At 45.9% G+C, this 60,948-nt stretch overlaps 2 protein-coding genes across 2 annotated transcripts; both read left to right on the forward strand.

The window, feature by feature from the left end:
* The first annotated feature begins 18,141 nt into the window (after positions 1-18,141).
* LOC114203899 (melanoma-associated antigen 4-like) lies at positions 18,142-20,921 on the forward strand. Its single transcript, XM_088017080.1, has 5 exons — positions 18,142-18,224; positions 19,654-19,728; positions 19,800-19,948; positions 20,204-20,785; positions 20,890-20,921. The coding sequence occupies exons 1-5, from the start codon at positions 18,142-18,144 to the stop codon at positions 20,919-20,921; spliced, it is 921 nt and encodes a 306-aa protein (XP_087873206.1).
* Positions 20,922-22,702: 1,781 nt separating this feature from the next.
* On the forward strand, positions 22,703-59,646 carry LOC114203900 (melanoma-associated antigen 9-like). Its single transcript, XM_088017081.1, has 2 exons — positions 22,703-23,228; positions 59,447-59,646. The coding sequence occupies exons 1-2, from the start codon at positions 22,703-22,705 to the stop codon at positions 59,644-59,646; spliced, it is 726 nt and encodes a 241-aa protein (XP_087873207.1).
* Positions 59,647-60,948: the final 1,302 nt, after the last annotated feature.

The following is a 60,948-nucleotide window of genomic DNA, read 5'->3' on the forward strand; positions in this document are numbered from 1 at the left end:
AACAAATGAACAAAGAAAAACAGAATATGATCAACTATGATCAGAAGAAAGTGCCTCCCAAAATTTTAAAGAAAGAAAAGCTTATATATGTACAAAAATAAGGGTAACTACTATGAAGGAATAGAATATGACCCCAAAAATGAAAAATGAAAAAGATTATTTTAAAAAGGAATTGATAAGATGTTGATTGAAAAAGGGAAAAAGAAAATTTCAAAAAGAAAATTAAAAAAATTAACTTTGAAAGACTAAAGAATCATGGGAAAAAAGCCATGAATTCTAGGTGCAGTATTCCCCTAGTGCTGGAGTTCTGCCATTCTCATTGATCGGTAAACTTGGTCTTGGCTGGCTGTTCTTGCTGATCTTCTGGGGGAGGGACCTGTTGCCGTGGTTCCCAAATGTCTTTGCTGGAGGCTGAACTGCCCTGCCCTTGCTGGTTCGGGCTAAGGAATCTACTCGGGTTTGCTCTCGGGAGCTTTTGTTCCCTGCAAGCTCTCAGTACAGCTTTGGAGGATGAGAGTGAAAATGGCGGCCTCCCAATCCCCACCCCAGAGGAGCTGAGAAATTGGGGCCCCACTCCTCAGTGAGCCCCCAGAGAAAAGCAGTCAATCACTCCTCTCTCCCCAGTCTCTGGCCTCACTCTGTGTTCACCCGGCCTGTGAACCAGCGTAGCATTTCTATCTCTGGCACACAACCCCGTGTGGTGTCTCCAAACCCAGCAGATTCCTGCATTGTACTCCTGCGCTTCTCCTCCTGGGGGAGGAAGGGGAGTCTGCGGGCATCTGCCACTTGTTACGTCCCTGCTGGAGGAGCAGCGGCCCGACTGTGCTGTGGATCACATTTTATGGCAACCCCTAGCTGAGAGCCCACTCCTTGGCTCTGTCTCTGTAGCTAGCTTCCCTGCTCCGATACCTGGGAGCTCTACTGCCCTCAGGCACCCCTGGTCCTTCTGTGACCCCGAGGGTCCTGAGACCACACTGTCCCAGCGAGGGCTCCACCCTCCTCTGAGCCACTGGAGCGACATCCCTAAGTAGAGCTGACTTCTAAAAGTTCCGATTTTGTGCTCCACTGCTCTATCACTTGCTAGTAGTGCCTGAAGAATGCCCCCTCCCCTACCATCTATCGTCCCAAATATCACCTCGGATTCACTTCTCTGCACATCCTACCTTCCAGAAAGTGGTCGCTTTTCTATTCAGAGAGTTGTTGCTATTCTTCTCTTTGGTCTCCTGTTGAGTTTGTAGGTGTTCAGAATGGTTTGATCCCCATCTAGCTGAATGCCTGTGACTAGATGAAATTTAGGTCTCCTACTGCTCTGCCATCTTGCTCCTCCTCTCAGTAACATACTGTTTTTATTCCTGAAGCTTTGTAGTATAGTTTGAAGTCAGGAAGTGTGGTAACTATGGCTTTGTTCTTTTTTCCTCAGGAAGGACATTTTAACAATATAAATTCTTCTGATCCATGAACAGAGGATGTCTTTCCATTTGTTTGTCTTTGCATTTCTTTGATTTCTTTCAGCAAAGTCTTCTAGTTCAGTGTACAGGACTTTCACATCCTTGGTTAAATTTATTCCTAATATTTTATTGTTTTTGATGCTATTGTGAATGGGGTAGTTTTCTTTATTTCGTTTTCAGATGTTTCATTCTTAGTGTATAGGAATGTAAATAATTTGCATAAGTTGATTCTGTATCCTGCAACGTGACTGAACTCTAACAGCCTTTTAGATTTTCTATATACCAAATCGTATTATATGCTAACAGTGACAGATTCACTTCTTCCTTCCTGATTTGGATGCCTGTTATTTCTTTGTCTTGCCTGATTGCTTTGGCAAGGACTTCTAATACCAAACTGAATAAGAGTGGTGTGTGTGGGCATCCACATCTTGTTCCTGCTCCTTGAGTAAAAGCTTTCAATTTTTCACCAGCGAGTATACTGTTAGCCATGGGCTCATAACGTATAGCCTCTAATACATTGAGGTACGTTCCTTCTATACCGGATCTGCTAAGGGTTTTTATTAAATGATGTATTTTGTCAAGTGCTTTTTCTGCATCTATTCAGATGATCATGTGATTTTTTCCTTTCATTTTATTAATGTGATGTATCACATTTATTGATTTGTGTATGTTTAATGATCCTTGCATTTCAGGGATAAATCCTACTTGCTCATGATGTATAATCCTTTTTATGTGTTCTTGAATTCAGTTTGCTAATATGTTGTTAAGAGTTTTTGCATCTGGATTCATCAGAAATATTGGTCTGTAGGTTTTTTTCTTGTGGAGTCCTTCTTTGGCTTTGGTATCAGGGAAATGGCAGCCTCACAAGCTTATTTTGGAAGTATTCCCTCCTCCTCAATTTTTTGGAAGAGTTTGAGAAGAACAGGGGTTAATTCTTCTTTGACTGTCTGATAGAATCTCCAGTGAAGCTGTCTTGTCCTGGGGGAGGTTTCTGTGTTGGGAGGTTTTTTGTTTTTTTTTTAAAGATTTTATTTTATTTATTTGACAGAGAGAGACACAGTGAGAGAGGGAACACAAGCAGGAGGAGTGGGAGAGGGAGAAGCGAAGCAGGCTTCCCGCAGAGCAGGGAGCCCGATGTGGGGCTCGATCCCAGGACTCTGGGATCATGACCTGAGCTGAAGGCAGACGCTTAACGACTGAGCCACCCAGGCGCCCCCTGTGTTGGGAGGTTTTTGATTCCTGATTCAATCTCTTTAGTCTCTATTGGTCTGTTCAGATTTTTTATTTATTCCTGATTCAGTTTGGTAGGTTGCTTGTTTCTATGAATGGATCTGTTTATTCTAAGTTATCTGAGATTTTGGGTTGTAATTGTTTAGTTTCACAATCCCCCTTTTCTGCAGTCTCAGTTGTAATGTCTTTTGTTTTCTTTTAAAAAAAATATTTTATTTATTTATTTGAGAGAGAGAGAGAGAGCACAAGCAGGGGGAGGAACAAGAGGAGAGGGAGAGAGACAAGCAGACTCTGTGCTGAGCAAGGAACCTGACATGGGACTCGATCACAGGACCACGGGATCATGACCTGGGCTGAAGGCAGACGCTTAACTGACTGAGCCACCCAAGCGCCCCTAATGTCTCCTTTTTCACGCTTAATTTTATTTGAGTCTTTTTTTAAAGATTTTATTTATTTATTTGACAGAGAGAGACATAGCGAGAGCAGGAACACAAGCAGTGTGAGTGGGAGAGGGAGAAGCAGGCTTCCCGCAGAGCAGAGAGCCCAATGTGGGACTCGATCCCAGGACCCTGGGATCATGACCTGACCCGAAGGCAGACACTTAACGATGGAGCCACCCAGGCACCCTTACTTGAGTCTTTTTTTTTTTTTTCTTAGTCTAACTAAAGGTTTGTTGATTTTGTTTATCTTATTCATAGAACCAGTTCTCAGGTTCATCAATGCTTTCGGTTGTTTTTTTTTTTTTTTATCATTCCCATTTCATTTATTTCTGCTCTGGGCTGTATTGTTTCCTTCCTTCTGCTAACTTTGGGCTTAATTTGTTGTTGTTTTTCCAGTCCCTTGAGATGTAAAGATAGGTTGGTTATTTGAGGTCATTCCAATTTCTTTTTTTTTAAATTTTTTATTGTTATGTTAATCACCATATATTACATAATTTGTTTTGGTGTAGTGTTCCATGATTCATTGTTTGTTCATAACACCCAGTGCTCCATGCAGAATGTGCCCTCTTTAATACCCATCACCAGGCTAACCCATCCCCCTACCCTCCCCTCTAGAAACCTCAGTTTGTTTTTCAGAGTCCATCATCTCTCCTGGTTCGTCTCCCCCTCTGACTTACTCCCCTTCATTCTTCCTCTCCTGCTATCTTCTTCTTTTTCTTTTTTCTTAAAATATGTTGCGTTATTTGTTTCAGAAGTACAGATCTGTGATTCAACAGTCTTACACAATTCACAGCGCTCACCGTAGCACATATCTTCCCCAATGTCCATCACCCAGCCACCCCATCCCTCCCATCCCCGACCACTCCAGCAACCCTCAGTTTGTTCCTGAGATTAAGAGTTCCTCATATCAGTGAGGTCATATGATACATGTCTTTCTCTGATTGACTTATTTCACTCAGCATAACACCCTCCAGTTCCATCCATGTCGTTGCAAATGACAAGATCTCATTCCTTTTAATGGCTGCATAATATTCCATTGTGTATATATACCACTTCTTCTTTATCCATTCATCTGTCGATGGACATCTTGGCTCTTTCCACAGTTTGGCTATTGTGGACATTGCTGCTATAAACATTGGGGTGCACGTACCCCTTCGGGTCCCTACATTTGTATCTTTGGGGTAAATACCCAGTAGTGCAATTGCTGGATCGAATGGTAGCTCTAACTTCAACTGTTTGAGGAACCTCCATACTGTTTTCCAGGGGGGTTGCACCAGCTTGCATTCCCACCAACAGTGTAGGAGGGTTCCCCTTTCTCCACATCCCCGCCAACATCTGTCATTTCCTGACTTGTTAATTTTAGCCATTCTGACGGGTGTGAGGTGGTATCTCATTGAGGTTTTGATTTGGATTTCCCTGATGCCGAGCAATGTTGAGCAATTTTCATGTGCCTGTTGGCCATTTGGTTGTCTTCTTTGGAAAAATGTCTGTTCATGTCTTCTGCCCATTTCTTGATTGGATTAGTTGTTCTTTGGGTGTTGAGTTGGATAAGTTCTTTATACATTTTGGATACTAGCCCTTTATCTGATAGGTCATTTGCAAATATTTTCTCCCATTCTGTCAGTTGTCTTTTGGTTTTGTGGACTGTTTCTTTTGCTGTGCAAAAGCTTTTTATCTTGATGAAATCCCAATAGTTCATTTTTGCCCTGGCTTCCTGTGCCTTTGGTGATGTTTCTAGGAAGAAGTTGCTGCGGCTGAGGTCGAAGAGGTTCCTACCTGTGTTCTCCTTTAGGATTTGGATGGACTCCTGTCTCACGTTTAGGTCTTTCAACCGTTTGGAGTCTATTTTTGTGTGTGGTGTAAGGAAATGGTCCAGTTTCATTCTTCTGCATGTGGCTGTCCAATTTTCCCAACACCATTTGTTGAAGAGACTGTCTTTTTTCCACTGGACATTCTTTCCTGCTTTGTCAAAGATAAGTTGACCATAGAGTTGAGGGTCCATTTCTGGGCTCTCGATTCTGTTCCATTGATCTATGTCTCTGTTTTTGTGCCAGTACCATACTGTCTTGATGATGACAGCTTTGTAATAGAGCTGGAAGTCCGGAATTGTGATGCCGCCAGCTTTGCTTTTCTTTTTCAAGATTCCTCTGGCTATTCGGGGTCTCTTCTGGTTCCATTCAAATTTTAGGATTATTTGTTCCATTTCTTTGAAAAAAGTGGATGGTATTTTGATAGGGATTGCATTGAATGTGTAGATTGCTCTACGTAGCATTAACATCTTCACAATGTTGTTTCTCCCAATCCATGAGCATGGAACGTTTTTCCATTTCTTTGTGTCTTCTTCAATTTCTTTCCTGAGTATTTTATAGTTTTCTGAGTACAGATCCTTTGCCTCTTTGGTTAAATTTATTCCTAGGTATCTTATGGTTTTGGGTGCAGTTGTGAATGGGATCGACTCCTTGATCTGTCTCTCTTCTGTCTTGTTGGTGTATAGGAATGCCACTGATTTGTGTGCATTGATTTTATAGCCTGCTACTTGACTGAATTCCTGTATGAGTTCTAGCAGTTTTGGGGTGGAGTCTTTTGGGTTTTCCACATACAGTATCATATCATCTGCAAAGAGTTAGAGTTTGACTTCCTCTTTGCCGCTTTGGATGCATTTGATTTCTTTTTGTTCTCTGATTGCTGTGGCTAGGACTTTTAATACTATGTTGAATAGCAGTGGTGAGAGTGGACATCCTTGCCGCGTTCCTGACCTTAGGGGAAAAGCTCTCAGCTTTTCCCCATTGAGAATGATATTCGCTGTAGGTTTTTCGTAGATGGCTTTTATGATATTGAGGTATGTACCCTCTATCCCTATACTCTGAAGAGTTTTGATCAAGAAAGGATGCTGTACTTTGTCAAATGCTTTTTCTGCATCTATTGAGAGTATCATATGATTCCTGTTCTTTCTTTTGTTAATGTATTGTATCACGTTGATTGATTTGCGGATGTTGAACCAGCCTTGCAGCCCAGGGATAAATCCCACTTGGTCGTGGTGAATAATCCTTTTAATGTACTGTTGGATCCTATTGGCTAGTATTTTGGTGAGAATTTTTGCATCCATTTTCCTCAATGATATTGGTCTTCAATTCTCCTTTTTGATGGGATCTTTGTCTGGTTTTGGGATCAAGGTAATGGTGGCCTCATAAAATGAGTTCGGATGTTTTCCTTCCATTTCTATTTTTTGGAACAGTTTCAGGAGAATAGGTATTAATTCTTCTTGAAATGTCTGATAGAATTCCCCTGGGAAGCCATCTGGCCCTGAGCTTTTGTTTCTTGGGAGATTTCTGATGACTGCTTCAATTTCCTTAGTGGTTATAGGTCTGTTCAGGTTTTCTATTTCTTCCTGGTTCAGTTTTGGTAGTTGATACATCTCTAGGAATGCACCCATTTCTTCCAGGTTATCTAATTTGCTGGCATAGAGTTGCTCATCATATGTTCTTAGAATTGTTTCTATTTCTTTGGTGTTGGTTGTGATCTCTCCACTTTCATTCATGATTATGTTGATTTGGGTCATTTCTCTTTTCTTTTTGATCAGTCTGGCCAGGGTTTTTTCAATCTTGTTAATTCTTTCAAAGAACCAGCTCCTAGTTTCGTTGATCTGTTCTACTGTTCTTTTGGTTTCTAGTTCATTGATTTCTGCTCTGATCTTTATTATTTCTCTTCTCCTGCTGGGTTTAGGCTTTATTTGCTGTTCTTTCTCCAGCTCCTTTTGGTGTAGGGTTAGATTGTGTATTTGAGACCTTTCTTGTTTCTTGAGAAAGGCTTGTATTGCTATATACTTTCCTCTCAGGACTGCCTTTGCTGTATCCCAAAGATTTTGGACAGTTGTGTTTTCATTTTCATTGGTTTCCATGAATTTTTTTAATTCTTCTTTAATTTCCTGGTTGACCCATTCATTCTTTAGTAGGATGCTCTTTAGCCTCCATGTATTGGAGTTCTTTCCGACTTTCCTCTTGTGATTGAGTTCTACTTTCAAGGCATTGTTGTCTGAAAATATGCAGGGAATGATCCCAATCTTGTGGTACCGGTTGAGACCTGATTTGTGACCTAGGATGTGATCAATTCTGGAGAAAGTTCCGTGGGCACTAGAGAAGAATGTGTATTCTGTTGCTTTGGGATGGAATGTTCTGAATATGTCTGTGAAGTCCATTTGGTCCAGTGTGTCATTTAAAGTCTTTATTTCCTTGGTGATCTTTTGCTTAGAGGATCTGTCCATTTCAGTCAGGGGCGTGTTAAAGTCCCCCACTATTATTGTATTGTTGTCAATGTGTTCCTTTGCTTTTGTTATTAATTGCTTTATATAATTGGCTGCTCCCATGTTCGGGGCATAGATATTTACAATTGTTAGATCTTCTTGTTGGATAGACCCTTTAAGTAGGATATAGTGTCCTTCTTCATCTCTTATTACAGTCTTTGTTTTAAAATCTAGTTTGTCTGATATAAGGATTGCCACCCCAGCTTTCTTTTGGTGTCCATTAGCATGATAAATGGTTTTCCACCCCCTCACTTTCAATCTGGGGGTGTCTTTGGGTCTAAAATGAGTCCCTTGCAAACAGCATATGGATGGGTCTTGTTTTTTAATCCAATCTGATAGCCTGTGTCTTTTTATTGGGGCATTGAGCCCATTTACATTCAGGGTAACTATTGAAAGGTATGAATTTAGTGTCATTGTATTGCCTGTAAGGTGACTGTTAATGTATGTTGTCTGTGTTCCTTTCTGATCTTTGCTGCTTTTAGGCTCTCTCTTTGCTTAGAGGACCCCTCTCAATATTTCTTGGAGGGCTGGTTTCGTGTTTGCAAATTCCTTTTGTTTTTGTTTGTTCTGGAAGCTTTTTATCTCTCCATTTTCAATGACAGCCTAGCTGGATATAGTATTCTTGGCTGCATATTTTTCTCTTTTAGTGCTGTGACGATATCTTGCCAGTCCTTTCTGGCCTGCCAGGTCTCTGTGGATAGGTCTGTTGCCAATCTAATATTTTTACCATTGTAGGTTACATATCTCTTCTCCCGAGCTGCTTTCAGGATTTTCTCTTTGTCTCTGAGACTCATAAGTTTTACTATTAGATGTCGGGGTGTTGACCTATTTTTATTGATTTTGAGAGGGGTTCTCTGTGCCTCCTGGATTTTAATGCCTGTTTCCTTCCTCGCATTAGGGAAGTTCTCTGCTATTATTTGCTCCAATATACCTTCTGCCCCTCTCTCTCTTTCTTCTTCTTCTGGGATCCCAATTATTCTAATGTTGTTTCATCTTATCGAATGACTTATCTCTCGAATTCTGCCCTCGTGATCCTGTAGTTGTTTCTCCCTCTTTTTCTCAGCCTCTTTACTTTCCATCATTTGGTCTTCTATATCACTGATTCTCTCTTCTGCCTCATTTATCCTAGCAGTTAGTGCCCCCATTTTTGATTGCACCTCATCAATAGCCTTTTTGATTTCGACTTGGTTAGATTTTAGTTCTTTTATTTCTCCAGAAAGGGTTTCTCTAATAACTTCCACGCTTTTTTCAAGCCCAGCTAGTATCTTTAAAGTCATGATTCTGAACTCTAGGTCTGACATCGTACTAATGTCCGTATTGAGTAGGTCCCTGGCTGACGGTACTACCTCTTGTTCTTTTTGCTGAGGTGATTTTTTTTGGCTTGTCATTTGTCCAGAGGAGAATAGATGAATGAGAGAACAAAATGCTAACAGGTTTACAACGTCCCCAGCAAATATACTGTATACAAATCAGAAAAGACCTGAAACCAGGGGAAAAGAAAGGGAAAGAAAGAAAAAAGAAAGAAAAAAAAAAAGAAAACGAAAGATAAAAACAAAAACAGAACAATACAAAAAAAGCAGAAGGTGATCAAATATGATCAGCCTAGTGCATAGATCAGTGCCACACACTAGATTTTGGGTGCATTTTGGTCTGTTAGAAAAAAGTGCCTCCTAAAATTTTAAATGAAGAAAGACATATATGTACAAAATAAGGGTTGATACAATGAAGGGATAGAAGATGACTGTAAAGATGAAAATTATAAAAGATTTTATAAAAGGACTTGATAAGATAAGAAGTTGTTTGAAAAAAGAAAGAAGATTTAAAAAAAAAAAAGAAAAAAAGGGAGAGAATGTGATCAGGCAGGAGACTAGAACAGAACCATACACTAGTGATTTAGGGTATATTTTTATCTGTTAGAAGAAACTGTACCTCAAAATTTTAAAGAGAGAACAACTTATATATATATGCCAAAAATAAGGGTAACTACTATGAAGGGATAAAATATGACTCTAAAAATGAAAAATAAAAAATGTTTTTTTTTAAAGAGATTGATAAGATGTTGGTTGAAAAGGGAAAAAGAAAAAGAAAAACAAACAGTTAACAAAAATTAACTTTGATGAACTAATGAATCATGGTAAAAAAAAGCCATGAATTCTATGTGCAGTATTCCCCTAGCGCTGCAGTTCTCCCGTTCTCCTTGATCGGTAAACTTGGTCTTGGCTTGTTGCCTGTTCGTGCTGATCTTTTGGGGGAGGGGCCTGTTGCCGTGGTTTCCAAATGTCTTTGCCGGAGGCTGAATTGCCCCGCCCTTGTCCGTCCGGGCTAAGCAAGCTGCTCGGGTTTGATCTCAGGAGCTTTTGTTCCCTGAAAGCTCTCCGTACAGCCTTGGAGGACCAGGCAAAAATGGTGGCCTCCCAATCTCCACCCGGAGGAGCTGAGAACTCGGGGCCTCGCTCCTCAGTGCGCCCCCAGAGAAAAGCAGTCACTCCCTTGTCCCTGGTCTCCGGCCGCTCTCCGTGTTCACCCGGCCTGTGACCGAGCGTTTGTATCTCTGGCACCTGACCCCGTATGGAGTCTCTAAACTCAGCAGATCCCTGCAGTGCACTTCCGTGCCGCTCCTCCCCGGGAAGGAAGGGGAGTCTCCCCGGATCTGCCGCTTGTTGGGTCCCTGCTGCAGGAGCAGTGGCCCGACTGGGCCGCGGATCACAGTCTATGGCCACCCCGAGCTGAGAGCCCGCGCCTCGGCTCCGTCTCTGCAGCTGGCTTCCCTGCTCCGATCCCTGGGAGCTCTGCCGCACTCAGGCTCCCCCGGTCTTTCTGTGACCCCAAGGGTCCTGAGTCCCCACTGTCCCGCGAGGGTTCCACCCCCGCTTAGCCACTGGAGCGACGTCCCTCAGTGGAGCTGACTTCTAAAAGGTCCGATTTTGTGCTCTGCGGCTCTAGCACTTGCCAGAAGCGGCCGGCGGAGGCCCCTCCCCCGCGGTCTATCCTCCCCAATATCGCCTCGGATTCACTTCTCCGAACGTCCTACCTTCCAGTAAGTGGTCGCTTCTCTGTTCAGAGAGTTGTTGCTACTCTCCTCTTTGATCTCCTGTTGAGTTCGTAGGTGTTCAGAATGGTTTGATCCCTATGCAGCTGAATTCCTGAGACCAGACGAAATCTAGGTCTCCTACTCCTCCGCCATCTTGCTCCACCCCCCCAATTTCTTAATATACACACTTACCACTTTAAACTATCAGAGCTGCTGTTGCTGCCTTCTGTATGTTTTGAAATCTTGTCTTTCCATTTTCATTTATTTTGAGGTAATTTTTTATTTTCCTTTTGATTTCTTCACTGACCCGTTGATCGTTCGGAAGTGTCTTGTTTAGTTTCCACATATTAGTGGATTTTCCAGCTTTCCTTTTGCTGATTTCTCTTTCCATACCATTGTGGTCAGAAAAGACAGTGGGTATCATTTCAGTCTTGTTAAATGAGCTAAGAGTTGTTGCGTGTCCTATGGTGCAGTCCTTTCTGGACAAAGTCCCACGTGCACTTGAGGAGAATGCCTGTTCTGCTGCTGTTGGTTCTCGTGTTTTAATCCATGGAACCACTCTGCCTATTGATTGGTGAATTCAATTTTTAATATTTAGAGTGATTATTGATATGGAAGAACGCAGTACTGCCCCTTTATGTCTTACGTTTGATTGTTTTGTAGCCCCTTGCTTATTCCCCCCCCCCGTTTCTGTCTACCTTTGTGAAGTGCTGGTTTTCCACAGTGCGTTTGGTCTCCCCCTTTTCTTGTTTTGGGACTCTAGAGTTTTGTTTTGTTGTTACCATGTGGATTACAAACAACATCTGTTATATAAGATAGTTCTTTTTATGCTGATAGCACCTTATTTTCATTCCCTGTGAAGTTTCCACAGTTTTACTCTTCCCCTTAATTTTGATGTTAAAATGTACCTCTTTTTATGCTGCAAATTCACTGAGAAGGGATAGTGACTTTGGTTATTTTTCATGCTCTTTTCTGTTAACCTCCAAACTCTAATGAAGGGGTTAACACACCCTTCTACTACAGAGTTGTCAGCCTGAGCCTAGCCTCCGTGGTCTGTCTTCTTTGCTCCTGGGTATGGCTCTTTCTCTGCCTCTTGAGGCTGTTGATTCTTATTTTGTTTTCTTCTGACCTGCACTATTTTGTGTGGGTTCAATACTGTTAGTTGACACAAACGCTTTGTGAAATAAGTGGACTATAAATCATGCTTGTTTCCTAATTAGATCTGAACATATTCAATAGTAGCAGCCTTTTCCCAGGCCCCTGGATCTTCATCTGCTCACCACTCCAAGATTTTTAAAAACATATTATATTAACAGTTTCAAAGAATTAGTTTTTTTTAAATTCAACGAAGTCACACTATTAATTATCTATAGAATGATCTGTAAACAGTGAATGAACAAGGTTTTACAGGATGAAGGAAGAATTGGCTTTCTGGCCGGTTTGCCCTAATGTTTACTCAATGTTGCCCTCGTGTGGCCGTTGTCTAGATAGCACGTGGCAGAATGTGTTAAAAACCTATCAAATTCAAGGGAGAATAAGATAGAGTAGGTTGGTCCCTGGATTCCCCAGCTCCTAAAAACCGTCATATAATTTAGAAGCCATATTCTTTTTTTTTACATCTGAAAGCTTTATGTTTTGCAAAAAAACTTAAATATGATTATGTGTACACAAGGAGTGCACACATTACCTATGCTGAACAATGCCAAGAAACAATATATTGATGCAACAGTTGTCTTCTAAAATAAACATAAAAACTGAGCCCAGCCCGGCAGACAAAAGCAAAATATTTATTTCCCAGCAGCACAATTAAGCTAAATTCTAAATTGTGTATAACCTAACTAGATATTAGGGTTAGGGTCAGGGTCAATTTGAATACATTAATTATGCACAGCTTTTTGTATGTCAGTCGTAACTCCATAAAGTGTTTTTAAAAAATAAAACGGGAGAGAAGATAGTCACTCAAAGCACTGATCACCTTTCCTGTCATGATAATTATGTAACTAAACGTAATTATTGCTTCACCTTAGCTGAGGACCGGGAGGTGCTCCTACAGGTACTTGGCAGGTAGCATCTGTGGCCAGCTGCCCATCTCCCCACTGCACCCACCCCCAGCTCAGCACATCCTCTTCTAGGCTCAAGGGCAGCCCAGAGGGACCAGGCCCAGGTGTGGCTCCCTCCTCTCAGCATGGCTTCCTTCCGACAGGTGGAGAAGGTGGCCAACTCACAGACACATGGCATCTTCCTTTGGTTACTTGCTATCTTCCTCCCCTTTTTGTCACCCTGGTCCTTAAGCTTTAGCTCCTATGAGACCCTGGGTTTGCAGGTTTCTGTTGATATTTCCAAGTGTGCAGATCTGTGTTGTCTTTGTTCCCTGTCATTGGGTCGGAGATAAAAGCAGGAAACGTCATCATATTATAAAAGCAACAAAAATAAATATCAAGTGTGCTGTGCGCCTGGTACCTCAGACTTGAAAGAAATGGCAAACTACTTACCTCATGTCATACACAACTAGCTTTAGGGGCTCATAAAAGCATGTAAAATGAAATCGTACTAAAAGAAATCTCATTACTAATCTTTTACCTTACAGAAGACAGTTCAGCGACACCTCCCCCCCCCCATCATTTCCTGTGTGGCCAAAGCCCAGTCACACTAACACGTGTCGCCACACAAGGACACAACTGTGACATCCTCCTGGAGCATTCCTCGTCCCACTGCCCCTGCTCTGGCCAACCCTGCACACCCCAGTCCTTCTGAGATTCCCAAGTAATGACAAGCTGTGATCATCCTCCTGGAGCATTCCCGGTCCCCCTGCCCCTGCTCTGGCCAGCCCTGCACACCCCAGTCCTCCTGACCGTCCCCTGTAGTGACACAGCCTTGATCATCATCCGGGAGCATTCCCGGTCCCCCTGCCCCCTTCTCTGGCCAACCCTGCACACCCCAGTCCTCCTGACCGTCCCCTGTAGTGACACAGCCTTGATCATCATCTGGGAGCATTCCCGGTCCCCCTGCCCCCTTCTCTGGCCAACCCTGCACACCCCAGTCCTCCTGACCGTCCCCTGTAGTGACACAGCCTTGATCATCATCCGGGAGCATTCCCGGTCCCCCTGCCCCCTTCTCTGGCCAACCCTGCACACCCCAGTCCTCCTGACCGTCCCCTGCAGTGGCACTTGTCGCAGCATGCTGTCATGTGTTGTTTCTCGGTCTGCCCTTCCTGTAGGAGTAGGTCTCTCTCACAGCTGCCTGGCTGGATGACAGGTAGATGAATGGTTTCGGGATCTTTTCCCCTGGGATAGCAGGTACCCAACAAAACCCTGATGGGCAGGGTGAGTCTCTGTCCCTCTGTGTCCCCCCAGCCTCGGTGGAGCATAGTGCCCAGGACAAGGGATTTGAGAGTCTTCCTAGATGAAGTTTGTTCTATGAAGGTGGATTCTTTCTGATATCATTATGTAACCACAGAACGTGGCCGTCCCTGTGAGACAGAAAGCATGCTACTGTATTGTGTTCTACTTGCATACCGTGGCTAACAAAGAGTCAACACACGCTCACACTCACACGTTCACACTTGCACCTCCGTTTCTGAGCATCACTACCATGTAAACTATAGTGAATTCCCATTGGGCTGCAGGTATGTAGATGTGCCATTAAAGGTAGAAATAGAGGAGGGTGGATATGGAGTTCAGGCTAAAATGATGGAACTCCTCGCCTACGCGGGTAAAGAAATTAGTTTTTCCCCAGAAAACACTACGTTCTGCTCAAAGGAGTGACATGATAATATTACGTTTTAGAATGGGGATCGGCACAGACTTTTCTGTAAAATCTTCTGTAAAGATTTTCTGTTAGGCGTTGCAATCCACGTGGTCTCCCTGACAGTGACTCCACTCTTGCACTGTGGCTTAAAAGCAGCCACAGACCATCCATAACTAATGTTCCAGCTGCACTTTATTTACAGAATACAGGGGGAGGCCACATTTGGCCCATGGATGGCAGTTTCCCACACCCCAGTTTTGCAACCTGATTTACGATGGCGGAGAGGGCTCTTATTTTCAAATGGCAGCGTGGGCATACACTGGGATCTATCCTGCCTGACCCTGGCCCCTAAACTTGAAAGGAAAGATGATAGTGAGACTGGCCAACAATTAAGGCATCAGGAACTCCCCCACATTTATCTGAATGCCTGGAGCTTCCCACAAGATGTTTGTCTGTGGTTGAAGTACACGTAGGTATTGTTTGGCTGAATATGTCCCCATTGCCTAGTGGGTGTACCTTGGGGGTATATACCATGCAGACGGTCATCTTGTTCAGGCCAAGATCATGAATATGTTTAAGGTTTTCATGAGTCAGTGGAGGACCTGGCACATGTGGGCTTCAGGATGAGTTTGATTCAGCCCTCAGCAATGTTTTTGAGCCCCTGGCCTCCTGGGCCCTCTGTGGTGCTGGCACTGGCCTGGCCTAGGTCACTTCTGCAGTCGTGATGGAAAAGCCCCTATACTGGGCGGTCCACCCCATGCTTTGCTCTGAAGGCTGAGACCCAAGTTTTCTGTTACCTCCCTGGCTGGGACCAGGTCACATGCCCATGGAGGAGCCAATCCTTGGAGCCAGGGAGTGGGGCCATGGAGACTGGTACAGGTTGTTAGGTCCTCTGTTGTAATGACTTTTCTAATTGCTATGGTGGCAATGCCTTCTGTGATGCATCTGTTGATAAAATGAGTATTGATTTCTGGTAGCGAGTGGGTCCAAGGTGCTGGCTTAGTACCTAGCACCTCAGTCCCGGCACCTCAGTACTACTCTACTCTTCTGCAGAGACAATGGCTGAGAATGAGCAAAGTTGATGGAAACTGGTCTGGAATGCAGAAGGTAGAGGTGTGTGTTGGGGGGGTATGGGGATTGGGGTTAATAGCTCTGGCCAACCTGTATCTAAAATTTACCCAGGTTCAAGAAGGTGCGAGGAATCTGTGGTGTTTCATAGTCAGTAATGTTGTAGATGAAGAATATGCCTTTTGCATGGAGTATGACAAGACTTGTTCAAAGTATTTTCTAGTTGGTACAGAAGTCAGGGAGAACAGCACCCCCATCTGCTAGGATAGGCGTGAGAGGCTGAGTGCTCTCAAGAAGGTGTCTGGCTTTCGCAGGGCTCACTGTGAGCCTGCACACAGGACCGACGAGGACAGTTAAAGGTTTTGTTCTAAGGATGGAGTATTGGAAGAATGTGGCGCACCTCGTAATTCTGCGGAGAGCACAGATCCTGAGTTGACTGTGGAGTGACTTCGTGAGAGTGGTGGTGATCTGCAACATCTGGCTAACCGGATGCCTGTCCTTTATTAAGTTGTGGGTGTGGTTTCTATGCCTTTGTCCTAACAGCTTGGATTTCCAAGAGGTGGGATTTTTATTATTATTATTTTTTATAGTTATTTTAATCACCATACATTACATCATTAGTTTTTGATGTAGTGTTCCATGATTCATTGTTTTTGCATAAAACCCAGTGCTCCAGGCAGAACGTGCCCTCTTTAATACGCATCATCAGGCTAACCCATCCCCCCACCCCCTCCCCTCTAGAACCCTCAGTTTGTTTTTCAGAGTCCATCGTCTCTCATGGTTCATCTCCCCCTGCGATTTACTCCCCTTCATTCTTCCCCTCCTGCTATCTTCTTCTTTTTTTCTTAACATATATTGCATTATTTGTTTCAGAGGTACAGATCTGTGATTCAACAGTCTTGCACAATTCACAGCGCTCACCATAGCACATACCCTATCCAATGTCTATCACCCAGCCACCCCCTCCCTCCCACACCCCGACCACTCCAGCAACACTCAGTTTGTTTCCTGAGATTAAGAATCCCTCATATCAGTGAGGTCATATCATACATGTCTTTCTCTGATTGACTTATTTCACTCAGCATAACACCCTCCCGTTCCAGCCACGTCATTGCAAATGGCAAGCTCTCATTCCTTTTGATGGCTGCATAATATTCCATTGTGTATATATACCACTTCTTCTTTATCCATTCATCTGTCGATGGTCATCTTGGCTCTTTCCACAGTTTGGCTATTGTGGACATTGCTGCTATAAACATTGGCGTGCACGTACCCCTTCGGGTCCCTACCTTTGTATCTTTGTGGTAAATACCCAGTAGTGCAATTGCTGGATCTCCCTTGGGTGGGCAGAGGGGTGGGCCCTAGTCCTGCTGGGCTTCACGCTGAGGATGCAGAGGGAGGACTGCGGGACCCTGGACCCCTGCCCAGCCTCAGTCTGAGAAGGTCCGTGGTGGGGGGGCGGTGATGGGAAAATGTGGTGAGTCCTGACTTCCGCATCCGGGTCTCAAAGACGCTGGATGCCTTGGCAGAAGGAGAAGGGCCTCCCTCGTTGGGCAGAGGGGAGACCTCATGTCCTGCTGGACTTTATGGTGAGGATGCAGAGGGAGGAGTGAAGGACCCTGGACCCCAGCACAGCGTCAGTCAGGGAAGGTCCATTGGGGGGAGGGGGGCTGATTGGAACACGTGGTGAGTCTGGACTTCTGAGTCCATGTCTCAGAGAGACTGAGGTGAGGCCCTGATGAAAGGAGCAGATGCTCAGGTGGGCAGAGGGGAGGGCCCTGGTCACCCCGTGGTGGGGGTGGCTTGGGGAGGCCAGGGATAAACCCTGTGGGAGGACAGAGGGGAGCCCCGCAGAAGCCCACCCATGATGTCAGTCTAGAAGCCACCGCTGGGTGGGATGGGGACACGTGGCCAGTGCGGCGGACTTCTGCATCTGGGTCTCCCGAGAACCTGGGGTCCTTGGTGGATCGAAGGAGCAGGGCCTCGCTCAGGGGGCAGAGGGGCAGGCCCAGGTCCTGTTGGGGTTTATGCTGAAGTTGCAGAGGGAGGACTGAGAGACCCTGGACCCCAGCCCAGAGTCAGTCCCTAGAGGCCTGAGTGGAGGACGGGGACACCCCGATTGTGTTCGTGCGTGCGCTTGTGTGTCCCCCACTCGCCCATCCGGGTGTCCCAGACACGGGATGCCCCGGTGCTCTGGAGCTGATCCACAGGCAGTAGGGACAGGCGGAGGCATAGGCACCCAGGGAGTCCTGGTGGAGATCAGAAGAAGGCCCGAGAGACCTGGACGCCCCATCTCAGCCTTGGGAAGCCCTGGGCTTCGTGGCCACACGTGTTAGCCACAGACTTACCCCGGTTGGCTCAGGGCAGGGAGGGCCTTGGTGATGGCAGACCAGCTTGGGGACAGCAGCCAGAGTGGCCTAGGACCTGCCAGGGCTCGAAGCGAGGACCCCCAAGGGACTCCCCAGGGAGCCCGCAGGACTGCGGGCCTGATTCAGCCACAGGATACTCCTGGGATGGAAGAGACCACACAGTGCATGGCCACTTTGGCCTCAGGGCCTCCGAGAACCCCTGGCCGTTTGGATGGAGCACTGCCTCGAGTATGCGGGTGGGGGGCGGTGGCCCACGTGTTGCTGGGTGAAAATACGAGGACCAGAAGGAGGACTGCAGGATTGGGGACAGCGAACAGATTAGGTCCCGGGAGGCCCCGGGGCTGGATGGTCACCTAGGGTGTGCCCTGACTTCCCAGCCACGTTTCCTAGAGCCTGGGGTCTGGGTGGAAGGAGCAGGCTTCAGGGTCGCCCAGGCTGAGCCCGGTCCTGCCAGGATGGAAGGGGAGGACCAGAGGGAGGACTGACTGGGCCGCAGTACGGACAGGCCATGGAGGAGGACCCTTGTGGAGGAGGAGCCCATGCCTCCTGTCCGGGGGTCCACATCTGGCTGTTAGAGCCTGAGGCCCTGTGGTGAGAAGGAGCGGGCCTGGGGTGGGGCGGGCCTGTGTGTGTGTGAGGGTGGAGTGCGGGGTCGGGGGGGCGGGGCACGGGTCCGGTTGGGACTCAGGGTGAGGACCCTGGGGGAGGACTGGCCATACCCCCTCCACCCCATCTCAGCAAAGAAGCCAGGGCACCGGAGTCTGGCAGTGCCCAAACCAGGGAGGATCGGTCAGCGGGGGCCCAACCTGGCACGCATGCTCACTTGTCTCATGGGCCAGAAGGCGGGAGTCCTCGGGGAGCTGAGGTCTTGGTCTGAGGGGCACATGGCTTCTGTCTCACATTGGGGACCTGGAAGAAGCGCAGGCCCTGGCAGGAAGAAAGAAGATTAGCGTCCTGGGGGCCTGAGGGTATCCCCACCCCAGGACAGAGTGGCCCGTCCCTACAACCAGCCCTTTGGGATCTTGCCGGGGGCTGAGGGGGTGGATGGAGACGTGGCCGTGGACCAGGACGTGCTGGCTCCTCACCCTCTTCTCGGAGCTCTCAGGGAGGTGAGGACCATGCTGGGAGAGGTCGGGGTCAGGTCATCTGGGGAAGCGCACCTGGGAGACACACAGGAGTCCCTGCTTCTGCCAAGAATCAGTGTGGGGACACCCGAGGGAGGAGTGAGTGACTCCCCACCCACCCCTTGGGACCACGAAGGGATGGCCCAGAAGTCTGTGCAGCCCCTACCTGGAGGCCCTGGGAACCCTGGGTGGGGCCTGTCAGGCTGAGTCCCTCCTCCTCTCCAGATCCTTCCTCTCAGGATGGAGAGGGCCTGGGCCTGAGGGTCTGGACTCGGGTAGGAGAGGAGGCAGGTGCCCTGGCTCTGGGTCTGGCCCTGATGGTGGGGGGCAGATGAGAAATGAGGGGATGCCTCCCACAGCAGGATCCTTAGGGCCCAGGCCTACCCTGACGCTGCTGCCAGCCCTGGGGAGACGGGCAATCGGTGGGCCATGTTGTGTCTCCTGACTTTTCCTTCTGGCGTCTCCCAGAGATGAGGCCTTGGCACCAGGAGGGTGGCCTCCCGTCAACACAGGGAGTTTTCCCAGGCCTTCCGTGGGGTCATGGTACAGACGGAGAGGTTCTCCCATCCCAGCAGAGACAGCAGCCGAGCTTGGCCGTCCCTGGGATCCCGAGACGAGCCCTTAGACCTCTGGCAGGCGTGGGCAGAGGTGGGCCCCCTGGCTTACCTTCTGTGGGGTCTCAGGGCTGTGCGGCCTTGCTGTGACCCTGTGGCCTCAGGCTGCAGGGCTCCAGGCCCTGCCAGGGGAAATAGCAGTCCCCTGAGGGGCCAAGGAGGGGACCACCCAGCTTGGACGGATGGGGACCTCACAGAATCCGCACCAGCCCTCCTGCCCCACTGGGGGCCGTGGGCCGTGCTCTGTGTCTGCACCCTGAAATGACTCCTTTTCTCCTCCAGGGGCTTCCAGAATTCAGAGTCGAGGCCTAGGTCTGAGGCAGGAGCCTCTAAGGTCCCAGAGCAGGGGAGGTGCAGGTGAGGGCCACTGGTCAAGGTGAGGTACTTGCTCTGAGCATGGAGCTAGGGGCTCGCCCATCCCACCCCAGAGGGGACCCCTCAGCACCCAAGTCCGACGCAGCGCACTGTCAGCTCCAGGACTTCAGGCCTCTGCTGCCTGGGCTGCACCCTGAGGAGCCGTCCCACCTCTTTCTTCAGGGTCAGCCCGACACAAACGCCATGCCCCTGGGTCAGAGGGGTGAGCTCTGGAAGCTGGAGGAAGACCCGGGCCTGGCCCAGGGCCTGGTGGAGGCACAGCTGTTGGGGGCTGGGGAGGAGAAGGTCCCCCGCACCCCCCCCTCCTTCTCCACCTTGGCCTCCTCCCAGTCCGCCGCCCCATCGGGCTCCTGCTCTGCCCTCTTTCTGGTCCCCTCGGAGGAGGGGTCTGCTGCTGGGTTCCAGAGTCGTCCCCAGAGCTCTCTGAGTGCCTGCCCCTCCCCCACTGCCCAAGCAGCCACTGCCTGCAACCAGCCTGACCAGGGCTCCAGCAGGTCCGATGAGGAGGGCGCCAGCCCCCGTGAGGAGCCCGAAGAAGCCCAGCCGGGGCTCCAAAACATAATCCAGGGGAAGCTGGCCGAGCTGGTGGAGTTCTTGCTCCTCAAGTATCACATCAAGGAGCCGACCAGCCAGGCAGAGATGCTGGAGATCGTCGGCCAGGATGCCCTGGATGCCTTCCCTGTGATCTTGGGCCAGGCCTCCAAGTGCTTGCAGCTGGTCTTTGGTATGGATGTGAAGGAAGTGGACCCCAGCGACCACTCCTACATCCTGGTCCCCATCCTGGGCCTCACCTATGATGGGATGATTTGCGGTGAGCAGGGAGTGCCCAAGACCGGCCTCCTGGGGGTGAGCCTCCTGCATGGTGACCGTGCCCCTGAGGAGGAGGTGTGGGAAACGCTGAGGGTCATGGGGGTGTATGCCGGCCAGGAGCACATCATCTACAGGGAGCCGAGGGAGCTCCTCACCAAGGTCTGGGTGCAGGGAGGGTACGTGGAGTACCGGCAGGTGCCCGGAAGTGACCTGCCTCCTACGACGTCCCGTGGGGTTCCAGGGCCCACGCCGAAACCAGCAAGTTGCAAATGCTGCAGTATTTGCTCCAGGTCAGGCGCGGGCAGCTGGCTTCCTCCCTGGCCCTGTCTGAAGGGACTGTGAGAGATGAGGAAGAGGCGGCCTGAGCCCTGGCATCCGCCAGGCCCTTTCCAGGCTTTGCTGGGTTCAGCAGCCTCTCCTGCGGGGTGCTGGGCATGAAGTGGGGCCGCTTGCTGGTTCTTCCCTGTGTGTGTGTGTGTGTGTGTGCCCGTGAAGACAGAGCCCTGGGCTTTTTAAGGAGTGCAGGGCCAGGAAGGGTTGGGAGAAGAAAGCAGGGCAAGGAGCCTCCTGCGGGTGGGGGGGTTGTTTCCTGGGATGACTCCCACATCCAGAGCTTGGTGTCCTTGCGGAAGCTCTCCTGTGGGGTTCCTTGCCATAGAAGGTTTCAGCCGCTTCAGGGGCTGATTGTGTGAGTACCATCCACTCTGCAGCATTTGTTCTTACCCAGTCCAAGAGTTAAGAGTTTTATCATGGTCTTGGCGTGCCTGGGTCCTCTGTTGGTTAAGCGTCTGCCATCGGCTCAGGTCAGGATCTCAGGATCCTGGGATCACACCCCACATGGGGCTCCCTGCTCAGTGGAGACTCTGCTTCTCTCTCTCCCCTGTGTGTGCTTTCTCTTTCTCAAATAAATAAATACCTTTAAGAAAAAGTTTTTTTTCATGCCCTGGACACCAGCCTGGACACCTTGCCTACTTGTGTGGGCTCTGGACCGAAATCACAGGGCATTGGTCTAGGGATGGGTTGGAAAGGCGCAAGAATGGAAGAAGCAAGGGATGGGGGTCAGAAGCTGAAGAGATAGAAGTTTGCTGGTTCTTTCTTCTGATGCCTTCCCGACCATTGTTGTGCAAATGCCAAAGGCAAGCACACGCACACACGTGTGGGGACAGGGGCAGGAGGGCCCAGGTTCTGTCAGGAGTCAAGGTGAGGACCAGAGGGAGGAATGAAGGACCCCAGACCCAGTAGAGAATCAGTCCTGGGAGGCCTCTGGGTGAGACAACGGTGACATGAGGCGTGTCCTGGCTTCTGCTCTGGGTCCCAGAGACACTGAGCGCTTGTTGTGAGGAGTGGCCCTCAGGAGCAGGGATGAGGGCACCGGCCATCCAGGTTGTCCAGATGGGGAACAGAGAGTAGGGCTAAGGGACCCGAAGGACCCATCTCAGGGAATCCCTGGACTTTGTAGCCTGATGCGACGTCCACAGTCTTTGCCCGTGGCTCTCAGGGCAGTGAGGGCTTTGGTCGGAGGGAACGGGCCTGGAGACAGCAGAGACAGCATCACCAGCGGTGCTGCGGCTCATGCTGAAATCCCTGAGGGAGGGCTCAGGGAGGGACCTGGACTCCAGAACAGGGACAACGCACTGAAGCCTGCCCCTGCTGTCCGCCCTGGGAGGCCTGTTTGTGCCAAGTCCACAGGCGGTGTGTCAGGACGTCCGCATCAAGGTCTGACAGAGGCTGGGGGCCTGCTTTAAAAAACCAGGGGTCAGGGGGCGCCTGGGTGGCTCAGTCGTTAAGCGTCTGCCTTCGGCTCAGGTCATGATCCCAGGGTCCTGGGATCGAGCCCCGCATCGGGCTCTCTGCTCCGCGGGAAGCCTGCTTCTCCCTCTCCCACTCCCCCTGCTTGTGTTCCCTCTCTCGCTGTGTCTCTCTCTGTCAAATAAATAAATAAAATCTTAAAAAAAAAAAGAGTTTAAAAAACCGGGGGTCAGGAGCTAATGGAGGAAGACCCAGGCCCAGCCCAGGGCCTGGTGGAGGCACAGCTGTTGGGGGGTGGGGAAGAGGAGGTCCCAGCAGCTTAGATGAGGAGGGTTCGAGCACCTGGGAAGAGCCGGAAGTCACGGAACCCTCTCTCCAGGACAAACTCCACGTGAAAATGACTGCCCTGGTGGAGTTCCTGCTCCTCAAATACCGCAACAAGCAGCCGACCCGCCAGGCAGAGGTGCTCGAGATCGTCAGCAAAGATTACCAGGACGACTTCCCAGTGATCTTGGGCCAAGCCTCCGAGTGCATGCAGCTGGTCTTTGGCGTGGACGTGAAGGAAGTGGACCGCAGTGACCACTCCTACGTCCTGGCCAATGTCCTGGGTCTCACCTGTGATGGGATGCTGAGCGGTGAGCATAGCATGCCCAAGACCGGCCTCCTGGTGCTGCTACTGGGGGTGAGCCTCCTGCATGGCAACCGTGCCCCCGAGGAAGAGGTGTGGGAAACGCTGGGGCTCATGGGGGTGTATGCCAGCCAGAAGCACATCATCTATGGGGAGCCCAGGGAGCTCCTCACCAAAGTCTGGGTGCAGGAAGGGTACCTGGAGTACTGGCAGGTGCCTGGCAGGGACCCTGCCCACTACGAGTTCCCGTGGGGTCACAGGGCCCATGCTGAACCAGCAAGTTTCAAGTTCTGGAGTATTTGCTCCGGGTCAGGCGCGGGCAGCTGGCTTCCTCCCTGGCCCTGTCTGAAGGAGCTGTGAGAGATGAGGGAGAGGAGGCCTGAGTCCCAGTGGCGGCCAGGCCCTTTCCAGGCTTTGGTGGGGTCGGCAGCTTCTCCTGCAGGGTGCTGGGCATGAAGTGAGGCCACATTTTGGTTCTTCCCTGTGTGTGTGTGAAAAGAGAGAGCCCCGGGAGTTCTAAGTAAGGCAGGGCCAGGGAGGGTTGGGGGAAGAAAGCAGGGTGAAGAGCCAGCATCTCTGGGGGCCTGTTCTCTGCGATGACTCTGACATCCAGAGCTTGGGTTTCTTGAGGAAGCTCTCAAATATTGTTCCTTGGAGTACAAGTTTTAACCAGCTTCGGCAGGTAAATGTGTGCGTGACATCCACCCCACAGCATTTGGACTTACCCAGTTCAAGAGTTTTAAGAGTTTTGTCATGTTCTGGAAATAAGGTGGGAGATCTTCCCTCCTTGTTTGGGTTCTGGAATGAAATTACGGGGCATTGGCATAGGAATTTGTTGGAAAGGTGGAAAAACGGAGCAGTCAAGTGACGGGGTCAGGAAATACGGAAATAAAAGATTATTCATTTTTGCTTCTTACTCCTTCTCTTCTGTCATTCTGCAAAAGTAACACAGATGCGTGCGCCTTCATTCACTTAGTTCTTCAAGAAAAGAGGAGAAATGACATCTCAGCACAGAGGGAGCCCTGCTCACTGGCTCCTTGATTCCCAGACATGGGCTGAGCTCTGCTCTCTGGAAGGCCCTGTGTGTGAGCAGTGAGGACATTAGGAAAAGCAGGACACGTTCCACCCTTAGGGGACAGTCTAGCAGCTGCACTCATGGCAGGAAAGTGGGGAGAGGTGCCCTGAGACCTGCAGAAGAAATGGAAGAAGGGTGAGGGAGTGTGGCTCCCGGGGCAAGCACTGCAGTGGAAGTGCCCCTGGCCTTGGGTGGCTCAGGGTGTCAGGTCACCGTGCTTCCTTCTGTGCAGCTGATTACCGTGAACCTGGGGGGGTGACAGTGGCCCTACTTGGAGACAGCGTACCTTAGAGGTGGGAGCAAAGTCTGGAATGGATAATTGCTCTGAGAAGTTCCTTCTGGATCATGGACAAACCAGGGAGAAATCTCCTCCTGGGGCAGGAAAAGAAGGTAGCCTCCACTCTCATCCCAAGGCCTTGAACACAGTGCACAGACTAGGTGTTTTATATCCGTCATCTGCAAGTATTTCTGAAGAAATACAGTGATATTTCTTTGAAGTGGAGCCCAGAAGACTCTAGACTGGCACTCTTGTCCTGACCATGCAAAGCCAGAACCCACTGCTTAAAAAGTCATTTTAGTTTGATTATCTGGAGTGTAATTTGGACAGCTATAAGTAAGCAAGGTCTAGGTTTTGGTCAGGGGAGAAATGAGTGAAAGGAGTGGTTTGGTGGAAGAGCAGCTGGGAGGGAGGGAAGGAGCTGGTCTTTGACTCACATTCTAGGAGCTTTGTATTGTGTCCAGCTGGGACAATTCCCTCACAGCTGAATGCCACACATATTCCCATATATCTCATATATATCCTCTGATTTAGAAAATGGATTGAGTTTTACTTATGAAGCACCCTCTTTGGCTGATTAGCTATTCCATGTCCTATTGAGCTGCACATTCTCTAACATGACCTGGGTAACAAAATAAATAAATAAATAAATAAATAAATAAATAAATAAAATACCCCAGAGGAGAGAGTGGAAGGCCCTGGGATCAAAACAACACTTGAAATCACTGCCATTCATCAAAGTTCCAATATGTGCCAAGCACTGTGCAAGTTGCTTTCCATATATCACATGCATTCCTGCAGTCCTGCAAGACGGGGCTTATCAAACCCACTCACTTAACTCACTCACTTCAGAAAGAACCTGAGGCTCCTAGGACTTAGTCATTTTCCCAGGATCACGTGGCTAGTGAGTGACAGGGCAGCGACTAGAACCCGGGTCTGAATTCGTGTAGAGTCCACGCTGTTCCCACCCACTGCAGCCTGTGGCCAACCTTCCGAGTCCTACATCATTCCTGAGGACAGCATGGTGTCTTCCAGGTGACAAAAAGAAGGATGCTGTGGCTAAGGTACTAAAAAACCTGTTGCTAAGGAAGGAAGGTGACAATGAGAATCAAACAGGTTTTGGGTACAGTCTGTGGGCTTTATTAACCTAGAGTTCTTCTGCCTGAGCCTCAGAGTTCTTTGAAAACTGACTGCCCAGGCGCTGGCATTTTTTCCAGACCTGGCACTTTCCCGAATTACAGCAGCCTTTCCCTGGTATTCCCCTGTGTGCTCCTCTGTCTCACTCTTGAACCTGGCCTGCTAAGGAGCTCATCACTGGTCCCCATGGAACAGCTAGGAATCACCTTCTCTCCCCCAACATAGAACCTTACTCTCTGTAGTAATCCTCTGGTCACTAAATGAAGAAAGTATATCCTCCCTGCTGGAATCACAGAATCGTTTGAAAATTAGATGTCATCCTGTACTTGAAAGTATCTGTCACACAGGTGCTTGAAAAGTTCAAAGAATTCCAAGGCAAACTGACCTCAAAAACTCCTCCCCTGGGATGCCTGGGTGGCTCAGTCAGTTAAGCATCTGCCTTTGGCTCAGGTCATGATCCCAGGGTCCTGGGCTCGAGTCCCACATCAGGCTCCCTGCTCAATGGGGAGCCTGCTTCTCCCTCTGCCCGCTGCTCCCCCTGCTTGTGCAATCTCTTTCTCTCTCTCTCTCTCACTGACAAATAAAAAAATCTTAAAAAAAGAAACTCCTCCCAGCAATAAAGTCAGTCATAACAAATTATAATAGTTGCATTTGGTTAAGCCCCTACTGTGTAACAATACATGGGAGAAACTTTAATGTTCATCCATAGTGTGTCTTGCTTTCCTTCCAGAATACAGGGGACACCACCTTGCCAGTCCCCTTGTAGTTAGGGAGGGTTGTGTGATGACCCTTTGCCATGGAGATGTGAGCAGAAGCATTGTTTCTCACATCCAGGTGTTTGCGAGCCAGTGTGTCCACTCCATGCTGTCTCCCTTGATTCACCAGCAAACATGGTGACCCCGTGTTGAGATAGGGGAGCCACAAGATGAAAGCAACCTGGACCCAGGGTCTAGGAAAAGCAGAGGGCCCCTGCCAAACTGTATCAGAATTTGTGTGCACAAAGATGCACTTCTGTTGTGTTAGCCCTTCAAATGTCACAGTTTGTTGCATCAGTTAGCAGTTACTTTCATGCAGCCGCTTTTTTTGTTAGGCTTATCTAGCAATTTTACTTAAGAAGGTACTAGTGCATATCTTCCTATTGCAAAAAAACTTCTAAAAATACAGATGAGTCACAATATCCCCTTTTCAAAGTTCCTCCACAATTCAGCCTCCTCCTCAGAAGTCACCATGACTAACAATCTAGTGTGTATTTTTATTTTTTTAATTTAAAATATTTTCTTTTCTTTGAGAGAGAGAAAGAGTGTGTGATGGAGGGAGGGTCAAATAGAGAGAGAGAGAGAGAGAGACCCTCAAGCCGGCTCCATGCAGAGCCTGATTCGGAGCTCGGTCTCAGGACCCTGAGATCATGACTTGAACCGAAATCAAGAGTCGGACGCTTAACCAGCTGAGCCACCCAGGCGCCCCTAGTGCGTGTTATTCTAAAGGTGACTATGGCTTTTTCATAGATATGCTCTACAAATATATTGTTTCTATTCAACCTAACCCATAATACTGTGCATATTGATCTGCCACTACCTTTTGTCACTTAATAAAATGGATGCAGGATCTTCCAATAACAGCACATATACACCTACCTCACTTTTGAAAGTATTCCCTGGAATGTTAAAGTTTGTATATACCATAATTAATCACATACACAATTTTTTCCTGGTGGAAACAAGTTGTTTTCCCTTTATTGTATGACTAATAAAATGAAAACAACATCTTTGACCTGAATCCTTGGGTAGATATGAATGTTTTCTAATAAGATATACATACTAACACAGACATTGGGTTAGAGTGGAGAGGGTGTGAATTGTTTAACATTTCATAAATGCGGCTGAAATTTTATTCCACAAGTGCTATACCAGTTTGCATTCCCATAATTAATTTCAATAGCTCCAAAATTGCAATACTTAGGTATAAATCTAATAAGATATGCACAGGATCTGTATGCTGAAAACACAGAATGCTGATAAAAGTAATCAAGACTTAAATAGTAAGTTCAGAGATATACTGTGTTCATGGACTGGTAGACTCACATAGTGAAGATGTCAATTCTCACTAAATTGATCTATACATTCAAAACAATCCAATCAAAAATCTACCAGGATGTTTTTGGATATAAACTAGCTGATTCAACAAGTTTATGGAAAGGCAAAGGAAATAGTATAGCGAAAACAACTATGAAAAAGTAGAATAAAGTCAGAAGAATCACACTACTTGATTTTAAGATAAAGCTATGATAATCCAGGTGGTGTGGTATTGGGGGGCGGAGCAAGATGGCGGAGGAGTAGGAGACCTAGATTTCGTCTGGTCTCAGGAATTCAGCTGAACAACGATCAAACCATTCTGAACACCTACGAACTCAACAGGAGATCGAAGAGGAGAGTAGCAACAACTCTCTGAACAGAGAAGCAACCACTTACTGGAAGGTAGGACCTGCGGAGAAGTGAATCCAAGGCGATATTCAGGAGGATAAACGGTGAGGGAGGGGCCTCCACTGGCCGCTTCTGACAAGTGCTAGAGCCGCGGAGCACAAAATCGGACCTTTTAGAAGTTGACTCGGCTGAGGGACGTCGCTGCAGTGGCTAAGCAGGGGGTGGAATCCTCCCGGGACAGTGTGGTCTCAGGACCCTTGGGGTCAGAGAAAGACCGGGGGTGCCTGAGTGCGCCAGAGCTCCCAGGTATCAGAGCAGGGAAGCCGGCTGCAGAGACGGAGCCGAGGCGCGGGCTCTCAGCTCGGGGTTGCCATAAACTGTGATCCGCTGCCCAGTCGGGCCACTGCTCCTCCAGCAGGGACCCAACAAGCGGCAGAGCTGGGAGACTCCCCTTCCTTCCCGGGCAGGAGCGGCGCGGTAACGAACCGCAGGGATCTGCTGGGTTTGGAGACTCCACACGGGTTCAGGTGCCAGAGATAGCAACGCTCGGTCACAGGCCGGGTGAGCACGGAGTGCGGCCGGAGACCGGGGAGACGGGAGTGACTGCTTTTCTCTGAGGGCACACTGAGGAGCGGGGCCCCGAGTTCTCAGCTCCTCCGGGTGGAGATTGGGAGGCCACCATTTTTGCCCTGGTCTTCCAAAGCTGTGCGGAGAGCTTGCAGGGAACAAAAGCTCCTGAGAGAGCACCCGAGCAGCTTCCTTAGCCCGGACCGACAAGGGTGGGGCAACTTAGCCTCCGGCAAAGACATTTGGAAACCACAGCAACAGGCCCCTCCCCCAGAAGATCAGCACGAAAGGCCAGCAAGCCAAGACCAAGTTTACCGATCACGGAGAACGGCAGAACTCCAGCGCTAGGGGAATACTGCACGTAGAATTCATGGCTTTTTTTTTTACCGTGATTCATTATTTCATCAAACTTAAATTTTGTTAACTGTTTTTTTTTTATTTTTCTTTTTCCCTTTTTCAACCAACATCTTATCAATCCCTTTTTATAAAAAAAAACATTTTTTATTTTTCATTTTTAGAGTCATATTTTATCCTTTCATAGTAGTTACACTTATTTTTGGCATATATATGTAAGTTGTTCTCTCTTTAAAATTTTGAGATACAGTTTCTTCTAACAGATCAAAATATACCCTAAATCACTAGTGTATGGTTCTGTTCTAGTCTCCTGCCTGATCACATTCTCTCCCTTTTTCCTTTTTTTTTCTTAAATCTTCTTTCTTTTTTCAAACAACTTCTTATCTTATCAAGTCCTTCTATAAAATCTTTTATAATTTTCATCTTTACAGTCATCTTCCATCCGTTCATTGTATCAACCCTTATTTTGAACATATATGTCTTTCTTCCTTTAAAATTTTAGGAGGCACTTTTTTCTAACAGACCAAAATACGCCCAAAATCTAGTGTGTGGCACTGATCTATGCACTAGCCTGATCATATTTGATCATATTCTGCTTTTTTTGTATTGTTCTGCTTTGTTTTTATCTTTTTTTTTTCTTTTTTTTCTCTTTCTTTTTTCTTTCTTTCCCTTTCTTTTCCCCTGGTTTCAGGTCTTTTCTGATTTGTATACAGTATATTTGCTGGGGACGTTGTAAACCTGTTAGCATTTTGTTCTCTCATTCATCTATTCTCCTCTGGACAAAATGACAAGACGAAAAAAATCACCTCAGCAAAAAGAACAAGAGGTAGTACCGTCAGCCAGGGACCTACTCAATACGGACATTAGTACGATGTCGGACCTAGAGTTCAGAATCATGAGTTTAAAGATACTAGCTGGGCTTGAAAAAAGCGTGGAAGTTATGAGAGAAACCCTTTCGGGAGAAATAAAAGAACTAAAATCTAACCAAGTCGAAATCAAAAAGGCTATTGATGAGGTGCAATCAAAAATGGGGGCACTAAATGCTAGGATAAATGAGGCAGAAGAGAGAATCAGCGATATAGAAGACCAAATGATGGAAAATAAAGAGGCTGAGAAAAAGAGAGAGAAACAACTACAGGATCACGAGGGCAGAATTCGAGAGATAAGTGATACGATAAGACGAAACAACATTAGAATAATTGGGATCCCAGAAGAAGAAGAGAGAGAGAGAGGGGCAGAAGGTATATTGGAGCAAATAATAACAGAGAACTTCCGTAATGTGAGGAAGGAAACAGGCATCAAAATCCAGGAGGCACAAAGAACCCCTCTCAAAATCAATAATAATAGGTCAACACCCCGACATCTAATAGTAAAACTTACGAGTCTCAGAGACAAAGAGAAAATCCTGAAAGCAGCTCAGGAGAAGAGATATGTAACCTACAATGGTAGAAACATTAGATTGGCAACAGAACTATCCACAGAGACCTGGCAGGCCAGAAAGGACTGGCAAGATATCTTCAGAGCACTAAACGAGAAAAATATGCAGCCAAGAATACTATATCCAGCTAGGCTGTCATCGAAAATAGAATGAGAGATAAAAAGCTTCCAGAACAAACAAAAACTGAAGGAATTTAGAAACACGAAACCAGCCCTCCAAGAAATATTGAAAGGGGTCCTCTAAGCAAAGAGAGAGCCTAAAAGCAGCAAAGATCAGAAAGGAACACAGACAACATACAGTAACAGTCACCTTACAGGCAATACAATGGCACTAAATTCATACTTTCAATAGTTACCCTGAATGTAAATGGGTTAAATGCCCCAATCAAAAGACACAGGCTATCAGATTGGATTAAAAAACAAGACCCATCCATATGCTGTCTGCAAGAGACTCATTTTAGACACAAAGACACCCCCAGATTGAAAGTGAGGGGGTGGAAAACCATTTACCATGCTAATGGACACCAAAAGAAAGCTGGGGTGGCAATCCTTATATCAGACAAACTAGATTTTAAAACAAAGACTGTAATAAGAGATGAGGAAGGACACTATATCCTACTTAAAGGGTCTATCCAACAAGAAGATCTAACAATTGTAAATATCTATGCCTCAAACATGGGAGCAGCCAATTATATAAGGCAATTAATAACAAAAGCAAAGAAACACATTGACAACAATCAAATAATAGTGGGGGACTTTATGACCCCCCTGACTGAAATGGACAGATCATCTAAGCAAAAGATCAACAAGGAAATAAAGACTTTAAATGACACACTGGACCAAATGGACCTCACAGACATATTCAGAACATTCCATCCCAAAGCAACGGAATACACATTCTTCTCTAGTGCCCATGGAACATTCTCCAGAATTGATCAAATTCTAGGTCACAAATCAGGTCTCAACCGGTACTAAAAGATTGGGATCATTCCCTGCATATTTTCAGACCACAATGCTTTGAAACTAGAACTCAACCACAAGAGGAAAGTCGGAAAGAACTCAAATCCATGGAGGCTAAAGAGCATCCTACTAAAGAATGAATGGGTCAACCAGGAAATTAAAGAAGAATTAAAAAAATTCATGGAAACCAATGAAAATGAAAACACAACTGTCCAAAATCTTTGGGATACAGCAAAGGCAGTCCTGAGAGGAAAGTATATAGCAATACAAGCCTTTCTCAAGAAACAAGAAAGGTCTCAAATACACAACCTAACCCTACACCTAAAGGAGCTGGAGAAAGAACAGCAAATAAAGCCTAAACCCAGCAGGAGAAGAGAAATTATAAAGATCAGAGCAGAAATCAATGAAATAGAAACCAAAAGAACAGTAGAACAGATCAACGAAACTAGGAGCTGGTTCTTTGAAAGAATTAGCAAGACTGATAAACCCCTGGCCAGACTGATCAAAAAGAAAAGAGAAATGACCAAAATCATGAAAATCATGAATGAAAGAGGAGAGATCACAACCAAACAAAAGAAATACAAACAATTATAAGAACATATTATGAGCAACTCTATGCCAGCAAATTAGGTAACCTGGAAGAAATGGGTGCATTCCTAGAGATGTATCAACTACCAAAACTGAACCAGGAAGAAATAGAAAACCTGAACAGACCTATAACCACTAGGGAAATTGAAGCAGTCATCAAAAATCTCCCAAGAAACAAAAGCCCAGGGCCAGATGGTTTCCCAGGGGAATTCTATCAGATATTTAAAGAACAATTAATACCTATTCTCCTGAAACTGTTCCAAAACATAGAAATGGAAAGAAAACTTCCAAATTCATTTTATGAGGCCACCATTACCTTGATCCCAAAACCAGACAAAGACCCCATCTAAAAGGAGAATTACAGACCAATATCCTTGATGAACATGGATGCAAAAATTCTCACCAAAATACTAGCCAATAGGATCCAACAGTACATTAAAAACATTATTCACCACGACCAAGTGGGATTTATCCCTGGGCTGCAAGGCTGGTTCAACATCCGCAAATCAATCAACGTGATACAATACATTAACAAAAGAAAGAACAAGAATCATATGATCCTCTCAATAGATGCAGAAAAAGCATTTGACAAAGTACAGCATCCTTTCTTGATCAAAACTCTTCAGAGTATAGGGATAGAGGGTACATACCTCAATATCATAAAAGCCATCTACGAAAAACCTACAGCGAATATCATTCTCAATGGGGAAAGGCTGAGAGCTTTTCCTCTAAGGTCAGGAACGCGGCAGGGATGTCCACCCTCAGCAGTGCTATTCAACATAGTATTAGAAGTCCTAGCCACAGCAATCAGACAACAAAAAGAAATCAAAGACATCCAAATCGGCAAAGAGGAAGTCAAACTCTCACTCTTTGCAGATGATATGATACTGTATGTGGAAAACCCAAAAGACTCCACCCCAAAACTGCTAGAACTCATACAGGAATTCAGTCAAGTAGCAGGCTATAAAATCAATGCACAGAAATCAGTGACATTCCTATACACCAACAACAAGACAGAAGAGAGACAAATCAAGGAGTCGATCCCATTCACAATTGCACCCAAAACCATTAGATACCTAGGAATAAATTTAACCAAATAGGCAAAGGATCTGTACTCAGAAAACTATAAAATACTCAGGAAAGAAATTGAAGAAGACACAAAGAAATGGAAAAAGTTTCCATGCTCATGGATTGGGAGAACCAACATTGTGAAGATGTCAATGCTACCTAGAGCAATCTACACATTCAATGCAATCCCCATCAAAATACCATCCACTTTTAAACAGCCAAGGTGTCCATCGACAGATGAATGGATAAAGAAGAAGTGGTATATATACCCAATGGAATATTATGCAGCCATCAAAAGGAATGAGATCTTGCCATTTGCAACAACGTGGATGGAACTGGAGGGTTTTATGCTGAGTGAAATAAGTCAAACAGAGAAAGACATGTATCATATGAGCTCTCTGATATGAGGAATTCTTAATCTCAGGAAACAAACTGAGTGTTACTAGAGTGGTTGGGGGTGGGAGGGATGGGGTTGCTGGGTGATAGACATTGGGGAGGGTATGTGCTACGGTGAGCGCTATGAATTATGCAAGACTGTTGAATCACTGATCTGTACTTCTGAAACAATGCAACATATATTAAGAAAAAGGAAATAGAAGAAGATAGCAGGAGAGGAAGAATGAAGGGGAGTAAGTCATAGGGGGAGATGCACCATGAGTGATGACGGACTCTGAAAAACAAACTGAGGGTTCTGGAGGGGAGGAGGGGAGGGGGATGGGTTAGCCTGGTGATGGGTATTAAAGAGGACACATTCTGCATGGAGCACTGGGTGTTATGAACAAACAATGAATCGTGGAACATTACATCAAAAACTAATGATGTAATATATGCTGACTAACATAACAATAAAAAATTTTTTAAAAAAAGGTGGTGTGGAATTAGCTAAAGGATATACACGTAGATCGGTCGAACTGATTAGAGTCCAGAAATAGACCCACCCAAAGAGGACTGGTAGAGTTTTTTATGAAGGAGTAAGACAATTCAATTGAGAAATGTTGGTCTTTTCAATAAATGGTAATAGAACAATCAGACACACATATTTTTAAAAAAAGAAACAACAAAAAAAGAAACAAAAAAGAACCTGTACTTAAACCTAACACTTTATAGTACAAAATCAAGTTAAAATGTATCATCGATCTAAATGCTAAGGGAAACCTATAAAATTTTTAAAGAAAACGTAGGAGAAAATCTCATGACCTGGAGTTAGACTTCCTCAAAATTAAAAACTTTTGCTCTGAGAAAATCAGAATAAAAAGTCAAGCTGCAGACTGTTAGAAAGTATTTGCAAATCATATATTCAACAAGAGACTTGTATCCAGAATACATCAAAGTTTTTCAAAACTCAAAACTTAGCAAACAAATGACCCATTTTTAAATTTTTTTCATGGCTTTTGAATTGTCTTTTTTAAAAAATTCAATTAACCAACATACAGTACATCATTAGTTTCAGATGTAGAGTTCAATAATTCATCAGTTGCATATAACACCCAGTGCTCATCACATCATGTGCCCTCCTTAATGCCCATCACCCAATTACCCCATGCCCCCCACCTCCCCTCCAGCAACCCTTAGTTTGTTTCCTATAGTTAAGAGTCTCTCATGGTTTGTCTCTTTCTCTGATTTCTTTCCATTCTGTTTTTCCCTCCCTTCCCCTATGATCCTCTGCACTGTTTCTTATATTCCACATATGAGTGAAACCATATTATAATTATCTTTCTCTGATTGACTTATTCCACTTAGCATAATACCCTCCAGTTCCATCCACACTGATGTAAATGGTAGGCATTCATCCTTTCTGATGACTGAGTAATATTCCATTGTATATTTATATACCACATCTTCTTTATTTATTCATTTGTCAATGGACATTTGGCTTTTAAAAATGGGTAAATGATCTTGATAGACACATCACCAAAGTGGGCATATGGATGACAAATATGCACATGGAAATTGTTCTACATCAATGAAGAGAAATGCAAATTAAAAATAAGATGAGGTAACACAACACACACTTGAGAGTGACTGAAATTTTAAAAATTACTGACCTTACTAAATGTTAACAAGGATAAAGAGCAACTTGAACTCTCATATATTACTGGTCAGAATGTAAAATGATACAGCCTCTCTGGAAAATAATTTGGTCATTTCTTCTAAACATATAGACACTATATGACTCACCAATGCCACTCCTGGAAGAAATAAGAACCTATGTTCACACAAAAACATACCTGTGAATGTTTATAGCAGCTATTCATATTTGCTAAAATCTGTTTGTTTTGACCCAAATGTCCTTCTATGGATGAATGGATAAACTGTGGTACACCTGTACAATGGGTTACCACTCAGCAACAGAAAAGTAATAAACTATTGATACATACAACTTGGATGAGCCTCAAATGCAATTTCCTGAGTGAAAGAAACGAGTCTCGATAAATTACATGCTCTGTTCTTCTATTTCTATAGCGTTTTTGAAAAAGACAAAACTACAGTGATAGAAAACACATGAGTGGTTGTCAAGGTTAGGTATCAGGGGAAAGTAGGACTATAAATGAAATATCAGAAAAAGTTGACTTTATAAGAAGGAAATTTACCATGGATAGAAAGGAACATCACATAATGATAAAAGAGTCAATTCGGGGCGCCTGGGTGGCTCAGTTGGTTGAGCAACTGCCTTCAGCTCAGGTCATGGTCCTGGAGTCCCGGGATCGAGTCCCGCGTCGGGCTCCCTGCGCAGCGGGGAGCCTGCTTCTCCCTCTAACCCTCCCCGCTCTCATGTACTCTCTCTCTCTCTCATTCTCACTCTCTCAAAATAAATAATTCTTAAGAAAAATGTCAATTCACCAAGAAAATACAACAATCTTAAGTGTGTACACCTAAAAACAGAGCTTCAAAATACAAGAAAAAGAATCTGATTGAGCTGAAAGAAGAAATAGTCACATCAACAATTACATTTGGAGACTCAACAGTCCTCTCTGGGTAAATGACAGAAATAAACAAAACATCTTTGCAGTGTTCTGGGGAAGCAGAAGCAATAGGTGTAAATAAAATGAGCCAAGTTCCATACTCTTGTTGAGGGTGCTTGAATGTGATCTGAGGATACATTTAAAAGAAGGAAGCATGAAAAAGAAGGTAAAGAAGGCCCACTGTGTTTCTTGGAGTGGAGAGCTACCAGGTAAAGCACTAGTAAGGGCCTCTTTTTCAAATGAGAATTTAAGGCAGGTTTGGAAAGAAGGTTTGGTGAGTTAGAGGGAGGGCAGCTAATTCCGTGCTGAGAATAGAGAATAGTCAAGTGGGTAGAAAGATATTGTGTGCCAGTGTGTGTCTGGATTGGAGTGGGAGTAGGGGAGCACTGGCCAATGAGGAGTTTGGAAAATGGGATGATAAGTTATGCTGAGAGCATAGTGGTTAGGGCACCATTTGCTGTTGGCAGCGCTGGAAACCGAGACAGCAAAAGTACCGTCAGTGCATTGGGCCCATTGGAGTCCACACAGATAGGTGTCTTTGCAGGAGCATGAGGGAGTCCATGTCTGAAGAAGCGTCTTCTGGCACACAGCTTTCCCATCTGTGATCAGGAGGACCCCAGCATTCTGTGTCTGGGTGGCAGGGTCCAATTCTTTGAGGGTTTAGGAAGGACTTTAGGATTATCATCCTCACTTCAACCATTCAACAAGAGTGCTCTACCTTGCTCATGTTCATGAAGTGGATTTCTGTGGAAGCGATTCTTCTGTGGAAGGAAGTAAGAGGTCCTACACCTAAAATTTTGATGACCACTGTCCACTAGATAGATGACACATCATGGAATCCCAGCCTCTAGATCTGAGTCGAAGGGTAATTCCAGACCCCTGATCTGATTTTATGAGCAACTTTTGTTACTGAAGAGTTGCCTACTGCCTAAAACTCACACACCAGACTTGAAAAGGTAGTGTCTGGATATTGGGGGAGGCAGAGAGTAAGCTCAGTTTTGCCAAAGGCTGTCAAGAGTAATTCCTTAAAACTGATCTGACACAGCAGATGTGAAATTGAAAGGTCATTATTGTAAAACTATACATAGGAGCCACAAATACACAGAATATATATTTTATAAAAATTTTCTGTAATTGATTTTCTGGTTGAATATTTTCTCCCATTAAAGTCTTTCCTAAATTTAATATGTGCCTTTAGTTTCCAACTCTCTTTGCTGGAGAGAAGATGGCCTACTATAGCATGTAGGCCACTATCCATGCAACGCTTTTTTAAACCTAAACCTAAGGTCTCAAATTACCCCTACTGAAGCAACCTAAAAATGCCCAGCCCAAGTTCCTCTCCTGTTAGACCCATGTTTCCTCCTACCCACTGGACAGCCCCACCTGGACAGCTGGCAGAAGCTCACTGCTTACATGGCTCACACTGACTGCATCCTCCACACCTTTGCTCATTAACTTACTACCACTTCTTCCTCCCTGATACTCAATCTCAGATGAGAGGAAAAGCTTCTGCCAATTGAGAAATCTCAGAATTCAGTGTCATTATAGACTTTACCTGCCATCTCAAAGTTCCTAACTTCCTAAAACTCTTGTACATCACATCTCTCACCATCCTCCCATTCAGGCTGAAAATAAGTGCTTTGTCATGTTATTTTGTTTTGTTTACTTGATATTCTTTCTCAGCATATGTTCAATAAATGTTTGCTGGATGAATCAAGTTGCTGGAGGGTGCCATTCCCTGATTCAAAATGTGGAGCCTGCCCCCTGCCTGGGCCTTCCACCTCCATGGATGAAACCCACAGTTCTCCAACTGCTCACGGAACTTCAGAATTCCTATGGGAAACTATTATTGAGGGTGTCACCATGGACGTATCCTCCCCAGGTCCAAACACCATCTTGGAGGTGGGGTTGCTCTCAACAGGATGGTCCGTGGGGCTTCCTTCCTAGGAAACATGGTCTATCAGATTTCCCCAGCCCATTTATGCTCCTTGCCCTGCACTGGCGCCCACACTTTCTTATCAGTTGGATAAGAAAAAGCCATCTCCACAGGTTTTCCGCCCACCCTGCAGACTGGTGGCAACACAGGCCAGCCGTCCTAGCCACAGGACAGGACACCCGTCCCTGCTATGCCACGACCTCAGGAGCCCGGGAAGGCAGTCTGAGCCGGGGACACCATTTGGACAGCTTTCAAGCATGTCCATGCCCGCCCTTTATCTGCAAATTCTGAGGTGATTGGCCCCAGGGCCTTCTCCTTCCAATTTCACCCTCCCTGCAGCTAGCAGCACGCTCCCTTCCACTGCTCCTGGGTATTCCTGGCCTACCTCAGCTGTCCTTCCTCAGTCACCCACCCCTCACTCACATAGCCCCACCCTCTATGTGGGGTTGCACTCCACCCAGGGGGAAAGCCCCCTGCCTCCAGGAGGCATCATGGCAGCTCCCAGCCCCGGGACCCCGGCAAGGATGCCCTGGACCACTAGAGTAGTCAAGAGATGTCTCTCAACTGTATTCAGGGGGAGGGAGACAAGTGTACTCTTCCTGACAGAGTTAGGGGGACTCTACAGTAGTGGGGTGTCTGGCATGCTGCCGATCCATTCATCCAACAGACCTGCCCTGTCAGACCACCCCACAACTTCCAGCTGGTGATAAGGATTCAGAGGCTTCCCCAGCCCATCCACGTTCTTTCTACTGAATCCCTCCGCCTCTCCACCATCTCTCCTTTTGGCCCCTTTCCCCCTAAGCCGAACTCTAGATTCAGAGCCCTGACTGCCAGCCAGCCTGGGGCTCTCTGGACTTGGTTTTGTACTCCTTTTCTCTCATGGACTCTGGCCATCACTTTCCCCAGGATGCTGTCAGTGCCCCTCACTAGCTGAGGGTGTCCTGGCTGGTCTCCTCCCCTGGCTGCTGGTCATTCTGGCCAAATCCCTCTTTCTCAAAGTAGAGGGGGGAAATGTCTTGTTGATACTGCAGCCCTCATCTCTGGCTTCTGGTAAGAATGACAGGAAGATGTGACATTCCCCACAGGTGCACTGGAACCTCACGGTTGTGTTTGGCCAGACTTCAGTTTGCTTCTTCTAGTTTGGGCACATAACTGGGGCTTCTCGTACTAGCCACGCTCTTGTAGACCCACCACCTGCTCATACACCAGAATGAAGACGGTCCAGAGTCACATGACATAAGACCCCAAATAGGCAAGATGGATAATCAAGAACATTCACCATGCCAAAGTCCAGAAAAATATCTTGACCATGCCACACAATCCAAAGATCGCTAAGATCAATGATGACCTAGATGTTGGGATTTCCAATGGGTTTGAAAGGAACCATTATAAAAATGCTTCCACAAGCTATTGCAGTTGTGATGGAATCAAATGAAAGTAAGTCTCAGGACAAAAAGATATAAAAAAGAATGTAATTAACAAAGAACTGAAAAAATATAACTAAATTTTTTGCAACGCAGTAAACTGGCTTAGTAGGACAATGTAGATAACAGAGGAGTCAGTACCTTGAAGGTAGAACAACAGAAAGTATCTCATATGAACAATGGAGAGAAGAAAAAAATCTACAAAAACAAAAATCTATTCATGTCACAAGAATCCCAGAATGAGAAAAAAAGAAATGTAGGGATTAAAACGTATTTGAAAGAAATGTAAAGGAAAAAAAGAAGAATATTTTGAGAAAACATAGCTGATCATCTCCCAAAGTTGACAAAATACATGAGCCTAAAATTTAAGAAAATGAACAAGACCCAAATAGAGGGAACCCAATACAGTCATCAAGACACATGGTATAGACTAAATTCGGTCCCCCATCCCATTCACATGTTTCAGTTCTAACCCCTATGAAACTGGACCTGTCACCTTGGGAGGAACATAGGTTGAGTTAGGTCACAAGGTTAGGACTCTCATGATGGGGTTAGCATGCTTACGAGAAGAGACACAGAGAGCTTGCACTCTCCATGCACACCTACAAAGAAAGGTTATGTGAGCACAAAGCCAGAAGGTGGTTATCAACAAATCTCCAGGAGGATGGGCTTCCTCAGAACCTGACCACATCGGTGCCTTATGTTGGACTTCTACCCAGCAGAACTGTGAGAAAATACATTATGGATGTTTAGCCATTTTCTAAACTTAGCATTTGGTGCATTTTTACACAAGACAAGAAAGGAGGATTCATAAGGTATAACACTGGACTTTATCAAGATTAAAACCGTCTGTTGTTGTAAAGATCTTGTTGGGAGGATGAAAAGACAAGCTATAGACTAGGTGAATATATTTTCAAACCACTTATCTGACAAAGAACTTCTATATATAAAAAATTAAAACACAACCAGGGGAGAGGAAAAAAAAAAACTATCCAAATAGCAAATGGGCAAAAGTCATGAACAGACATTTCAGCAAAGAAAACATGCAGATGGCAAATAAGCACAAGAAAAACTATACATTAGTTGCCATGAGGGAAATGTAAAGGAAAACCTGATTGAGTAATCACTACTACCTACCTGTTAGGAAAGCTCGTTAAATTAAAACAGAGTAAAAACATCAAATGTTGGAAAGAGCCAGATCTCCTACATTGCTGGTGGGAATGTAAATGGAACACTCTGGTAAGACAGTTTGACTGGTTATGCAAAAGCAAAATATAAATGCAACAACCCAGGAATCACTGTCCTGGACCTTTATCCTCGAGAATGAAAATTTAAGATCCCACAAAACAATATGCCAAATATTCACTGTGGGATTATTTGTAGTCTCTAAATCCCGGAAACAAAAATATCCCTCAAAAGGGGAGCAGATGAACAAACTGTGGCATTTCCAAACTAGGGAGGCCAAATTAGTGATAAAAAGTCATAAAGTTAGGATAACACAAAACGTGAATGGATTCCAGGCGTATTATCCCGAATGAAACCAAACAACATCACCGGTCACAGCTGTAGGAGTTCCCTCATGTAACAAAATGCCAATATATCCAAAATGTAAAACACAGGGGTGAATGCCATGGGCAGGGATGGGTAGCATGAAGGAGATCTTTGTGCTGACAGAGTAGTTCCATACCTGGATTGTGCTGTTGAATATATAAATGTCCATGACAAAGTGACAGACCTAGACATGTCCATCATACCACACTGTCAGTGTCCTGGTGCGAATAGTGTCCTGCAGTGATGTAGGATGTTACCTTGGGGCAAAATGTGCCAAGAGTGCCTCTGCGATGGGACATTTCTGTACTATCTGAATCTCTAAATGGACCTAAATCCCTCCCTACCTATAGGATCGCTCTACCTGTCAACACACCTCAGCATAGTTCCCTAAAGCTATCAGTCCCACCCTGGCTCCTGGAAGCTCCAAGCTTCCCCAGGACCCTAATGTGTGGGTGTCAAGCAGCAGTGTAGGAGGCAGGAGGAACCTGGTCTGGTCTGTGACTGGGCAGGCGCTGGGCTGTGATGTGCTGTACCTAAGGGGAAGAGAAGGCCAGGTGTGGGACAGGACAGAGGCAGGACACAGACTGCTCTCCTGAATCTGCTGTTCTGAGTTTGGGAAGGAATCGACGGGGCAAGGACCTGGCTCACAGCCTGCCCTCCCTCCTCTGGACAGCATCCGTCCCCTGGCCTTAGAGATCCCCTCCCCAACCCTGCCGTCTCCTGCATCCTGCTCACACAGCCACCCCCCAAAAGTTGCCGGCATTTTACAGGTGAAGGAATGGTGGCTTAAGGAGTCAATTGCTCTGCTACACACCCCCAAAGTGGGGTCCTAGCACCTCCAAGATCCTGCTGTGTCCAGAAACATGTGTCTGGTAAGTGGGGTCTGAGCAGGTAGCCACTAGAGGTTAGCAGCTCTGGGATCACACTGTGATCCACTTCCCCATCAAATCCAAGTGACCCGGACTGCAGCAGCCTCCCCACTGGCTCCTGAAAGCAGCAGCCCTCCTATAAGTTCAGACACCATCCATCTTAGAGATACTAACCTCTCTCATCCCAAGTCCCCCTCATTTTGACCTTCCCTAAGAGACAGCTTTTTCATGGCTCTAATCAGGTTATGCCCTGGTGCTATGAGCAGAGTGCCTTGAGCTCCCCCAAGGAACCATGGCTCTAGGCTCTCTTCCACCTCCACTACAGCCACAGGCAGAACCCAGCTCATTGATATCCACAAGGCACTTGAGCTCCCACATCCTACCTTGAGGTAAGGGGACAAACTCTAGGGAGAAGACAAACCTGGAACCTTACTCTCCTCCTTCCTTCTGTCCAATGCATGGCAGAATCTCAGCTCTGCATATTAGAGGTAGACACCTTCCTCCATATCCACAGACACCCGAGTATTCCATATGCACCTGTTCCTGTCTCCTTCTCTTCTTTACTCTGTCCATCCACCCCTCCACATGGAGCAGCAAGTAGTAATCTGTGTCTCCCCCAACTTCTGCAGTGCTTCTGTGGCTCAGAGCAGAGAGCCCACACTCCATGCTCCTTACTCCAGTCTATACCTACCTCACCCACAGGAGGAAATCATCCAGAGGCAGGGAATGGTCCCCTGCTTCTGGCCGCCCTCCAGCCTGGTTCCCTCATCTTGTCACATTTACTGTTCAGAGGTCTGCATCACACAGGGACATGCAGTCAGGAAATAGTTCTGGTGACCAGAGTTTGGAAACTTTATGCCAGGGCCTAAACACAAATTTGCCACATCATGTGTGATGGGGCTAGGGACAAAAATCATTTTTGCAGAAATACCTACATATGGACATTACAGCTTATTTTTTCCTTCCTTCAGAATGCGGATGACCTCAGCAGCTGACCTTGATTTCCAGAAACCAGGATGTCTAAAAGTGTTGATGGGGATAGGAAGGATGTGTTCAGGGTCAGCTCTGCATAATTCACTGACACTCTCTCAGAGCTGTGGAGGCCACTGCCCACCAACTGGAGAACGTGATGACTTACAAGGCACAGTAGTGAGAATAACCCAGGCTATACATCACAGTCACACCGGTTGTTTCCTGTACTTATTCTGAAATAATGTTTTTAAGTTATTTAGGCCTCTGAAAAATATTAAAACTCTCACTCCTGGAGATGACCAAACTTTTCCAAGCTCCGCATTTATGGCATCTTGGATGGGAGTGTGCAGGGACGTCACCACTTGGATGCCGTTGCCTGGGAGGCAAAAGCTTCCAGCAAGTCCTTGATGTACCCAAAAAATGTCTCTACCTTATAGACCTGAGCCTGCTTCTCACCCCACGACTTGATTTGTTTTTCTATGGTCTCCACCACTCCTTCTAGGATGGAGCACCTCTTCTTCATCTGGAGGACCTTTGCCAATGAGTCCTCTGTATTCAGGGCCTGGGGTCTCTTCTAGAATTCCCTCCAGTCCCCATCTCGTCTCCTGATATGAGTTCTGTTTCAACCCCCCACCTCATCTCCTGCTATGAATTCTATTTCAAACTCTCCAAACTTTTGGTTTGACTCCACTTTTTGGCTTGGTATCCTTTCCTCTTGAGAGATATTCCCCAAAAGATGAGGGCTACCCAGGTGACAAGCCACAATGACCTTAAGCTGAAGTCTATCCCAGGGAACTGGTGACTCACTTGTCCTGGGGTCGCCTTAGTTAAAGGACTTCCAGTCAGTTTAGTGTTCTAGGGACTTCTTGGCGCAGTGCAGAGCTGAGATGGAGGAGTCATGACCACAGGGCTCCCAGCCAACCTCTGTCCTGGGGACCCAATTGTCCTGTGCTCTATGGGGTGGAGGGTTTTGGGTCAGAGGTCTCCTGCTCAGGCTGATGTCCGAGAGACTCGGCACAGTGTCAAGCTGAATCAGAAGGCTTGGCGACCCAGATCTCCCAGTTGGCGCTGGTGTTCTTGCGACTCAGTTGCCAGCTGTCTCCTCAGTTGAAGGGCCCCCACTTGGAGGGAATCCAGTCATCCTGTTGTCCAAGTGAGTCCTTTGCCCACTGCCAACCTGAGTTGGAGTGTCTGAAGGTTCCTGTTTGGCCCAGTGTTGTGAGGACTCAATTGCCCTCTGCTTTCTTGGGCTGAAGAGCTGCCAGAGAGAGGACTCCCACTCAGCCCAGTGTCCAGGGCACTCCTTTGCCCAGTGTACAACTAGCTTGGTGGTGTCATAGTCTCAGGGCATCTATTGGGCCTGGTGTTCTGGGGAATTCGTTGCCATTTTCTCAACAGCAGTAGAAGACTCCCCTTCTTTGTCCTAAGTTCCAGGTAGCTCCTTTCTCTGGTGCTGAGTTGGGTAGGGGGGCTTTTGGACTTAAGGCTCCTGCTGGGTCCACTGTCCAGAAAATATATTTGTCCACCTCCAGGTCTGGTTGGAGGGGTTTTGGTCAGAGGGCTCCGCAAAATCCTGTGTTTGAGAACCTGATTGCCTTATGCTTTTCTGGGTTGGAGAGCTTTTCTTCTGAGGGCTCCTTTGCAGTCTAGAGTCCAGGTGATTCATTTGCCCGTGCCAGACTGTGTTGGAGAGCTCCTAGCCTAAGGGCTCCTGGTGTTCTGGGGACCTGATTACCCTGTGCTTGGCAGGGATGGTGTCCTCATGATCCCAGGGTGCTTGTGTTCAGCCTGGTGTCCAAGCGATTCTTGTGGCCAGTGCTTGGATATGTTGGAGGGCTCCTCTTCAGAGGACTCTCCCTCAGCCTGGTGTCATTGGTCCTCATTTGGGCAGTGCAGAGCTCGGTTGGAGGTTTCATATTCTTGAGACTACCAGGAGGCCTGATTTTCTGAGGATTCAATTGCGCTGTTCTTTGTTGCATTGGTGGGCATGCACTTGGCCCAGGGTCTTGGTGATTCCTTTGCCTTGTACAAAGCTGAGATGGAGGGCCCATGGTCCTAAGGCTCCTGGTCACCCTTCTGTGCAGATGACTTGATTGCCTTGTGCCAAGCTTGGTCAGAGGGGGTTTGGTCAAAAGCCTCCTGGCAAGTCTGGTTTTCTGGGGACTTGACTGCCCTATGTCTCTCCCACAAGTAGACAACAAAAAGAAATAAAAGGCATCCAAACAAGGAAGAAGTAAAATTTTCACTGTTTGCAGATGGCATGGTACTCTAGACAGAAAACCCTGATGATCCCAGCAAATGACTACTAGAACTGATCAAGGAATTCAGGAAAGTTCCAGGGTACAATATCAAGGTGCAGAAATCTGTTGCATTTGTATACACTACCAAGGATGCAGGAGAAAGAAAAAATAAGAAAACAATGTTATTTGCAATTGCACTCAAAATAATAAGATACCTAAGAATAAACCTAACCAAAGAAGTGAAAGACTTGTACTCTGAGATTTGATGAGCACCCACATCCACCCTCTATTAGCTGTTGCCCTTTGGCTTTGTAGTTCAGCCTCTCTGAGCTTCAATCTGCTCATTAACAGGAATAATGCATGGCCCACCTACCTCAGAGCACCATATGGGTTCACGTTAAAGACGCATGTGTAGATGCTTCCTGAAAGGTAACCCAGCTCATCATTCAGTTCAAGGCTCCTACATTGAAGGCTTCTTCTGTCCTGAGAGCTGGTATATCTTTCCAGGTGTTTCTGGGCACCTCAGTTCACACCTGGGCCCAAGTTCTCAGCTTTCAGATACCCTCTGACCTTACAAAATTTTCCCCAACATTGAGAAAATCAGATTGTGCAAAAGCTACTTTGTGGTAAATTTCTTTTATATGACCTTAAAACATCTTACGTTTCTAAGACCTGAGACAGGGATTAAATCTAATACCTACAGCAGTTTGGGACACGAATTAAGTTTAAATTCTGAAGTAGAGTTGTTCAGGTCAGCAGGTATGTGCACTTCCTCCAAAGAAACATCACCTGTGTGCGGCTTCCAGACCCAGAGACCCCCAACGCTGGTAGGCATCACCCTCAGAAAGCTCCCTTGGTCATCCTGCCTACACCCCGCCACAGCCACACACCCCCAGCCTCTTTCCCGCTTGGCTTTGCCATAGGAGGGCCTCCATGGGAGAGTCTGAGCTAACATCCTCTTGTACCTGATCTTTGTTGACTGCCTGTCTCCCCAGGCAGCGCCGGCTTTGCGTTATTTCCCTGTTTTCCCATGCATCATAATGCATGGCATAAAGTAGGCGCTGAACAATTATTTGTCACATGGTGGTCACCCTCCCCTCTCATAAAGCAAATTTTTATCCCCCTGCCCAGCCCAGCCTTCTGTGGGCCACACAGATGCGGTACCCGCCCTGTGGGATGCCTGTCTATGGCTTCCCACCTGACCCAAGCTAAGAGCACTGCCTGTGACTTTCAAGAATAAAAACAACATCCTCAGAAGGGAGCAGCTGGATTACAGGTGAGTCTGGGAAACCTTGTTTGTCTCAGTGTGAAATAGTCCAAGCAGATCCAAGACAGCTCTAGAGAAAGACTTGAGAAGACCCTGTGTGAGGTAATGAATGTGCTCTGTGTGTGTGTTTTGGGGTGGGGACAATGGTGTGCAGAGCAGAAGAGAAGAAATGCCTGAATTCTAAATGAATGGGAAGGTCAGTCAGAAGAAGGGTGACCCGTCCCTGTACTGTCAAGTAGAGGAATCGTGGTTTGGTAGAGAGCTTTGACCCAGGCCATGCACGGCTGCAGGCCATAAGGTGCGTTCGCCTACAGAGTGAAGAGTCTCTTCTGCTCTGTCCCTTGCTAGGATGAGACGCAGGGCAGTGTGGCACCGTGTGGTTGGGGATGCATGCTGTGCACCCAGAGTTCTAACCCTGGTTTCCCCACTGAGTGGGCAGACAAGCCCGTCAAGCTTACCATCTTTAGAATGGGGGTGATCATAGCATTATAATGTGCTTAAACAGTGTCTGGTAGGGACACATGGGTGGCTCCGTTGGTTAAGCGTCTGCCTTTGGCCCAGGTCATAATCCCAGGATTCTGGGATTGAGTCCCACATTGGGCTCCCTGCTCAGCAGGGAGTCTGCTTCTCCCTCTGCCTCTGCCCCTCCCCACAACCCCGCTCATGCACTTGTGCACTCTCTCTCTCAAGTAAATGAAGTCTTAAAAAAAAAAAAAACAGCATCTGGTATATAGTAAGTGCTCAATAAATGTTAGCTATTATTCTGTGATTCTATGACAGAGAGAGAGGGATTTTCCTATAAGTAAGAGTTAGAAAGGATTGAATTTTAATTTTTTTGCAATCATTTAAGGAAAAATATCCAATGAAGTTATCTTCAGGGTACTTTGGCACTCAAAAGATATCACCAGGAAGAAGAATTACAATTATAATTCTGTACTATTTTAAGAGTATAATTGTGTATTTTTTTTTGAAGAAATGTTTTGTGGAAATGCCAAGTCAATAGGCCATGAACTCAACTTGAGTTCAAGGGTCCCCTAGCTTTCCTTATGTGTTCCTCGGACAAACTACAGAAAATGTCATTGGGGTTAGTCCCCTAGGGCACCACGATGGGTAATTGAGTGAGCATTTAGTTCTCAAACTGGTATTAGTGTGTCCAGAGACTGCGATCTCCTGAGACCCTGGCCCAGAGGGTCTTGGTGGCCAGCGATGTGGGCAGAATACAACCTCTCCCCAAAGCACAATGTTTAAGTAAGCATTGGTGGGGTGGAGCGATGGCAACGAACAAGGGAAACAGATACTAGCAGAGTTTCTCAAAAGCTCTGGAACTTTTTTTTAAGAGTTATTCTTTTGAGAGAGAGAGAGTGTGTAAGAGCTCAAGCAGAGGGAGGGACAGAGGGAGAGAATCTCCAGCAGACCCTCCCTGGGGCACGGAGATCCACGCGGGGCTTGGCTCCATCCCACAGCCCCAAGAATGTGACCTAAGCCAAAACCAAGAGTTGGACGCTCAGCCAACTGAGCCACCCAGGAGCCCCTGGAACTAATTTTTTAAAATAATATTTTGAGGCGAAATTCACATACAATAAACCGTTTCAGAGCAAACAATTCAGTGGCATTTAGTACAATTCCCAGTGTTGTGCAACCACCAGCTCTGCGTAGTTCCAGAACCTCTCTGTGCCCCACAGTAAAATCCCACACCCATGTAACAGCTTCTCCCCATTCCACCCCCTCTCATCCCCTGGAACCGCCAGTCTGCTGTCTTTATGGATTTGTGTGCTCTGAATATTCCACGTAAGTGGAACCACACGGTGTGTGACTGTTTTATTGTGCTGAAATACATACAACACACAGTATACGTTCAAACCATCCATCCTTACAGCCCCTTCCATCCTGTGACTCTGAAACTCTTTCACTATTACACAGTGACTCCGACTCTCCCCCCAACCCCTGACTGCCAACACTTTACCTCCTGTCCTCATGGGTGTGACTACACCAAGGGCCTCATATAGTTAGAATCACACAGTATTTGTCTTTTTGGGATTGGTTTATTTAACTTACCGTAAAGTCCTCAAGATTTTATCCATGTTGTAGTATGTGTCAGAAATTTCTTCCTTTTTAAGGCCAAATATTATTCCATTGCATGGATATACCACTATTTGTGTATCCATTTTTCTGTTGATGGACATTTGTACTGTTTCCATCTTTTGGCTTTTGCAAATAGTGCTGCTATGAGCATGTGTTTACAAGTTTTTGTGTGTGCAATATTTTCATTTCTTTGAGTATATACGTAAGAGTAGAATTTCAGGTTCATATGGTAATTCTATGTTTAACTGTTTAATGAGCCACCAAACTGTTTTCCACAGTAGCTGAACCACTTTACATTCCCACCGGTAATGTATGAGGGTTCCAATTTTTCCACACCCTTACCAACAGTTGTTATTTTCTTTTTTTTTATTATTATAGTCATTCTAATGAGTATGAAGTGATATTTCATTGTAGTTTTGGTGTGCATTTCCCTAATGACTACTGATGTTGAGAATCTTTTTGCATATTTGTTGAAAAAAAAAGTCTATTCAAGTTCTTTGCCCATTTTTAAATTGGGCTGTTTATATTTTTGTTGTTGTGTCCTAAGAGTTCTTTATATATTCTGGATATTAGACTCCTCAGATATATGATTTGCAAATATTTTGTTCCTTTTGCTTTCTTGATAGTGTCTTTGATGCACAAAATTTTTATTTTTAATGAAGTTAAATTTATATATTTTTGTTGTTCATGCTTTTGGTATCATATCTAAGAAATTGTTGCCATCTGCAAGATCGTGAAGGTTTACCTTTATGTTTTCTTCTATGAGTTTTATTATTTTTGTACTTATACTCATATCATTGATCCATTGTAGTTAATTTTTGTGTATGATGTGAGATAGGGAGCCAACTTTCTTCTTTTGTATGGGGATATCCACTTTTCCCAGCACCATTTGTTGAAGAAATCATTTTTTCCTTATTGAATAGTCTTGGAACCCAGGTTGAAAGCCAATTGGCTGTAGTTGTATAGGTTTATTTAGGGATCTTCAATCCTTTTCTGTTGGTCTGTATGTCTGTCTTTATGCTAGAATCACATGGTTTTAATTACTGTAGTTTTGTAGTGGGTTTTGAAATCAGGAAGTGTGAGTCCTCCAACTTTGTTCTTCTTTAAATTTTTTTATTGTTATGTTAGTCACCACACATTAAATCATTAGTTTTTTTTTACTTTAAATTTTTTGTTATGTTAATCACCATACATCATTAGTTGGATGTACTGTTCCATGATTTGTGCATAACACCCAGTGCTCCACGCAGAATGTGCCCTCTTTAATACCCATCACCAGGCTAACCCATCCCCCCACCCCCTGCCCTCTAGAACCCTCAGTTTGTTTTTCAGAGTCCATCATCTCTCGTGGTTCATCTCCCCCCCTGATTTACTCCCCTTCATTCTTCCCCTCCTGCTATCTTTTTTTTTTTTCCTTAACATATATTGCATTATTTATTTCAGAGTTACAGATCTGTTGATTGCTTTGGGAATTATGGACACTTTCACGGTATTAATTATTCCAGTCCATGAGCATATTATGTATTTCCATTTGCTTGTGTCGTCTTTAGTTTGTTTGTTTGTTTGTTTGTTTTTAATCAAGGTCTGTTAGTTTTCAGAGTACAAGTCTTTCTTTATTTGACAGAGAGCGAGAGAGCACAAGCAGTGGGAGCAGCAGAGGGAGAGGGAGAGGGAGATGCAGCCTCCCCACAGAGCAGGGAACCTGATGCGGGGGATCCCAGGACCATGGGATCATGACCTGAGCCAAAGGCAGACGCTTAACCAACTGTACCACCCAGGCACCACTCTTTGTTTTATACTTGTTCATGTCTTGTAAGGGTGTAATATTTAAAAATTACTTCAAAGAACCAACTTTTGGCTTTGTTAATACTTTCTTTTTTTAATTTTTTTATTGTTATGTTAATCACCATATATTACATAATTTGTTTTGGTGTACTGTTCCATGATTCATTGTTTGTTCATAACACCCAGTGCTCCATGCAGAACGTGCCCTCCTCAATACCCATCACCAGGCTAACCCATCCCCCCACCCGCCTCCCCTCCAGAAACCTCAGTTTGTTTTTCAGAGTCCATCATCTCTCCCGGTTCGTCTCCCCCTCTGACTTACTCCCCTTCATTCATTCTTCCTCTCCTGCTATCTTCTTCTTTTTCTTTTTTCTTTTTTTTTTAATTTTTTTTTAAATTATTTTATTGTTATGTTAATCACCATATATTACATCATTAGTTTTTGGTGCAGTGTTCCATGATTCATTGTTTGTTCATAACACCCAGTGCTCCATGCAGAACGTGCCCTCCTCAATGCCCATCACCAGGCTAACCCATCCCCCTACCCCTCTCCCCTCTAGAACCCTCAGTTTGTTTTTCAGAGTCCATCATCTCTCATGGTTCGTCTCCCCCTCTGACATACTCCCCTTTTCTTCCTCTCCTGTTATCTTCTTCTTTTTCTTTTTTCTCAAAATATGTTGCATTATTTGTTTCAGAAGTACAGATCTGTGATTCAACAGTCTTGCACAATTCACAGCGCTCACCGTAGCACATACCCTCCCCAATATCTATCACCCAGCCACCCCATCCCTCCCACCCCCAACCACTCCAGTAACACTCAGTTTCTTTCCTGAGATTAAGAATTCCTCATATCAGTGAGGTCATGTGATACATGTCTTTCTCTGATTGACTTATTTCACTCAGCATAACACCCTCCAGTTCCATCCACGTCGTTGCAAATGGCAAGATCTCATTCCTTTTGATGGCTGCATGATATTCCATCGTGTATATATACCACATCTTCTTTATCCATTCATCTGTCGATGGACATCTTGGCTCTTTCCACAGTTTGGCTATTGTGGACATTGCTGCTATAAACATTGGGGTGCACGTACCCCTTCGGGTCCCTACATTTGTATCTTTGGGGTAAATACCCAGTAGTGCAATTGGTGGATCGAATGGTAGCTCTAATTTCAACTGTTTGAGGAACCTCCATACTGTTTTCCAGAGGGGTTGCACCAGCTTGCATTCCCACCAACAGTGTAGGAGGGTTCCCCTTTCTCCACATCCCCGCCAACATCTGTCATTCCTTGACTTGTTAATTTTAGCCATTCTGACGGGTGCAAATATTTTCTCCCATTCTGTCGGTTGTCTTTTGGTTTTGTGGACTGTTTCTTTTGCTGTGCAAAAGCTTTTTATCTTGATGAAATCCCAGTAGTTCATTTTTGCCCTGGCTTCCTGTGCCTTTGGTGATGTTTCTAGGAAGAAGTTGCTGCGGCTGAGATCGAAGAGGTTGCTACCTGTGTTCTCCTTTGGGATTTTGATGGACTCCTGTCTCGCGTTTAGGTCTGTCAACCATTTGGAGTCTATTTTTGTGTGTGGTGTAAGGAAATGGTCCAGTTTCATTCTTCTGCATGCGGCTGTCCAATTTTCCCAACACCATTTGTTGAAGAGACTGTCTTTTTTCCACTGGACGTTCTTTCCTGCTTTGTCAAAGAGTAGTTGACCATAGAGTTGAGGGTCCATTTCTGGGCTCTCGATTCTGTTCCATTGATCTGTGGGTCTGTTTTTGTGCCAGTACCATACTGTCTTGATGATGACAGCTTTGTAATAGAGCTGGAAGTCCGGAATTGTGATGCCACCAGCTTTGCTTTTCTTTTTCAAGATTCCTCTGGCTATTCGGGGTCTCTTCTGGTTCCATACAAATTTTAGGATTATTTGTTCCATTTCTTTGAAAAAAGTGGATGGTATTTTGATGGGGATTGCATTGAATGTGTAGATTGCTCTAGGTAGCATTGACATCTTCACAATGTTGGTTCTTCCAATCCATGAGCATGGAACGTTTTTCCATTTCTTTGTGTCTTCTTCAATTTCTTTCCTGAGTATTTTATAGTTTTCTGAGTACAGATCCTTTGCCTCTTTGGTTAAATTTATTCCTAGGTATCTTATGGTTTTGGGTGCAATTGTGAATGGGATCGACTCCTTGATTTGTCTCTCTTGTGTCTTGTTGTTGGTGTATAGGAATGCCACTGATTTCTGTGCATTGATTTAATAGCCTGCTACTTTACTGAATTCCTGTATGAGTTCTAGCAGTTTTGGGGTGGAGTCTTTTGGGTTTTCCACATACAGTATCATATCATCTGCAAAGAGTGAGAGTTTGACTTCCTCTTTGCCGATTTGGATGTCTTTGATTTCTTTTTGTTGTCTGATTGCTGTGGCTAGGACTTCTAATACTATGTTGAATAGCAGTGGTGAGAGTGGACATCCTTGCCGCGTTCCTGACCTTAGGGGAAAAGCTCTCAGCCTTTCCCCATTGAGAATGATATTCGCTGTAGGTTTTTCGTAGATGGCTTTTATGATATTGAGGTGTGTACCCTCTATCCCTATACTCTGAAGAGTTTTGATCAAGAAAGGATGCTGTACTTTGTCAAATGCTTTTTCTGCATCTATTGAGAGGATCATATGATTCTTGTTCTTTCTTTTGTTAATATATTGTATCACGTTGATTGATTTGCGGATGTTGAACCAGCCTTGCAGCCCAGGGATAAATCCCACTTGGTCGTGGTGAATAATGTTTTTAATGTACTGTTGGATCCTATTGGCTAGTATTTTGGTGAGACTTTTTGCATCCATGTTCATCAAGGATATTGGTCTATAATTCTCCTTTTTGATGGGGTCTTTGTCTGGTTTTGGGATCAAGGTAATGGTGGCAACATAAAATGAATTTGGAAGTTTTCCTTCCATTTCTATTTTTTGGAAGAGTTTCAGGAGAATAGGTATTAATTCTTCTTGAAATGTCTGATAGAATTCCCCTGGGAGGCCATCTGGCCCTGGGCTTTTGTTTCTTGGGAGATTTCTGATGACTGCTTCAATTTCCTTAGTGGTTATAGGTCTGTTCAGGTTTTCTATTTCTTCCTGGTTCAGTTTTGGTAGTTGATACATCTCTAGGAATGCACCCATTTCTTCCAGGTTATCTAATTTGCTGGCATAGAGTTGCTCATCATATGTTCTTATAATTGTTTGTATTTCTTTGGTGTTGGTTGTGATCTCTCCTCTTTCATTCATGATTTTTTTGATTTGGGTCATTTCTCTTTTCTTTTTGATAATCTGGCCAGGGGTTTATCAATCTTGTTAATTCTTTCAAAGAACCAGCTCCTAGTTTTGTTGATCTGTTCTACTGTTCTTTTCGTTTCTATTTCATTGATTTCTGCTCTGATCTTTATTATTTCTCTTCTTCTGCTGGGTTTAGGCTTTATTTGCTGTTCTTTCTCCAGCTCCTTTAGGTGTAGGGTTAGGTTGTGTATTTGAGACCTTTCTTGTTTCTTGAGAAAGGCTTGTATTGCTATATACTTTCCTCTCAGGACTGCCTTTGCTGTATCCCAAAGATTTTGGACAGTTGTGTTTTCATTTTCATTGGTTTCCATGAGTTTTTTTTAATTCTTCTTTAATTTCCTGGTTGACCCATTCATTCTTTAGTAGGATGCTCTTTAGCCTCCATGGATTTGAGTTCTTTCCGACTTTCCTCTTGTGGTTGAGTTCTAGTTTCAAAGCATTGTGGTCTGAAAATACGCAGGGAATGATCCCAATCTTTTGGTTCCGGTTGAGACCTGATTTGTGACCTAGGATGTGATCAATTCTGGAGAATGTTCCATGGGCACTAGAGAAGAATGTGTATTCCGTTGCTTTGGGATGGAATGTTCTGAATATGTCTGTGAAGTCCATTTGGTCCAGTGTGTCATTTAAAGTCTTTATTTCCTTGTTGATCTTTTGCTTAGAAGATCTGTCCATTTCAGTCAGGGGGGTGTTAAAGTCCCCCACTATTATTGTATTGTTGTCAATGTGTTTCTTTGCTTTTGTTATTAATTGCCTTATACAATTGGCTGCTCCCATGTTCAGGGCATAGATATTTACAATTGTTAGATCTTCTTGTTGGATAGACCCTTTAAGTAGGATATAGTGTCCTTCCTCATCTCTTATTACAGTCTTTGTTTTAAAATCTAGTTTGTCTGATATAAGGATTGCCACCCCAGCTTTCTTTTGGTGTCCATTAGCATGGTAAATGATTTTCCACCCCCTCACTTTCAATCTGGGGGTGTCTTTGCCTCTAAAATGAGTCTCTTGCAGACAGCATATGGATGGGTCTTATTTTTTAATCCAATCTGATAGCCTGTGTCTTTTTATTGGGGCATTGAGCCCATTTACATTCAGGGTAACTATTGAAAGGTATGAATTTAGTGTCATTGTATTGCCTGTAAGGTGACTGTTACTGTATGTTGTCTGTGTTCCTTTCTGATCTTTGCTGCTTTTAGGCTCTCTCTTTGCTTAGAGGACCCCTCTCAATATGTCTTGGAGGGCTGGTTTCGTGTTTGCAAATTCCTTTAGTTTTTGTTTGTTCTGGAAGCTTTTTATCTCTCCTTCTATTTTCAATGACAGCCTAGCTGGATATAGTATTCTTGGCTGCATATTTTTCTCGTTTAGTGCTCTGAAGATATCTTGCCAGTCCTTTCTGGCCTGCCAGGTCTCTGTGGATAGGTCTGTTGCCAATCTAATATTTTTACCATTGTAGTTACATATCTCTTCTCCCAAGCTGCTTTCAGGATTTTCTCTTTGTCTCTGAGACTCGTAAGTTTTACTATTAGATGTCGGGGTGTTGACCTATTATTATTGAATTTGAGAGGGGTTCTCTGTGCCTCCTGGATTTTGATGCCTGTTTCCTTCCTCGCATTAGGGAAGTTCTCTGCTATTATTTGCTCCAATATACCTTCTGCCCCTCTCTCTCTCTCTTCTTCTTCTGGGATCCCAATTATTCTAATGTTGTTTCGTCTTATCATATCACTTATCTCTCGAATTCTGCCCTCGTGATCCTGTAGTTGTTTCTCCCTCTTTTTCTCAGCCTCTTTACTTTCCATCATTTGGTCTTCTATATCACTGATTCTCTCTTCTGCCTCATTTATCCTAGCAGTTAGTGCCCCCATTTTTGATTGCACCTCATCAATAGCCTTTTTGATTTCGACTTGGTTAGATTTTAGTTCTTTTATTTCTCCAGAAAGGGTTTCTCTAATAACTTCCACGCTTTTTTCACGCCCAGCTAGTATCTTTAAAGTCATGATTCTGAACTCTAGGTCCGACATTGTACTAATGTCCGTATTGAGTAGGTCCCTGGCTGACGGTACTACCTCTTGTTCTTTTTGCTGAGGTGATTTTTTTCGTCTTGTCATTTTGTCCAGAGGAGAATAGATGAATGAGAGAACAAAATGCTAACAGGTTTACAACGTCCCCAGCAAATATACTGTATACAAATCAGAAAAGACCTGAAACCAGGGGAAAAGAAAGGGAAAGAAAGAGAAAAGAAAAGAAAAAAAAGATAAAAACCCTGGTTGGCCCCCCACCTTCATTTTGACCGTGGGTTCATGGGGGCCAAGGAAGAAAGAGCCTGTTCCCCCTCAGTCTGAGTCCATTCCCGCAAGGCCTATGAGGTCCTCCCCTTGGAGTTCTTCCTTGTAGCAGCTGGGCTTCTGAGCCTTCTGGTCTGGAGCATAGCCTGGCTGCTGGTCCTGGAGAAAGTGGATCTTTTGGGCCTGGGGGAGCCATGGATCCTCTGGGCCTGGGGGCGCTGGCGAAACCAATGGCGGCGGTGTGTCTGGAGCTGAAGGGCCATGTGTAGGCAGTCTTGGGGGTATGTACGGTGGGGGCAGGGTCGGTTCATCCTTGGGATCTCCAAACAGGATTTGTGGAGATTGGGGCTTTTCCTGATTTTCTTTAGGTCACTTGGATGAGGCGATTATGACCCTGGCCTGTCCCTCCCTATTGCAAGCAAATCGCATCCAGGGGGGAAGGTTCTGAGCAGTTCTTAGCCAGGAGTCAATGTACAGAAACTGGTCAGGGTGTCCTGGTTCTCCTGTTATGACTCGCCATACTCAAAGAATCATTGGGACATGCAATGTCCCTTCTAAAGGCCACCCGACATCTAAGGTGGGCCATTCCAATCCACATAGGGTTCTTAACTTGCCGGGGTTCATCCTGACTCCATAGTCTCCTGAAAACCACTTCTTGAAATTTTGGATCATGGTCTCTAGAACCATAGGTTTACTCTGCCCTGACCCCATGGTGTTGCCCAGTGTGCGGTGGTGCAGAGACAGACAAAGGGGGGTGGTGCCAACTGAGATGAGGAGACCAATCAGAAGCCTGTCTGACCGTGTCCCAAAGGAGCTTGGGTGAGGCTTAGCCATAGCGGTCTCAGTGTTGTGACTTACGATCAGAAACTATTCTGATGCCGCCATAGACTGTATGCCATTCACCACGGATTTGCAGATGGGCCCACTCAGACTCCGTATACTTCTGGGGACCTGAAAGGTGCCCGCCCATGGAGTCACAGGATCAGTCCAATTGAGCAAGCCAAGTCGGACTGCATATTCACTCCCACATTCACACTCCAGAAGTTATTACATTCCCTCCCTGGGAATCCCTACCTGTGAGACCTCCAAGAGGTCTCTGGGAGGTGATCAGGCTCCCCTTCCACCCCAATAGGGGTGGGCCTGTCTGGATCCTGGGACCCATGGCCTTACTAGAATCTGACATCGGGACCAGGTCCTCGCCTGCCAAGTCTCCTTGAGTCCGGTGGAAACACCAGAGTGGGGCCAGCCCAAGGCGACTGGGGCGGGAGACTCCCGAATATTAGGGCATGCCTTCTCCGTTGCAATCCCTCGTTGTGTCACCACCTCGCCATTGCCCCAAACCGGTGGCAACAGTGGGCCAGTGTGGTTGGGTTTCCTGGTCAGGGAACCAAATGTTACGGAACCTGGACTGGATCGCCCAATGGAAGAACGTAGCGGCACCCTAGATCTTGGAGGATAGGAGGTTTATTTAATGCCAGCGGTCTCGGAGTAGAGTGATCTCCAATGCTCTGAGCCCTGAGCACAAAGGGGGCAATTAATACACTTCTACTTCTGCATACTTGGCACTTTTGGTGCATGCACAAAGCGGGGCAGGGAGAAGAACCTGAAAGAGCCCCGGGGCAAGGACTGGGACTCTCTGCCTGGCTCGGTCCGCCATCTTACGTCACAGATTTCCTTATCACTACCACCGGGTCTGAGTTGAGGGCATGGTTCAGGGTAAGTGTCAGGGTCAGGGTTTGCCTCCAGGGGGCCACTGAAATTGGCAGTTTGCTGGAATGAACATGCAGAGATCTTCTGCTCTGAGAAATTTCCACAGTTCCAAATGGTGTGGTTTCCTACTGCGTGGCAGGTTGAATCCTCTGGTATTGCTCAGTTATTCCCAATCTCTGGGGCTTTGGAGCCCAGCCTCTGAGGCCATACACCTCAGAAGCCACCTTATGGTTAGGGTTAGGGCCAAGAAGAATGGGAGGCTCGATCTGCTGGCACTGGGTTGAGCTTCCCAGGGCTTTGATTTGAGAGTGTGGGTCAAGTGAGTGTTAGGCTCATGGTTTGCAGCCAGGGAGCCTGCAGAAAGTGGGGTTTGCTGGAATGGGCATGCAGATTTCTCCTGCACTGTATGGTTTCTAGAGTTCAAAATGGCTCAGTTTCCTTCTGGGTGGCAGGCTGAGTCCTCTGCTATTGCTCAGGTGTCCCCAATCCCTGGGTCTTTGGAACTGGGCCTCTGGGGACAGGCCCTTTAGAAGCCATGCTATGGTTTGGTGTAAGCCCTAGGGGCATGGCATGCTGATCTGCCGTTTCAGTGGCGAGCTTCCCAGGGTTCTGTGTTAAGGGCATGGGTCAGGGTGAGTGTTAGGCTCAGGGTTTGAGACCTGCAGGCCAATGAAAGTAGGATTTGCTTGGTTGGCATTCGAATACCTCTTGTTTTGAATGCTTCCCAGAGGTCCATTTTCACGGAATCCATCTGGGTGCCATGTTGAATCCTATGGTATTGCTCAGTAGTCCCCAATCCATGGAGTTTGGATCGGGGCCTCTAGGGACAAACCCCTGAAAAGCCACCCTAGGTTTAGGGTTAGGGACTAGAGGAATGTCAGGACCAATCTGCATATGCTGTGGTGAGCTTCCACTGCTTCTGGGTTGAGGGTGTGAGTCAGGGTGCGTTTCAGGCTCAGGGTTTGTGTCCATGGGAGCGCTGAATGTGGGGATTTGCTGGGATGGGCATTCAGAGTCCCCCTGTTCTTAATGCTTTCCAGAGATTAAATGGCGTGTTGAGTTGGCAGGTCCTTCTAGTTGGCAGGTTGAGTCCTCTTGTATTGCTAGGAGTCCCCAGTCCTTGGGGCTTTGGAACCAGACCTCTGGGTACAGACCCCTCAGAAGCCTTCCTAGGGTGACGGTTATGGCCTGGCAGCATGGCAAGCTGAACTGCCGGTGCTGTGGTGCGGTACGTGTGGTTTGACTTAAGGGCGTTCATCAGGGTAAGTGTCATCCTCATGGATAGAGGCCAAGGGGCCGATCAAAGTGGGGGCTCGCTTGGATGGCCATGCAGTGTACTCATGTTCTGAATGCTTCCTGGAGTTCCAAATGGCTTGTTTTCCTTCTGGGTGACAGGCTGCGTCTTCTGGTCTTGCTCAGGTGTCCCCATCTCGGTGGCTTTGGAGCCAGGCTTCTGTGGACAGACCACTCAGAAGTTAACCTAGGGTTAGAGTTAAGGCTTAGGATCATTTCAGCAGGGATCTGCCCATGCTGTGCGAGCTTCCCGGGGGTCTGAGTTGAAGGTGTGGGTCAGGATGAGTGTTAGGCTCAGGGTTTGCCACCAGGGGGCCACTAAATGTGGGGTTTCACTTGGATAGGCATGCAGATTTCTCCTGCTCTGAATGCTTTCTGGAGTTCCAAATGGCATGGTTTCTGTCAGGGTGGCAGGCTGAGTCCCATGGTATTGCACAGGTGTCCCCCAAACCTGGGTCTTTATAGCCATGTCCCTGGATGGTGAGAGAGCTCATGTCCCCAGTCTCAAAAGTAGCTGCTGGCCTCATCTCTCTGGGCCAAGGGATGGCCAGTGCTTCTATAATCATCCAGAAAGAGTGGGAAAGGTCTAGACAGGAGAAGATCATCATCACAAGTTTTGTGACCTACTCAGGACTCAGTCTTCCCTTTTGCAAAACCAGGATAACTGATAATACTTACTTCACAGGATTTATTTGTGAATGTTATGAAATAATGTACTTTGAACTTTAAAGTGTTATTATTTTTATTCCACTTGTAGAAGAAGAGAGAAGAAGCCAGGGTAGGGTGGAATTGAGTGCCCAATGCTCTTGGATATTACCTCTGGAGTTTCTGCTGGGTCTTTGAGGTGCCCTTCTCCTTTCAGTTAACCTGGATGGGGAGAACCATGCTACAGAGTGAACAGTGGAGGATGTTTTCCTCTGAAAGTTCATGCTGGGCATTCCCAGGGTGTCTGGTCGACCAGCTGATCCTAAAGCGCTGGGCTAACCAGTTGGAGATCTGTGTCCTGGTCTTGAGGCAGCTGCCCGCACACAACTTCTACTACCTGGTGGGCTACAGTGAGACTCTGCTGTCCCACTTTTACAAATGTCCCGTCCGTCTGCACCTCCAGAGTGTGCCCTCCAAGGTCGTATATAAGTACATCTAAGGCAATCACCTTTTCTGCATCAGGCTCTAGCCTGTGAAGGACAGGACCATATGGGAAAGGAGTGAAGTAGAAATGGGGAAATACATCCCCTCACTGTCTCAAGGATTCCTTTTCAAAGCTGCTGTTGAATAAATAGACCTTCTGTGTTGTCTTGCCTCTTGGTTTGTCTTTCCTCCTTAGAGAAGAGAACTAGAATAAGGTTTCTTCGAAGATGTTCCAAGGCTCCCCAACAGGCTACCAGTTGTTTGAGGCTTGGGTAATAGCTACAGTGCAATGAGACTCTTGTCACTTTACCAGGAACTTTACCTGGAGTTCTTTGTTTTTTCTCAAAGTGGAAGAATCCATTTTTGGTCATTATAAAATAATCAACATTAATTTTTAAAAATTTTAAACAGTATGGACATGTGTCAAGTCAACCATGAAAGTTTCTTGTAATTCTTCCATAGAGAACTACTGTGAACAGTTTATTTTATTTCGAGATGTACTTTTTCCCTCCAGAAATAACTTAATGGATACTCGTTGCTTATTAAATAAGCTTTCAATTGAGCACCTCCTGTAGGCCACAGATTCTTCTGAGTGCTTGGAATCCATCAATGGACAAAACATTCTGTTCCAAGATCCCTGACTTCGAGACACCTGTACCCCTGTGGAGGTCTGCAGGAGGGTTAGGCAGCACTGAGGACTCCCAAGAAGGTGAGCTCAGTGCAGGAGAGTGTTTCAAGGAGGTGGCATCTGCAAAAGCTGCACGTGGTGCTGGGTGGTGGGGAAGGGATTGCTGACCAACTTCACTCTGACACTGACCTTGACCCTCACCTTGACCATGACCGTGTTTCACTTAACCCTGAACCTCAACCTCACACACCGTCATTCCAACCCTGACCTTGACTTATTACCCTGACTCTGATTCTACCCTAAGCTTTACCCTCACTCTAACAGTGATGTTCTCCCTAATCCTACTCACAACTTGAACTTCACTCAACCTCACTCTTACCTGAGGGTCTCACCCAGAACCTCCCGTGATCATGTCTGACTCTGACACTGACTTTGACTACATCCTTCACATAACCCTGATTTTCAGTCAGAACTTCACGCTGAAAATATCCAAATGCTATCTGACCCTTTTCATGACCCTGACTGTGACCTTATCCCAACTCTAACCCTGAGGCTTGCTTTGACTCTGACCATAATCCTCACCCAGACTCTTATCATGACCTTGACCATAAAACTCAGAGTCATCTAAATTTGACCCTTGCCCTGATCTTCCCTTATTGATAAACTGGACTCTGACCCTGACTCCAAAAC

This window comes from Eumetopias jubatus, unplaced genomic scaffold (assembly GCF_037043125.1).
Source record: "Eumetopias jubatus isolate StellerSeaLion01/CBP00866 unplaced genomic scaffold, mEumJub1_p1.0 scaffold_12, whole genome shotgun sequence".
Lineage (NCBI taxonomy): Eukaryota > Metazoa > Chordata > Mammalia > Carnivora > Otariidae > Eumetopias > Eumetopias jubatus.

Bases quoted from the DNA above. Each gene is read 5' to 3' on its own strand.
- LOC114203900 (XM_088017081.1), top strand. From the start codon at position 22,703: ATGACTGCCCTGGTGGAGTTCCTGCTCCTCAAATACCGCAACAAGCAG. The intron at 23,229-59,446 runs GTATTTGCTCCG...GGGCATTCCCAG, and splicing joins AGCAAGTTTCAAGTTCTGGA to GGTGTCTGGTCGACCAGCTG.
- LOC114203899 (XM_088017080.1), top strand. From the start codon at position 18,142: ATGGAGGAGGACCCTTGTGGAGGAGGAGCCCATGCCTCCTGTCCGGGG. The intron at 19,729-19,799 runs GTGAGGGCCACT...ATCCCACCCCAG, and splicing joins CCAGAGCAGGGGAGGTGCAG to AGGGGACCCCTCAGCACCCA. The intron at 20,786-20,889 runs GTGGGGTTCCAG...CCCTGTCTGAAG, and splicing joins CCTGCCTCCTACGACGTCCC to GGACTGTGAGAGATGAGGAA.